Source organism: Daldinia loculata (assembly GCF_022478755.1).
Source record: "Daldinia loculata strain CBS 113971 unplaced genomic scaffold F4817scaffold_3, whole genome shotgun sequence".
NCBI classification, from domain to species: domain Eukaryota; kingdom Fungi; phylum Ascomycota; class Sordariomycetes; order Xylariales; family Hypoxylaceae; genus Daldinia; species Daldinia loculata.
The window spans coordinates 419,359-480,306 of NW_026054857.1; the positions used below are offsets into that span (position 1 = coordinate 419,359).

At 37.4% G+C, this 60,948-nt stretch overlaps 7 protein-coding genes across 7 annotated transcripts; 4 read left to right on the plus strand and 3 right to left on the minus strand.

Moving 5' to 3' along the window:
• Positions 1-351: 351 nt before the first annotated feature.
• On the minus strand, positions 352-2,016 carry F4817DRAFT_132198 (HAD-like protein). The gene is made up of 3 exons (XM_049297764.1): positions 1,618-2,016; positions 1,444-1,553; positions 352-1,229 (listed from the first exon to the last, which is right to left on the minus strand). Exons 1-3 carry the CDS (start codon positions 1,722-1,724, stop codon positions 709-711), a joined length of 738 nt encoding a protein of 245 aa, XP_049163200.1. The 5' UTR covers positions 1,725-2,016; the 3' UTR covers positions 352-708.
• A 144-nt stretch (positions 2,017-2,160) lies between these two features.
• F4817DRAFT_132333 (P-loop containing nucleoside triphosphate hydrolase protein) lies at positions 2,161-4,003 on the plus strand. Its single transcript, XM_049297765.1, has 2 exons — positions 2,161-2,240; positions 2,307-4,003. Exons 1-2 carry the CDS (start codon positions 2,213-2,215, stop codon positions 3,914-3,916), a joined length of 1,638 nt encoding a protein of 545 aa, XP_049163201.1. The 5' UTR covers positions 2,161-2,212; the 3' UTR covers positions 3,917-4,003.
• A 7,029-nt stretch (positions 4,004-11,032) lies between these two features.
• Positions 11,033-11,902, minus strand: F4817DRAFT_311726 (uncharacterized protein; the record flags this gene model as incomplete). Its single annotated transcript, XM_049300032.1, has 1 exon — positions 11,033-11,902. The coding sequence occupies one exon, from the start codon at positions 11,900-11,902 to the stop codon at positions 11,033-11,035; it is 870 nt and encodes a 289-aa protein (XP_049163202.1).
• Positions 11,903-21,934: 10,032 nt separating this feature from the next.
• Positions 21,935-24,453, minus strand: F4817DRAFT_355985 (uncharacterized protein; the record flags this gene model as incomplete). The annotated part of the gene is made up of 3 exons (XM_049305727.1): positions 21,935-23,715; positions 23,853-23,945; positions 24,375-24,453. 3 exons carry the CDS (start codon positions 24,451-24,453, stop codon positions 21,935-21,937), a joined length of 1,953 nt encoding a protein of 650 aa, XP_049163203.1.
• A 6,604-nt stretch (positions 24,454-31,057) lies between these two features.
• Positions 31,058-31,597, plus strand: F4817DRAFT_311729 (uncharacterized protein; the record flags this gene model as incomplete). The annotated part of the gene is made up of 2 exons (XM_049300033.1): positions 31,058-31,097; positions 31,248-31,597. The coding sequence occupies 2 exons, from the start codon at positions 31,058-31,060 to the stop codon at positions 31,595-31,597; spliced, it is 390 nt and encodes a 129-aa protein (XP_049163204.1).
• Positions 31,598-36,503: 4,906 nt separating this feature from the next.
• F4817DRAFT_324680 (RNB-domain-containing protein) lies at positions 36,504-39,860 on the plus strand. Its single transcript, XM_049301662.1, has 2 exons — positions 36,504-36,863; positions 36,927-39,860. Exons 1-2 carry the CDS (start codon positions 36,668-36,670, stop codon positions 39,689-39,691), a joined length of 2,961 nt encoding a protein of 986 aa, XP_049163205.1. The 5' UTR covers positions 36,504-36,667; the 3' UTR covers positions 39,692-39,860.
• Positions 39,861-49,657: 9,797 nt separating this feature from the next.
• F4817DRAFT_365829 (uncharacterized protein) lies at positions 49,658-51,318 on the plus strand (the record flags this gene model as incomplete). Its single annotated transcript, XM_049306919.1, has 2 exons — positions 49,658-49,793; positions 49,870-51,318. 2 exons carry the CDS (start codon positions 49,658-49,660, stop codon positions 51,144-51,146), a joined length of 1,413 nt encoding a protein of 470 aa, XP_049163206.1. The 3' UTR covers positions 51,147-51,318.
• Between the last annotated feature and the right edge of the window lie 9,630 nt (positions 51,319-60,948).

A 60,948-nucleotide genomic window follows, 5' to 3' on the forward strand; every position in this document is an offset into this window, starting at 1 on the left:
TCTCGACAAGCCCTAATAAAGTACAGACCAGGTACAGTGGACATTCTCGAGCGGGGAGTGGATAAAGAGACCTGCGAAGTTCCGATAGTTCTGGTGATCGTCATTAATGCATTTAAGGCGCCAAGACTGGGGGTAGATGCGTCTATTTAGGAGCGTTTTTCTTTTCATAGGTATCACTTGTTAGGTATCTCTCTATCTAGTAGCCTTGTAGTTACTAGCTCTTGCGGGGGGTTTTTTCTTTCTTTTTCTTTTCTTTTTCCCTTCTCTTTCGAGTGACGTAAACCCCCCAGCAAATTAGCCACAGAGACACGAAAATTGGTCGCCAACCAGTCAAGAGGTCGGATCAAGATTGTTTATATAATCAGACCCGTTAAATCTATTATAATTTCGGCCAAATAAGCTCTCTATAATTTATTACAGTCGACCCCTATATTGTCTTCCCGTGGAGGCTCACTCCGGAAGTTACCCGGCCCGCTTTACGAAGCCCGATATCCCAGTCTATATGCCGAACGAGGGAGGTATATGTGAATAGAAAATGCCAAGATTGTAACTACATTGTAAGGAAATGGTCCTCCATCAATGTAATTGAAATGTCTTGGCACGCTGTGACTTTGACGGCGTGTCCGGTCACCTAGGTTACTGCTACAACTGCTAAGACTCTGGAAATTGCGGCGTTGTAATGTCTTTGAATTATCGGTTCTTCATCCATCAAATCCCATTTGAAACAGATGCGGATGGAACAGCCAAGGCATCTGATATCTGTAGCGTCACGGAGCCGTCTTTCTCGCTTCGGACCATTTTGACGGACTGCAGATCTCGGACGATCCAATCGGGCTCGGCGGCAAGTACCTGTTCGGTCGTGTGGCTCGTAACCAAGCCCAGCACCTTACATCCTGCAGCCTTGCCGGATCTGATACCAGCAGGGCTATCTTCCAAGACGAGGATATCAGGGCTGTCATCAGAACTGAGCCCGAGCTTCTCTCGCCCCAGATCGTAGCATGCTGGGTCGGGCTTTCCGTTGGCGACGGACTCAGCAGTGACCAAGTTCGTTGGATGCGGCAGCTTCAACACGTCAAGCCAACCCGTTACCAACGGCTCGGTGCCCGAAGTCACGATGGCCCAGCGCGCAGACGCAGCGATCAAGGCGTCAAGGAGGGCTCTCGCGCCTGGAATCTCGACGGCGTCTGCGCCGTGCAGTTTCGGGAGTAAGCCCTCCATATGTCTCACATCTAACCATATGGATTAGTCGGTGAACTCAGGGGGGTAGACGTAGGTACTGTCGCGGAGTAAAACATATTTTAAAGGGGGTGAGAAGTAAGGCCGCAAGGGGCAACGTAAAAGGAGATCAGGGGAAAAGAGCAAAAGGGAGAAGCGTTTCAACCACCGCGGCTTCATTGAAACTTATATATATGAAACTTATATATATGTATAGCGTGGACTCACATTCCCAGTTGGCCTTGTCCGGACTGAGCATCTTGAGCATGTCTATGCTCCGACGGCCGTGAGACGTCTGCAGGATGACCTCCGGGTCTACACCGATTTCATTTCCGATCCTACCACTAACTTAGGGCCGATTCTCAGATACCCCTTTTTTTTTCCTGCGGGGGAGAAACTTACGTTTGCCAGTGCTTGACGACTGCGGCTGTCGAATCGATGATTGTGCCGTCCATGTCGAAGAGTAGTCCCTTAAAGGAGACCTCGAACGGAGGCGTTGTGTAGTCCATTATGAGTGTATGATATTTGCGCTCTATTGTGTACTGTATTAAGTGTATATTCTAAAAGCGAGAATGAGATAAATAAATCGGAGTTAAGGTGGCAGTATGCGTTTCTATGTAAAATATATGAAATTGGCTTTCCGCCGGCAAGCGACTTATATGTTAAAATCAGATCGGGATAGGCGGGACCGAATTAGGAAACTCCGCTCTTGCGGTTCCATTACATTAGGTAGTATCTTAGTCCGGTGAAATTGAAGCCATCGTGAGGCCTAAACACCGCTAAAAAGATCTAAGTTTTAAGGGACCTCCAACGGAGGTTCTCTTATCGGTAAGCGGGGTCGGCGAATCGGCTGGCCTGGTGGGGTTCCATCCCGGGCGGTGACTAGCGGCAGAAGCTTATCGCATTTTTTCTACACCAAATTTCTAAACTTTTTATGCTGATAAACCTCGAAGTACAATTTACATACAATTCAATTGCCAGGCACAGCAAGTTGAAAATGGCCAATCATATTACGAAACCGAAGAGTATGTTTAATAAAGTTCCAATTGACATTTATTTGTGAATAGCGCATCAACTAACTCGTTGTGCAGAGGCCAAGTCCAAGCGGACTCCCGTTCGTCTACGGCATAAGATCGAGAAGGCCTCAGCCGCAAAGCAACGCAAAGCCAGAAAAGAAGCCAAGAAGAACCCACAATGGACGTCCAAGCTGAAGAAGGACCCGGGTATCCCCAACCTGTTCCCCTACAAGGAGAAGATCCTACATGAGATTGAGGAGGGTCGACGAAGGAAACAAGAGGAACAGCAACGCCGGAGAGAGCTAGCTAAGGCTGCGAAGACCGGTTCTACGAACGAAGCTGAGAAGGACGATGATGCTATGGACGGCGCTGAGGATGGAGACTTCGATGGAATCTCTGAAGACAATGATGATGCGATGGACGAGGATAATGTAGATGATTCCTCAGATCCCATGGCAGCACTTATTGCGAGCGCCAGAGCTGCCGCCGAGAAGTATGATCGCGAACTCCAAAGTGGAGACGATATGGATGAAAACGAGTCATCAGACGACGATTTAGAAGATGGAAGCGCTGAACTGCGCGCTCAATCCTCGTCGCGGAAAGCCCACGACAAGGTCTTCAAGCAAGTCGTAGATCAGGCCGATGTCGTCCTCTACGTTCTAGATGCCAGAGACCCCGAAGGAACGAGGTCAAGAGAAGTCGAGCGCATGGTGATGGCCGCGGCAAGCGGCGGTAAGAGGTTAATACTCATCCTCAACAAGATCGACTTAGTCCCGTCGCATGTCCTCAAGGACTGGCTCACGTACCTACGGAGATATTTCCCTACACTTCCACTACGCGCTTCTGGCTCCGCGCCCAATGCGCAGACCTTCAATCACCGCGATCTCACCGTCCAAAGCACCTCATCCACACTCTTCAAGTCCCTAAAATCCTTCGCCGCTACTAAGCAACTCAAGCGCGCCGTATCAGTCGGTGTTATCGGCTACCCTAACGTCGGCAAGTCTTCCGTCATCAATGCGCTACTCTCGCGACTTGGCGGCGGCCGCAGCGCAGCCGCTTGCCCCGCGGGCGCCGAGGCGGGTGTAACAACAAGCATCCGCGCGGTTAAGATCGACAGCAAGCTCACGCTTCTCGACTCCCCCGGAATCGTATTCCCTTCTGCGTCTGCGCCGACAGGCGAGGCTCCATCGAAGAAGAGCGCCGTGGAGGCGCACGCCCACCTGGTTCTTCTCAACGCCATTCCGCCAAAGCAGATCGACGACCCGATACCGGCTGTCTCGCTACTACTTAGGAGACTAGCGGCGTCGCCGGAACTCCTCCAGAAACTTATGGATGTGTATGACATCCCGCCGCTAATGACGGCTGCGGATGGAGACGCTACGACGGATTTCCTGGTCCAGGTCGCGCGGAAGCGTGGACGGCTTGGGCGCGGCGGAGTGCCGAATCTCACGGCGGCTGCTATGACGGTTGTGACGGACTGGCGTGATGGACGTATACAGGGATGGGTCGATGCGCCGGTGTTGCCGGTCGCGACGGAGATCTCAGCTACTACGGCGGGGTCCGCGAGCGCGCCGTCAGCTATGCCCGATCAGAAGGAGATTGTTACGGAGTGGGCGAAGGAGTTTAAGCTTGAGGGTCTGTGGGGAGATGATGGGGGGAATGAGGGGGATAAGATGGAGCAGTGAGAGAGAGCCGCTCGTTTGCGCTGAAGTTAATGTCTTAAGAAGAAGGAAGAGACCGGAGAGAAATAGATGATGCCGAATCCGGAATAGGGTTAAGAAGAATTGAGGAGGGTGTGGGTGCGAATGCGCCGCAACTTAGGTACTTAGCCTGACTTGACTTATATTCAGGACTGGAGTTAGGGACTGGGAAAACAGGTTGCGTTTCGAGACGTTGCTTTGATGGTCTTGATCTGGTCTTTGTTGATTGGTAGATATGAGATAAGTATGATGAGGGGAAGTGAAGTGGAGTGAATATACCAAGTCTCGCGCATAACAGTGGTGTTTGGAGGTCTGGGGCAGTGAAGTAGGGGGGTTCTAGACTCCTCTAAAGCTCTAGATTGTAAAGAGGTGTTTATGTGATCGTGGTAACAATACTTAGTGTCAACCATTAACCCATCGACTATGAGCCCGGAATTGCAACAAAGACGAGCTTTGGATAACTGCCCGCCTGCATTGTATAGCCCATGGTCCCTTTCTAGTTCTCGGGACCCATCTTCCCCGTCAATCTAGATAGTCCAATCGTGAACCCACGACGGGAGATGTAGTCTTTTCGAAGAGCTCTGTAACCCTTGCAAAATGTTTAAGGAACCGCTATCCTCTATCAACTTCATAGTTGTGTTTACGTAAAGCCGTTCGGTATTGATGGAATAGTTAGGTAGGCTTCAACAGGGCAGCTCGGTTCCATACCGATAGCCCTAGGAGTGAGTAGACTTTGTCTAGTGAGTCGGTTGCTTGGCGTATACGGTATCTTCGAAGAGCACCTAGGTCTCGCGGGGAGTCGTGAGCAATGAGCTGTGGTATGTATAATCTCTACTGTCTTTGCGAGAAATCTTTCTAGCATATTGCGTTGATACTGTAGGAGCGTATCTATTTCGTTTCCGCAGCGGTTTACCATATGCAGACGTAGATAAAGCTGAGCCTTGGGTAATACATATATTAAACGGTATCATGACATGGTATATTGCGATCCGGAGGTCTTGGGCGAGACGGGCCTCTTGGACGGTCCATGCCCTGTCCCACCAGGCACTATTCATCCAGCGTACTACCTAAGACTTTGAATCCCATACGTACCTACATAGGACAGTGCCTCATATGTTGGCTTATCGTCCAAAGAGCATTGAGATAGATGACAAGAGATGAGACTCGAAAGTTGACCCGGGTGTAGATGTAGTAGTCGAATCTCACGGCGTGGGTGATCTAGGCGTGAATAATGACGGCTATTTCCTGACATGTTGAAAACCAGAGGCAAAGTCTAATAGCACACTATACCGGTTATGCTATCTTGTTATAACTATTGATCCTACGACCGTTGACAATTAACAGTTGAAAATATTCCAAGAAACCACGGCAATGTCCTGCTAGAACACATTATGTATGAATTAAAGCTATCAATTCCAAGGGCAAGTCCGGGTTTATCAAATGCCCCTAATGTTTAAATCGCTATAAACCAGTTAAGTAAGGGGTAAAGTTCTAAAGCACCGCCTCATCTCACTCGTAATACAGGAGGCAACCCCCCGGGGCTGCACAATAGCCCGAGTTTACGTAACAACCCTTACGTAATCACCTGGCTATACTATAGCCCGAAATTATCCCGGCCACACCTTCCTAGGCCCCGGGTTCGATTCCTCAACCTTGCACCTTTATTTATTTTTTAATTAACGCATGACTCAACAGGCAAAGTCAGCGGCGCTTCGCGCCGCTGCCTTTGCCCCCATCGAAAGCGAAAGCATAAACGAAAGTTTATCCCTTTTGTTTTTGGTGGCTTATCGCCAAATCATGTGGTTAGGTCACGTGCGGCTACAGATGTGGTCACGTGGCGTTATTTTTCTTATTAAAGTCGGGCCCACACTTTTAAGTGATGCACCCAATCAAAGCTATTTTAGCCTTTGGAGCTGGTTTCGACGAAAATGCTAAGCTATACCTTACATATACAAGTCGTGCACCCAATCAAATCGCTTAAAAAGTGGTGCACGTGCCAGATACTGCCCATTGAGTTACTTTCCTATTTAGGCCATGGAAAAAATTCGACACAATAACCCTTTATAAACTCGGGCATATTAAAACTATTATTATTATCGGTATAATTATAAGTTTTATTATTTAAAAAATTATAATGTAATTGTGTAACAATACAAACGAAAAACGAAAACACAGTTAAGTTAAAATTAAAAAATTACGAATTTATTTAATATAATTAAAAACTTTTTATTTTAAATATAATTAATTATATTTATTTACAAAGTTATATTTACGATTTTTTCTCGTAAAACTTTTAAATTTACGTTATTAAATTTACTTTTAAAAAAACGGTTTTAAATTTAAATTAAATAAATTATATAAAATTTTAAATTATTAATATTTTAACAATATTTCGTGATAATAATAAATTGTTTTTTAAATAATTAACGTTTAAACAACTTTTATTTAATAAATATAACAAAGGTTATAAAAAGTTTAAAATATAATTAAGATTATTAATAATTTTTTAAAGTTTTAAAGTTTTTAATTTTTTTTTTTTTTTAAAAAAAAAATTTTAACTTATTTATAAATAATTTAAAATATATATTTTTTGATTTAATTAAATTTTTATTAATATATTAATTCCGTTTACATATAATTACATAATTTTATAATATTTTTTATTTAATAAATTTTAAAATAATTATTTTTTATTTTTTATTAATTATCTTTTTTTAACCAATAATTTTTTAATATTATTATTTATATAACATTATTTTTTTTTTTTTTAAACTTATCTTTAAATTAAAGTTTTAAATAAAAAATATAACTTTTTTTAACAAAGTTTAAAAATCTACCAATTTTTTTAAATTTTATTAATAAAATATTAAAACTATTTATTTAACATTTTCGTTATTAAAATAATTAAAAAATTCTTACGTTTAATACTTTTTAATTAATTAACCTTTTTATTTAACTAAATATTTTACACTTTTTTAAACTTATATAAAATCTTTAACCTCGTTTATATAATATTTTTTAAACTTTATTAAAATTATTTTTTATAAAATTTAATTAAAATTAAATAATACTTAATTATTAACGTAATAAAATTTAATAAATAAAATATAAAATAAATTATAAATTTTTTACCTTTTAAATAAATAAAATTTAACAATAATAAAAAAAATTACTTTTTAAATTTTAAAAAACCTTAACATTTTTTTATTTAACTTTTTAACAAATTATTTAATTTTAATATTTTTACCATTTAATATAATTAATTAACTTTTTTTAAACTTTAATACTTTTTTTTTTTTTTTATTAATTTAATCTTTTATACATTAACAATTTTTTTTTAAATATTATTATATTTTAATATAAATTTACTTTATTTAATATATATATAATTAATTACTTAAATTTCGAAAAATACCGGTAAATAAATTATAAATTATAAAATAAAAACTATAATTTATATAAAATAATATCATATATAATAATATTAATTTTAAATTATTATATATAAATTTTACCGTTAATAATAAATCTTTTTAATTAATTATTTTATAATTAATAAACGTTTAAAAATAAATTTTAAAAATTTAATTAAATTATTTTATTTAACCGTTAATTTAAAAATAAAAAGTTATATTTATTTATAATTTAATACTTATAAATTTAAAAAAGTTTTATTATAAATAAACAATAAATTTAAAATTTTAATTAAAAATAATATTTAAAAAAATTTTATATAATTTTTAATAAAATTTAATAAAAATTTTAATTAAATTTACAATTTTTTTTTTTTTATTTTAAAAAATATAAAATATATTATTTTAATAAATAAATTAATTATAATTTAAATAAAATTACAATTATTAAATAAAAATAAATTAATAATAAAATTTATAACAATAATATATTATAATATATAATATAATTTTATAAATTAAAATAAATTATATAAAATATATTAATTTACTTTATTACATTAACATTTTAAACATTTTTTTATAAAATTTTATATAATAATTTTAATATTAAACCATTAAAAATTTTATATAATAAATTTTAAAATTTTATTTATTTTTATATATTTTATTATTAAAATATTATATTTTAATTTTATAACCTTTTTTTAAAATATTTAAAATATTTATAAATAACTTTTTTTATATAAAAAATTATTTTGTAATTTAAAATTATTATTTAAATTATTATTTTTTTATATATAATAAATTATTTTTTTTTACTTTTTTAATTTATTTTATAAATTTAAGTAATTATTTTAAAATTAAAAAGTTATTTAAATAATTTAATATAAAAATAATTATTATTAAATGTATTATATTAAAATTAAATAAATATAAAAAATATTTCTTTTATAATATTAATATAACCGGTTAATATTTAATTTTTTTTTTTTAAACTAATATTATAATAATTTAAATAAAATATTAGCTTTTTTATTTTACTTTTTAAAATAATAATTAATAATAAATTAATATAATAAAAATTATTATGTTTATTTTATTTATCTTTTATTTAAAATTTTAATAATTATAAAATAAAATAAATTTTAATAATTAAAAAATATTTTAATTTAATATTATATTTTTTTAAAATAATATTTTTATTAATTAAAAAAATTAATAATTATAAATAATTCTTTATTATATATTTTATAATTTATTTTTATTAAAATTAATTTTTAAAAATAAAAAGCCATAAATTAAAACTTTACCTTTATATTTTTTTTAAAAAAAATAACTTTAATAATAAAGTTTAAAATATTAATTTTAAAAAAGACTTATAATTTAAGATTAAAATAAATAAAAATTAAAACTAATATAAATTTAACTTTTAAATTTTTAAAAACTTTATTTATTTTTGGTATTTATTTCCAATCTTTTTTATTTCTTTTATTAATTTTTATAATAAATTTAACTATTATTAAAAATTTTTTAATAAATTATTTATAAAAATTTATAAAATTTATAAATTATTGTAACTTTTTAAAATTAATTAATAACTTTTATTTTATAATATATTTAATTTTATTTTTAAATATAAAAATACTTTAAAAATTAATAATATAACTTAAAAATTTTACTTTTTAAATTATTTATTTACACTTATATAAAGTAATTGTAAAATAATATGCAATAAGTTTTTTTAAAACTTTTTTAATTATTTTATTATATTTTTTTTAAATGGTAATATATATAAATAAATTATTAATATATATTAATAATTTATTATTTATTATATTTTTAAAAATATTATTTATTATAAATTAAAAAATAATAAACGTATTATTTAATTTAAAAAATATAATAAAATATTTATAAAATTTATATTTATATTTAAATATTATTTTCCATTTATTACTTTATTAAATATAAATTAAATTAAATTTAACCTTTAAATTTATTTTAATAAATTATTATAAAATTTAAAATTAATTTTACATTTTTAATATAAATAAAATAAAATAACATATAAATATTATTATTATATTTAATTTTCAATAATTTACCATTAAATAAAATAAATTTTTAAAATTAAGTTTTAATATAAAAAATATTAAAAATACATAAAAAAAAGTAAATTTATAAATATGTTTTATATTAAACATATTTTTTAACTATAATTTAAAAATATTAAATTTTTTTTTATTTATGATATAAAAGGGCTTTATAAAAACATTTTTTTTTTATTAAATTAATAATATAATTTTATAATTAATATTTGGGAAAATATTTTTTAACCTTTTTAATTATTATAAATATAAATTTTTTAAATTTTTTAAATATTTTTAAAAAAAAGTTATTATAATTATATTATATTAATATAATATATTTAATAATAATCTTTTTTATATAATAATATTAATAATATTTAAATAAAAAATATATTTTATTAAAATTTAAGAAAATATTTACAGATTAATAAATTTTTAATTATTATTATAAGAAAATAAAATTATATTTATTATTTATAATATTAAATTTAAAATTTAAATAAATATAATATTTTATTTAATATTTAAATACCAAAGAATTTATATAATAATAACCTTTTTTTTTTATATAAATAACATTAAAAAATATAATTATTTTTAATATGTTTTTTTTTATTTTAAAAAGATTTTATAATTTAGTTTTAAATATAAATATAATAAATATAATTACTTTTATATTAAATAATATTTTTATAAAAAACTTTTATTTATTAAATATTATTATTATTTTTATTAAAAATCTTTTTTTTAAATAAAATTTCTTTTATTTTTTTTTTTATAATTTATTAAATTTTTTAATTAATTATTTAATTGCAATAAATGTAGGTATGACTGGGTATCCGTACGGATTAGGTAATAGGAAGGAATAACGTGACGATAGGAAAGGAAAGGAATAGACAATACGAAATGAGGCTATCACGATGACTGTTGTTGTACTGATTGGATTGATGTTGTAATGATTACGAATTGTGTGTGTGGGTGCTACCTAGAAAGAATTGCCTTTTGTGTGGGGATTAGTCACGTGTTGCCACGTGACTATCCTTACGTAATGGCATGACTAATTGACATGCCTACACTGGCAACTTTTCTCTTTTCCCCTCTTTTCTCGTATGACGTAATTACATACAATTCAACTAATCCAACACTGACAATTTCTTCTCTTTTCTTGCCTTTAATCCGTCTCTTTTATACTATGACGTAATTGTCAATAGGTCTCGTAATAGCATGTAATAGGCTCGGGCTGGCTCGGGCAGGCTGGGCTAGGCTGAAACGGTCGAGGTAAAGGTGGTGGTCGGATCTCTCGTTGGATCTCTCATCTGATTAGATCTCGTCAGATCTCTTCGTTTGATTTGATCTCGCATTAGACCTTTTATCTGATTAGATCTCGTCAGATCTTTTCATCTAATATGGTCTCTCGTCGGGCTGGCTAGGGCTGGCTAAAAAGGTCGAAGTAAGGGTCTCGTCTGGCTGGGGACGAGGTTATTTTCGTATCGTGAATCGTCTGGCTGGGGACGAGGTTGTTTCTGGTCAAATTGTGAGGATTGTCGACTCGGGCTAATCAGAGACAATCGTGTATTGTGGTGGATTCGATGCAATCAACCGATTCCAGTCTTATAATGAAGATCCTTGACGATCTTAATCTCTTTATCCGGTATGCCATCCCTCAGGTCATACCTTTCATCCTCGTACTTGTATTCGTTATCATCATACACCTTAACATGGTTGGTGATGCCTCGTGGTCTCATCGGTCGGGTATACGTAACAGGCTTATCAGGCCTTGACGGGACTGCTTGTGGGATCGGTTGTACGTGTAGAATCGGCTCCGGCATCGTCGATTGCGGGATCGGCTGTGCCTGTAGAATCGGCTCCGGTACTGTTGATTGTTCCACATCTATCTCATCTGGCTGTATCGCTTGCATCCAAGGTGGTCTGGATGTTGTTTTTGGACGGGCAGGTACTCGGCTTGCTGGGATCCAGGGTATTTGTAATATCTCGGCCGTGATTTTGTTGAGTTTGTCGACGTAATACGGGTTAGTCATTGAGATGAAGCTATCGGGGTAACGTTCTGATAGAGATGTGCTTTTATCAGATGGGAATTTCGTGAATTTTTCAGCGTTGGCGATTGTTTCTAGTCTCTCAGAGGTGGTCTTCTTTTCAGAGTATACTCCGTGGTACAGGAGATAGTCTATCATTAGTCTCTGGAGCGAGGGGTGTGCCTTTTGAAAGTGTCTTGCTTGCCATCCCGTAAAAAAATCTTTAAAATCATCCCATATATCCTCGTCGCATTTGTCGTCGTGGTACTCGAAATAGTACGCAAAGCTTTCCGCACAATACGTATTGATTTCATCCGCCGTTGCATTGTCTAATTCGGAGTCGTCAAGGTCGATGGTTAGGTCGATGCCTGAGATATCATCGTCGATATATCTGTCCCATATTGAGGCCGTATCGGGCTGTAAAGAGGTCATGTTGGGTGTGAAAATTTTTGCGTGATTGTGAATACAGCGAGGTTGCTGTAAAATGCGTGATGGAACGCAGGTATTGTGGGCTTACAAGTTAAACCCCGAATACCTTTAAGGTAGCATAGTGGCCGCCAGTGCCACTATCTCTTCTCGTCAAGAAACGTCTTGCGCTTCTTGCCCTTGTTGATCTATGGTCTTGTCTTTCTACCAACCATTGATCAATGTAGGTATGACTGGGTATCCGTACGGATTAGGTAATAGGAAGGAATAACGTGACGATAGGAAAGGAAAGGAATAGACAATACGAAATGAGGCTATCACGATGACTGTTGTTGTACTGATTGGATTGATGTTGTAATGATTACGAATTGTGTGTGTGGGTGCTACCTAGAAAGAATTGCCTTTTGTGTGGGGATTAGTCACGTGTTGCCACGTGACTATCCTTACGTAATGGCATGACTAATTGACATGCCTACAATAAACCGGTATAAATAAGTATTTTATTTTTATTTTAACATTTTATAAAATATAATATAAAAAACTTTTAAAAATCCAAATTATTATTATTAATTTTAATAATAAAGTAAAATTAATTAATTTTTTTTATTATTACATTTATTTTAACTTTTTTTGTAAATAAAAAAGTTAATTATTTATGTAGGTAAAACAAGGTATTTGTACGGATTAGGTAATAGAAAGGAATAACGTAACGAAATAGGAGAGGGAAGGAAAGACAATACGAAATGAGGCTATCACGATGACTGTTGTTGTCTTGATTGATTGATGTTGTATTGATTACGAATTGTGTGTGTGGGTGCTACCTAGAAAGAATTGCCTTTTGTGTAGGGATTAGTCACGTGTTGCCACGTGACTATCCTTACGTAATGGCATGACTAATTGACATGCCTACACTGGCAACTTTTCTCTTTTCCCTCCTTTTCTCGTATGACGTAATTACATACAATTCAACTAATCCAACACTGACAATTTCTTCTCTTCTTTTGCCTTTAATCCGTCTCTTTTATACTATGACGTAATTGTCAATAGGTATCAATCTATCGTAATAGCATGTAATAGTCTCGGGCTAGCTCGGGCAGGCTGGGCTAGGCTGAATAGCGGTCGAAGTAAGGGTCGTCTGGCTGGGGACGAGGTTATTTTCGTATCGTGAATCGTCTGGCTGGGGACGAGGCTATTTTCGGTCGAATCGTCTGGCTGGGGACGAGGTCATTTTGTCGAATCGTGAGGATTGTCGGCTGGGGCTAATCAGAGACAATCGTATATTGTGGTGGATTCGATACAATCACCCGATTCCAGTCTTATAATGAAGATCTTTAACGGTCTTAATCTCTTTGTCCGGTATGCCATCCTTCAGGTCATACCTTTCATCCTCGTACTTGTATTCGTTGTCGTTATAATATACCTTAACATGGTCGGCAATGCCTTGTGGTAATCTCATCGGTCAGGTATACGTAACAAGCTTATCAGGCCTTAACGGAATTGTTTATGGGATCGGTTTCGGTATTGTTGTTGGCTATGGGATAGGCTTGGGTGGGAATTCCGGGAATTTTTTAGCGTTGGCGATTGTTTCTAGTCTCTTTAAGGTAGTCTCCTTTTCGTTAGAATACACTCCGTAATATAGGAAATAGTCCGCCATTAGTGACTGGAGCAAACGGTTTGCCTTTTAAAAGTGCCTTACTTGCCATTCCGCAAAAAATTGTTTAAAATTGTCCCATGCGTCCTCGTCGCATTTGTCGTCGTAGTACTCGAAATAGTACGCAAAGCTTTCCGCACAATACGTATTGATTTGCTCTGCTGTTGCTTTGTCTAGTTCGGAGTTGTCAAGGTCGATGGTTAGGTCGATGCCTGAGATATTATCGTCGATATATTTGTCCCATATTAAGGCCATGTTGGGTGGTTGTGAATATAGCGAGGGTGCTGTAAAATTTGCGTGATGGAACGCAGATCCTTTAACTTATTTAAAAGCTCCGAGATCCTAAGGTAGCATAGTGGCCATTTAGGCCACTATCTTTTCTCGTTAAAAGGAAAAAAAAGAACGTCTAGCGCTTCTTTTTATGATTCTTTTTAACCTTGTTGATCTATGGTCTTGTCTTTCAACCAACCATTGATCAATGTAGGTAAGACAAGGTATCCGTACGGATTAGGTAATAGAAAGGAATAACGTAACGAATAGGAAAGGAATAGAAAGGAGATGAAATACAAATACGAAACGAGGCTATCACGATGACTGTTGTTGTACTGATTGATTGATGTTGTAATGATTACGAATTGTGTGTGTGGGTGCTACCTAGAAAGAATTCCCTTTTGTGTGGGGAATAGTCACGTGTCACCACGTGACTATCCTTACGTAATGATATCCCATCACTGGCAACTTTTCTCTTTTCCCCTCTTTTCTCGTATGACGTAATTACATATAATTCAACTAAATTCAATTAATCCAACAATTTATTATTATTATATTTTTATTTAATTAAAAAAACTTTATAATTTAAAGATATTAATAATTTTTTATTATTAATATTTTTTTTAATAAAATAAATAAAAATATTATAAATATTACATTTATATTATTAATATATTTTTTTTATTTTTTTTATATTAATTAATATTTATTTAATTAATTTTTTAAAAAGTTTTTTTATTTAAAACTTATTAATTATTTTTAAAATTAAACTTTAATTTATTAATAAATTTAAACCAATTTTTACTTTTTAAAAATTAATTTTAATTTAAATTAAAATAAGTTTTTTTACCACAATTTTATTAATTTAACTTTAAATATTCCGTTATTAAAATAAACTTTTTTTTTATTATTAAAAATCTTAAATTAATTAATATATTTTTATAAATTTAATTGGCTTTTTAAATTATAATAAAAAATTTTTTATTATTATTTAAAATTTTACCTTATTTAAAATATATTAATTTAATAATTTTATTAAAAAAAGTTTTGGTAATATAATTTTAAAAGGTAATTTTAAACTATTAAATAATTTTATTAAAATTTAAAAATTTAATAATATATTAAATTACATTTTTTATATATTTAAATTTATATATTTTTTTTAAACTTTTATATTTTTTTAAAAGGTTTTTAAATTATTTTTATAAAATTAATATATAATTAATTTATTAATTTATAAAGTAAAACCGTTTAATTTAATTAAAATATTATTAATGTTATAATTAAACTTTATTTATAAATAATGATTTTATTTAATTAATATAAACGTAATTTTTATAAAAACTTTTTATATAAATTTCCAAATATAATTTAATTTTTATTTATTAAATTTAAAACTTAATAAAATCTTTATTATTATATATAAATAATTTATTTAAATATATTAAATTAATAATTATAAAAATAAATTTAATAAACTTTTTTAACGTTTATAATAATTATTTTTTAATATTATTTATATATTAAAATTCCGAATTTTATTTAAGTTTATTAAGTTTTAAAAACAAAAGTTTATAAAATAATTTTTAAAATAAACTTTATAATTTTTAATTATTATCGTTATTATTAAAGTTTTTTAAGTTTTTTTTTAAAACTTTTACCGATATATAAAATAACTTTAATTCTTGTTTATTTCTTTTTAATATAATAAAAAATCTAATATATACTTTTTTAAATTAAATATAAATATTTTTTAAAATTTATTTAACTTAAACGTTTTATAACGTTTATATTAATAAAATATCTTTAATTTTAACTTTTAAATTAAAATATTTAAACAAAAATATCTTTATTATTATTAATTAATAATTTTAAAAAAATTAATTAAAAAAAAACTTTAATATTATTTTTTTTTTAATATTTTATAAAATTAAATTTATAAAAATAAATTAATTAATTATTAATTTTAAAATAAATTTAACTAATATAACTTTTATATAAGTTTAAAATTTTTTTAATTATTTCCAAAAACGTTTATTTATATATATCGGGTTAATATATTTTTAAATTAAAAAATTATTAATTTAATTTTTTTTTTAAATAATTTAAATTATTACCTTTTTTAATAAATTTTTTTAAAACTTTTATTAAATTTAAAAGTTTAAAAAAACTTCGTATTATTTTTAAACAATATTTTTTAATTTAATAATTGTTATTTATCATATTTTATTATTATTAAAAAAATATATAATTATTTTTTAAACCTTTTAAAAAAATATTAAATTAAATTACTTAATTTATTATTTAAATTAAATAATTTATTTAGTTAAAGCTGTTATATTAACTTAATATATTTATATTATAATATTATATATTATTTATAAAGTTTAATATTATTAATTAAATTAATTTTAATTATTTTTATAATCTTTATTTATTAAACGTATAAAAGATTAAAAAAACTTATAAATTTTTTTTATTTATTTATATAATTAAATTAACCAATTAAATAAATTAATAATAACAAAATTAATAATACCAATTTTAAATATATTTTATATAATTATTTTATAATTTTATAATTTATATAAAATAAAAATATAATTATTATTAAAATATATTAAATCTATATTATCGGTTTAAATTAAAAATAGTTTTAAAATATTAAATTAAATTAAAAAACATTTTTAATATTTACTTCGAAAATATTTTTTAAAAAAATTTTAATTAAAAGTTAATTTAATTATACGTTTATAAAATATAAAATTTTTAAATTTTTTTATAAACTTTTTTTTTAATTAAATAAAAAAAAAAATAACTTTTAAAAATATAAAGTTTAATATAAAAAAATACCTTAATTTAATTTTTTTTCCAATAAATAATAATAATAAAAAAAAATAATTAAAATAAAAAAGAAATTATTAATAAAAAAAAATAATAAAAAGTTTTTTTTAAATTTTATTAAATTTTAATTTAAAATTTTAATATAAAATAAAATAAATAATAATTTAAAATATATATACCATTTTAAAATATTAAATCTTTTTAAAATAATAAAAAATTATTTATAATAAAAGTTATAAAAAACTTAAAATATAATTAAAATTATTAATAATTTTTTAAAGTTTTAAAATCTTTAATTTTTTTTTTTTTTTTAAAAAAAAATCTTAACTTATTTATAAATAATTTAAAATACATATTTTTTAATTTAATTAAATTTTTATTAATATATTAACTTCGTTTACATATAATTATATAATTTTATAATATTTTTTATTTAATAAATTTTAAAATAATTATTTTATATTTTTTATTAATTATTTTTTTTTAACTAATAATCTTTTAACATTATTGTTTATATAATAATAAGTAAAATGTTAAATATAATGTTAAAAAGTTTTAATATACATTTTATACTTGATTAAAACTTTATTTAAACTTTATATATATACACATTTTTTAAATTATTACCAATTATTAATTATTCTCATTTTAACAGTTTTGACTTTATGTAATTACCTTACTACATAAACTGTTTTATAACATAGCACGGTACTTTAAATTTCCGCTTAATGCTTAATGGTTGTTAAAAAAACTAGTTTTTAACTTCCGTTAACTATTAATAAGTCTATACAACTATTACTTGCATTGGCTTTAAGTTGGCATGTTGTTACACAGGTTCCTAAGGCAATAAATCTATCAACCGATTTATGCAAACGATTAATGACTACAGTGCCTTTAATGAAAACCAATAGTTTAACCTGCACTATGTTCGAGTTTATCAAATGTCTTTAGTATCTAGTGTAAGGGTGATAATAAGGCTCGACGGACCATCTAAGATACGAAACTTCACACTATTATTGTCATCGGCATAAATATTAATCACGGCAGTGCCCCCGCCAGACACGGTCTTGGACTTTGTTATGAGTATTTGTTGAGATTTGATAGCTATATGAAGATGCTGATATACAGTGCCTAAACTCTGTTCACGATGTAGTATACACTATGTCCTCTTTAAGAATTATATAATTAATCTGTCTTATTTCCGAGATGAATCGCTCAGATACCTTCAATGCTTTTCATGTGATTATTTTGACCGGGTCTATCTGTTCTCTGACATTACATCCACGGCTCTTATCTTGACACCCAGTCTGGCAGCCCTGGATGCGTTTGTGTCAGATATCATCTGCATCTGGGCTGGCTTATATGCGATGATTATAATGCAGCGATACCAGCCGTATTGCCGCTTTTAAGGGTATCATTTGTCGAAAGGGGGTGTTCGTATGGAGTACCGGCAGCAGGGAAAGGGAGGCTTACCAGGATTAACCGAGATATCAGGAGCCGGGGACACGGACAGCTATGTAGAGGATTTAACGATGAGGACATCATATCCTTTCTAACTCTTCTAATGTATTCGGCATCTTGAACCCGTGAATGGCTAACCCCTCACAGGCTAAGAGATACGAGATATGTACATGGAGCTCATACACAGCATTTCAACCGACCTATCTCGTACGGAAATAAGAAATATACGTACAAAAATATACAAAACCCGGAGGATTTAACTCTCGAGTCCGCCTAAATAGTCCGGGCTCCCACGTGTCGGGTCTAATTTGCTCGACCGGGCTTGGTCCAGCTCCATCGTAATAAGAAACCATACCCAGCGACCCAGCAAGCCATACACTAGGTACTCCCGTAATATCCGACGAACCAGCGGGAACAAAATCTCGGCCCAGAAGACCCTTGCCCTGCGCCTCGACGGCCCCCAAATCTCCCATCTACCTATCTCCCTGCTAGACCAGAGAAGAAAGAAAAGAGCTAAAAAGAACAAAAGAAAGAAATAAAAAGAGGCGGTGAAACCGTACGCTCGGGCTTCCGCCGTCGTATCTTGGTATCCAACCACAACGCGATCGACCCACGTGTGCTTGAACCGAAGAAACAAACTCCACCACGCGCGTAGTGTACCGAGGGTAGATCGAGCTAGGTTAAACGATCGCGAGCAGGGCATGGGGGTAGTATGTACCTACATACATACCTACATACATAGAGATACATAGTGGTGTCGGGGGCCAAATGATCGTCATAGTCGCTATCTGTCTGTCTGTTACCGCCGCAGTTGGCCCGTCTGCCGAACGAACAAACTTTGGAATTACCCTTTGGACAACTAGACTTCCATATACACTATATAAAGCATTTCCCTATTACGTATATGCATAATGTACCCGTATAGAGGTGACGTAGAAAAGCCGTCGGAAATTCAAGCGCGTAGCAGCGTCTGACCGTAAATTCTTACACGCAAGAAAGAAAAAAGAGAAAAAATAAAAATGAATAAAAATAAAACTTATCAACAGACGGCAGGGATACCGATCCGCCCATCGCGGACCCGGGGATAGAGAGCGCGTTCGCTCTCTGGGGATATATCGCATACATTAGGTACCTAACCTAGGTACGTATGTAATGTATGTAAGTCAGTACAGTTCATAACCCGTCAGATATGCATACGAAGTGCACATAAGCCCAGAATTCAACCCCAAATAGGACAACCTTTCTCTCCTTCTCTTTCATCCTTCCCCGCGTCGAATCGGAGGCGCGTTGTGGTTGTGTAAGTAAGCGGATATGGAAATAATAAAGTAGTTAAGTAAGTTTTATTTGTGTATGTATGTACCTCATATATATATGCCAGGTTGAATAAGAAGTAGGTATATAAGATACCGGCAGAAGCATGGGACTCGCACGGGGTACCCTCTCATTGGTAATGTAGGGCTGAGTCAGATCTCCGTACGGTTGGTTCAATGGCGTGTGGCGTGTGGTGTGTGGTGTGGTATGCTATGTAATGCGCATAATGTATGTGTTATGTACGCAATGGCTGGCTGGCTGGCTGGCTGCCCACCCCCCCTCATCTTACATACCAGCCTACCTACCTACCTAACCTAACCCTCCCTACCTACCTACATGCTCTTCTCGTGGGAATTGCCTGTCGTTCTGCTGTCTGACTCCTACATTTACCACGCGCCGCGTTATTGCTCTGCTCGTTCCCGTCCCGCTGGATCCGAACGTCTGGAACGTTGCGGTAGGGGTTGCCTGAGGTATGTACATATGGCATGGCATGGCGTGGTATGGGTAATGTAGGCATTATGTAAGTAAGTACATACATACCTAGGACCTACATATATGCGGCATGGCATGCGTCGACGTGGAGCATGATTTATTAGGGCAGCGTACCTACATACATATACATACATAACACGCACATATATGTATGCACAAGGTAACGTATATGTACGACTAAGGCATGTATATAAGAGCCCGGTCTGGAGCGATCCATCCATCCATCTATCCATCCATCGGCTGATTAATTGTGTGTGCCGCGGAAGGCATCGAGAAGCGTTATGCAGCTCCCTTTTTACGTAGGATTCTAGCCTGGAGCTGGCGATCATCATGAGATTCAACACGTAATTGTATACCTATCTATCATGGCCAAAGGGATTCTTTCCTCGTTCTGGAGCTCGATACGGCACTTGGCCGGTGATCGTCGCGCTTCTACGCAAGGGATATTGCGGTTAACATCCGTATGATAGATAGGATAAGGGCCTTCCGCCACTCGTCTATACGTGGTAATAAGTGCGGATCTGGTATACGAGGGACTGTTGCTACTGCTCAACTACGATCGCTTGTAGCACATTCTCGTAGATCCAGAAAAGACGGTCACAAGTATCTAAAGTCAAATGACGATTCCGGATTCCAACGAATATTTATTTGTATTACCCTGTTACGCTCTGATGCCTTGCCTTCCGCGCGCAACTCCGCCTAGACTAAAATCTGAGCACAATCGGCAGTAGGCTCTCTCCCTTCCGGATGACGACCTAAGCTCGATACAAGAAATCCCGGTATCCCTTATGATGCAAATTCGACCCTCCGAAAGCCCACAAGAAACATTCATGGGGAATAGACAGACAGCCACACCCGAACTCAATCAATGAGCAAGAGTCTAACCGCCCCTGATCGAATAATCCGTTCGATCCCGTATTGTGTAGATACCTAAGCCCGAACGATAGTGAAATTACTCAAGAACAGTGGTGAAATAGAGTAAACTCCTCCAATGCTAACTGATTGATACGTGCGCTGCTTCCAATTTCCTCCATGAAAGACAAGATAACATTATACCGAAGGGCCAAGTAATAAAGAATAAAGGAGAACGTAGAAATAAAATTAGCAAAAAACCTCCCTAGCCCATGACCGTAAAAAAGATGTACCCCTCCGCCATTTATGCAATGCCATGACCATCAGCGACTGGCACCGAGGACGGTACTGGCAGCCAAGCCGAGCCGCTCCCGGCGCCGCCAGTCCTAATTCATGACCAAGCTGCCATAAGGGAGATCGAAAGTATGCTCATAGTTAATTTCCCGAGGTTCGTAGCAGTCAACCAGCGGGGAGAGCCGGTATAAGAATGGTATCATGCCACAAAACCCGGCGAGAAATTAACATATGTTTACGCTCTGTACCGCAAAGTATGCGAGCGTATACCACCTCTCCGAATCTCACCTTGCGAGCAACATGATATTGCATGTAGTCCGCAGTTTGATAGCCAAAGCGGTTTGCGAGCATCTGTGGTGTAAAGGGTATCGCAGAAAACAAAACAAGTAAGCATCTGACCGAAACGAATGAAGGACAGCGTATGAGAGGATAGCGTAGAAACGACCAAAGCCTCGGTGGTATCAAGTGTATATGCAAAATGCTGTCTGAGAACCGAACTTGACAAAACGATTGGCTGGCTGAAGTCTCATCATGCAGCGTGAAGCGCAGGGGCAATACAGCCTACCAGTTCCAACCTTGCCCGAAGGAACGTAAATCCGGTGAAGCCCCCAAAAAATGCGACCAAATATTCTCCTACTCCTCTATTGCCGAGCTAGGCCAAATAGTGCAAGCAGGTTTATAGCCCCATCAAATCAAAGAACCATCCCAAAGGTGTGAAAGTTGAAAAAAAAATGGTGGTTATGTTTCAGGCCTCCTCGCATAAACGTACAGAGCGCGAAAGGCGGCCTAGATGTAAGTGACAGTGTTGCTAAAAACTGGGTTTAGAGTGGCTCTGATTTATGAACTGAAAAGTCTGAATGTCATCACTGAGGTTGGCTCGCCCACCACGTCTGGCCAGCTGAAGTTTGCGGGGTATTCCATGCCGACGTCACGGCTGGTCCAGGCCCAGGGTTTTGGGGCATAAACTGCCTGGGTGTCTGCTCAGGGGGATACATGCCTTGGCCCGGGTTGGGATAACTCTGCCCTATCCCTGGCATCCCGTGGTACTGCATAGTACTGGGCTGCATCTGGGGAGTGCCTCCTGAATGACGCAGCTGCGGAGCTGGCGACTGCTGAGGGTGAGGCGACTGTTGCGACTGAGTTGTATACCCCTGATAATGCTGAGGCGTCTGGGGTGTTTGGGGAGGCCCCCACATCTGGTTCGAAGAGCCGTAGTTGTATGCCGGGGCCCCTTGAGACATGTTGCCGGAAGCACCAGGCTGGATGTTGGAGGGTCTCGACTGCTTCTGGGAAGACGGCTGGGGGATTCCCCGCATCGGCGGTTGGCTAATCGACTGCTGAGAGTGGATGGGTTGCGAGTAAGGAGGCGCGGTCATCATCATCTGCGGGCTCTGGTTCGGTACGATGCCAGACGTCTGCATACTCGCCGGCGCGGCGTGAGGCGACTGGCCGGGACGCGTCGTGGGTAGGGAAGGCTCGGTCGTTACGGGTTGAGTAGTCGGTGGCTGCTCATGAGGTCTCCGCCATAAGTTGTTCATGTAGTCGGTCCGCATATCGCGCTGTTGGTTGACGCTTCGATTGAACTCGGCAGCATGGTGTGCCTGTTGGTTTATTTCCGATATGGGACTGGACTGCGTCCTATCCTGGTAGGCCGGGCCGGTAATCTCCTGTCGAGGGCCACCTTTGATGAAATTGCTGTAGTCTCGAGTCCTTGTATCGTTCAGATCTGGTCCTACTGTTATCATGGGCATTCTGGTCGAGCTTCCTGGCGGTCCCATCATACCTGGTTGAACAAGGGGTTGCGGAGCACCGCCGAATGGGGGAGTATTCGCATATACAATCTCACCGTGAGGGGCTCCTGGAAGGGACGCCATGCTGCTATTCGCCTCAGCTGCTGCTTCTCTGGCTTTAGACGCGCCTGGTCTCTTCTCTCCCGCAAGGTCAGCCTCCGTAAAACCCTGCTTCCTCGCCTTCTGCTCCCAGTAATCATCTCGTACTCTCCGTCCGTTAACTATAACTCTGCTCCCGAACTGGCGAAACATGGATCGCGCTGTGACTATAGCTATCTGCCTCGACCTGTACGAGAATGGAAGTATCTCCTGTGTGACGAGATCGTCCTTTTCGACTTGATTCGCAATGATCTTAAAGAGGGACCGGTTCTTATTGAAGAGCAAATAAGAATCTCTATACCCTAGAACTCTTGCGCATTCCGTAGCGAGCATAAATAATTTATCACCGCGATTAGGGACAAGGAAGGTTCGGCATCGATACTCTCGCCCTCCTAGCAGCTGGCCGTTGGGCATAACCTTCTTCTCGCCAGAATCATCAATTTCGCGCGGCAGGTATTCATCGCCACCAGGTCCGAGCTGGTCCGTGGTGTGATCGCGCACGGTCGGTAGCGCCTTCAAGGTGGTCTTGGTGGGCGTAGTCTTCGGCGGAGGTGATGCTTGAGCCGGAGTATAAGCCCCGGTCTGTCCGGGTAGCGGGGCATTCTGAGATTGAGGAGTGTGTGGTGGTATAGACTGCGACATTTGAGCGGGAGGCGGAGGAGGGAGGATTTGAGTCTGATTCGGTGGTTCCGGGAGGTCACCAGAAATTCGCGATTTCATCGGTCGGCCGCGTTTTCTAGGCTGCTTCGAATCACCTGCGATACGGCGAACAATGTTAGCAGGTAGCTCCTTGCGGCAGCCCGTTGCACGACAACATGATGTAACATAACGCACGATGCGCACAGCGGCAACCATGATCAATAGGGTACACAAGAGCGGGACGGCGGCTTACCATCATCTCCGGGAATCTCAGACAACGGCGCGTCGTGGTAAGAGTCCGGAGAACGACTTCTCTTGAGACCTCGGGACCCTGGATTCAATAATTCTGCGCAATCAGAAGCTTTGGATCAGTAATCGGCGATCAGATAACGACAAGACGACCGTTGAATTAAATAGAAAACGGTATCGGAACGACAGGCAGGTATATGCCATCGCGACGGTGATTGTTTTAAAAGTAAATCACAGTCGCGTCGTGCTCGCTAGAGCGGAATGTGAAGTGACGGATAAATGATGACGATGACGATCATTCGTGGCTAGGTGAGAAGGATATGATATGTACGAAGGCGGCTACGGGAACGAGCTCAAAGCTGAAAAGCTGAAAAGCTCAAAGCTCAAAGCTCAAGCAAGCTTCGAGTAAAACAGCGGCGCGCAAAAGATGGCGCGCGGCGATACAAAAAAGGAAAAGAATTAAAAAAGGCTGATAGGCAAAAAAAAAGGAGAGGCTTGGATTAAATGCGCGGATACTCATACTCACCAGAATTGAGAGCAGCAGGGTTGATAGTTGCGGGATTGATGGTCGCACCCTCAGCGCCGTTAGGCTGGGTGGAATACATTCGAGCGACGATGCGATGTTGCACGTCAGGCGGCGGACGAGACGTGGAGAAAGCTGTGCCTGCAGAGCGACGTGTCTTGATATAGTTGGACTAGAAAAAAAGGGCGGAGGAAGGGTGAATGACGCGCGCAACAAGGCGAGGGTAGTAGATCTTGGAAAGATGGCAAAGTGTGCTTGCTTCGAGGGGGACGATGCAGATTACTCGCGCATGTGGTTGGTAGATTTGGCGCAAACCCGACTTCTCAAGTCTTCGTATCGGGGTCGATACCATGGATGTAGTTTATGTATGTAGTGTACCCGTACGTATGTATGTAGCTCAGTATGTAGCTCAGTATGTAGCGCATGTATGATGTACTTATAACCGGGGAGTACAGGTACCTAGCTTCGGTACTACTGAGTGGAATGTGGCCGGCGAATAATATGAATGATATGAATGATATGAATAATATGAATAATATGTAAAAATGGCCTTGGTCGGCTCTGACAACTTCAAACGACTTCAAACGAACTGCGATTTGTGCGCTTCTAAAAGACAATGGATGTTAAATCGATATGCTCTTCGCTTATGTCTTTTACTTATTTTCCTCTTCTCTTCTCTTCTCTCTTCTTGCCGTGTAATCTTAGTTAACGGATAGTTCTGATTTCTAGTGCCGATCTGTTTAGATGTTGTGATTTGCCTCTCGCTCCGGGAAAGTTGCCCCGTTCATAAGTCCGTAAGGCTTTTTGTATGTGGTAGTAGTAGTGGGAGTAGTTAATCAAGGTGGGAGAGAGGGGAAAAGATTGACCTCTCGGGTACGAGGGTTATTTTAGTCCAAAGACTCCAAGGTCGGCCAAGTAGGTAAAGATATAAGAGTCGCGTTAGAATCCCAACGCGCAAAACCCTCGTCCTTAGTATCTGCAATAATAGCGATATTGATATTGCTATGTTTCTTTCTTTTTTTCCCTGGTTTCAGATGCTGTTGAACTGCTCTGAGACTATCGCAAACTGCAATGATAGGCACGGACAGGGCAGGCTGCGAGTTAGAAATCTGGGGTGTGTGGTGTGGCAGTGGGTGGCAGCAGTATGTACAGACAAAAGCTGATAACGACTGGATAGGCGGCACCTGTACGAAAGAGATGGATGGGTGGATCAACGGGAAGCCAAGCCCAGATGGTGTCGTGCCTCTGCCGGGCTACCTCTTTTCGGTCCAAGGATTAAATAGAAGCAGGCTTAGAGCCGACGACTATTTCGCGTTTGAAGCTGGGCACTCTTAGCTTCTCAGGATGGCTGGCGTTGAGTTTCGGTTTCGTTTGCTTCTTGGGAAACGCTAATAATAACAGGTACGTGCAATACAACGCGACGTGCGGCTGCGAACTAGAGTAGGCTTGCTTCAAAGTGTATTGCGCCCGTACGTTGCAACGGTTATGGGATATGGGATATGGGATATGGGATATGGGAGAGGGGAGAAAGGCGAGGTAGTATAGCATATAGCATAAGAGAGCATGTGTATAATGCGGATTAAAGCCAAACGCAAGAGCGGGTATGCAAGTGCTGGCTGGATAGTGTAGGGCCAGATACGGGTTTATCTCCAAAGGCGCCCCGCGACCCAGGATCAGTAGATGATAGAATATAGAGACGGGACAAGGTCCATAAAGTTAGCAGGTTAGTCGGAAAACGCGCAGCAAGCAGCGATAGAGTAACAGAATGCGACCATAAATCAATGGGGACTATGCGGATGGCGAATGGATGATGAACAGTAATCAGCAACGCCGAGAAGAGTGGCCGAACAGAGCCAAGGGTCCCTACGAAGGAACAGGGGGGGAGAGAGAGAGGATGACCGGGGGTTGTGCAAGCCCAGACGCAGACAAGGGACAGGGATGTTTATGAACGGGGCAACGGGGGGGATGCTTTGCAAGGGGGGGACCCTGTAGATGATATGTACATACATACTTACATACATAGCTGGGCATCTTGGCAACTACATACATGTATGTAAGTAGCTGGGGGGTGTAGGCGAATGAGAATGCAGAGTGCAGAGTGCAGAGTGCAGATGCTTGCCCAGTTGCAAAGCTACGATGTACCGTGGCCATGTAGTAGTTGTAGTAGTAGTGATAAGTTATAGGTTGCTAAAGAATAAGCGAGACCGTATAGTTCGTTGCTAAAAGTCTCGGGTGTGGCAATAATTGTTGCGAAAATAGCGATGATTAACTATATAAAATGATAACTTACATTATACCATGTAAACTTCAATCCGACGAGGCTCGACCAGTTCTCGTCTTGCATTACGAGCTGAGAGATGACCAAGTCGATCGCCAATATGCCGCCTTTTATGGCACCTTTTTTTTCGTATTGGAAACCAGGCTCAGCCTTACATATGATACACACGAGCTGCCGAAGAGAACGGTTCGAATGCGTAAATGGTACTGTGGGAATCCAGCCGCGGCCGTTGGATTTCATCGTGCAGCTTCAAACTTCAGGTTTATGATGTGATTCGGACTTTGGAATAAAACATTGAACCAGCAATCCGACTGGGCGCTACGGATGATTCATACCTAGCAAGTACACATGGTAACACGAAGCGTGTGTGTGGTGAGTAAAGTTACCCGAGTTGGATAAGCTCCGCATTAGCATACCATTAAATTCATCATCTTTTACATAGTAACACCTGATAATCTTGTACATGTATGTACATTATTCCCTCGCATATATGTGTGTACGGATTAGCTGTGTAGACATTTCAGAGAGGTTTGAGGTTAAGTCGCCGATGAAGGTTGACGTTCTTGCTAGTTCTTGCTAGTTTGACCGGCATCCCGTTTGAACTATCTTGACAGGAATAATTCTAAAAAAACACTAACAACCTGGCAGGCACATTTACACGCATTAAAAGCTAGTCGGACGGACCCCCAACGACCAAGTAGCCACGAGGTTACAATTTATCCAATTCGTCGGGTGCAATGTAAACTTTAAATAGGATATTAAGAGTAACTACATATTTTTGGTAGGACTAAAGGAATCGATATATTATGTAGTAAATTTGCAATTGTCACATATAGAGTCACATATAGATAAGTACCTAAGCTTTACAGGCCGTGCCACTCGCTGTTTTTATTTTATTAGATACGATCGCTATCTGGGCTAAATGGGAATATCATACGGTATCATACTCGGCATAATACAGATTGTGCCTTATTATAGGTATGAATATATTACGTATACTACGTACTATGTAGGTAAAACGTGCCTAACCTATCGGACATGGCTAGACACTTTTTCAAAGGGTCCTTTTTTTACATTTTACACATCTCAAGGTGCCCATTTAAAGTACCCGAATACAAAGATACAAACGGCTTCATCGGCGCATCGGTGGAGTTGCGGGAAGATTTGACCCGGCCGAATGTTTCAAGGCCGGGACTCTCCCAATTAATTGATCGTTATGGAAGGTGCAGCAGGTGAAAAGACCGTGAACTATAATTTACCTAGGTATGTACCCTTCAGAAAATAAACTTTAGATCTAGCATTAGTTGGACATATTCCGTGCACAAGGTTTTTTGCCCGAGCGAAAAACGTGAGCCGCAGTTTCCGATCATATTTCTCGGCGCTTCTGATCTACTACTACGGTATATTAGGCACCCTTTCTCAGCTCTGCCTCCTCCATACATATGATAAATTCAGAACTGGGGTAATTTAAGTAATTTTTTTCTTTCTTTCTTAAAAAAATAAAAAATAATTATTTACACACCCAGCAACATTACCTCTTACGGAACTTTTTAGCTTGACTGTGGGGCAAGAGTCCGGACAATCGCGGGTACCATCCTGATCGACCCTGGATAGGTTTCGAGTGTACACGAGGACAATGCAGAGTCTCACCAGTCTCAGACCTAATTACTAACAACTGCAGTTCGGTGGAGGTACATGGTAGAAAATTACCAATCTGCTATCTGAAAAAGAAAGGATGAATCGAAAAAGCGGGTGGCGGCCGCAGAATTTCAGAATCATGAAATACGGGATGAGAATAGATAAGTGGTTAAGTGGTTAGTTGGCACAAGGGTTATTTCTCTCACGAATGAAGTCGTGTATATCGGCTGTTTGTTACACGTTTGTATAGCTAATAAGTCGGCAGGTGGACTATCCGAAGGCAGCATTGCTAAAGAAGCATCTGTCCGTCATCTGTCCGTCCCGCCATTTCTAGCATACTCGACATGATCATAAGTAACAATACGATAATTAACATAACCAACATAATAAGAAATGAGCTTGCCGCTAAAACGCGAAAGATACCATCGCTATCACTATGTAAGCGACATACGCGTCGAGCTACTATATTTCGCTTGACGTCTTGTCGTTATTCCTTCTTACCTGCATAACCTCATGCAGGATGGGGTTTAAGCTACCAACATTGGTCCGTCTACATGTAAACTGTCCCAACTGTCCCAACCGTGTAAGCCTGGCTTACGGCATCTTCAAAATGCAAATGTCAGCATAGTATTCTTCTTGGAGACATCTGCTCAGTTTGAAAGGGCGCTAGTCAAACCCATATTCTCTGTCGCTGGCGCAAGTACAGCTAAATGGAACGCTGTTCTGATTGGGTCGCTATACAAGCTAAGTGGCCAATGGCCTCATATCAGCATACGCTGTTTGATTGAACGGCACGCCGTACGAACAAGGACTAATAATAGACAAATCTCTCAGTTGCCTAGCTGCAAGGCTGTCGCCGATAGATAGGGGAGATGTGTGGTTAGAAGGTGGAAACGAGGGGCTTGTCTAGAATCATTGCTACCTAAGGGAACATCAAGTTCATCCTCCCCGTTCCAAGGAGAGGGTAGTTCTCAGGCGTCAAAGACACACAGTAGCTCGCTATTATTGCTATTAGCTTCCTCCATATCCGCCAAACCACGTAATATTTCGTCAGCACTTGCTCATAACTTCCTTCTGCGCGGTAGAACCCTGCCACTTTAGCACATGCCAGACAAGACGTACGTATCTGTTCAACATCCCAGGGGGCGTTGACTCATATCCAAATCCCACCTCACCCGGGAATCGCGAATGCATCGTTGCCCCGCTTCACACGCCCTTACTTACCTCTCCGCATGACCGTACCCAGAGAATGAATTTTACTAACTAGACCTAACAAGAATACTAACGTAATTGACTAAGTTACCTAATATTAAGTATGTGGTTGATAGTATGTAGTCGATAGCTGAGCAGTAGAACAACACTGGCCATCGATGAGCGAAAGGGATTCAGTTTCAACATCAAACAACAGAACTAGCTAGCCCCATCTTGTTTTAGCTCTAGAAGCCCAATCACAGTCTCCAACTATTTCGGAGTCGACTCAGTGGCATCTTAATTGGCTTAAAGAACGCCACATCTCGGAGGCCGCCACGGATTCGACCAGTCCTCAGCAATATTAGGCGCGCCAAGACGGCGAGCAGCCAAACGCCATGGCGGTAGGAACCGACCTTGTGGGACTGGCTTTTTCGGCAACGTCTACTTTAATAATATCACCCGTAGTCCCGTAGAGAGGATTTGTCGAGATTACAAACATAGTCGTCGTATATGTTTTAGCTCTATGAGGGCGATGCCATGGAGCATTTACTAGGAAACCCCATATCACGGTCAATCAATATTGCTGCATCAACCTTACAGCTGGTACCGATATGATGCGAATCCACACCACTCCTCTCCGTGTATACACGCGGCTTCTTCTATTTCTCGGACTTTCATTCAGCATGCTAACTGCATATCTAGTCTAGACTTTGAACTCCTTGTCTCGTTTCTTCTATCAGCTAAGCTGACTTCCTAATCCTAATAGACTTACTCAAATAGGTAGCTGATATTTTGGTCTAGTGATCTGTTAAGCGCCATTGTCGTCGCCATGACGCAAATTTCACTTACAAGTAATTTTATATGCCTACATATAGAATAGATACATTGCCCCTTAAGTTTATATACGGTACCTAGAATTGTCCGTCACACAAACACCAGTAGTACACGCTTTTAATTCGCGGCGGTGGAATTAGATACATAGGACATACTTGAACACAGTTGTATACTTAAGATTTACAGGATCTCGTGTAAAGGGGTTCAGCATACATGATCCGGGTATCTCTCTGTACGTAAACACAGAGTTTGTGAGATGTTACCTATGCCCGAGTTTACGAGGGATATTGTCAGACGATCTTTTTGCCTGGCCATTTTTCGAAATAGGAAGTTCGTCCGTGCGCAGCGTTCGAGCGTTTTTATTGGGTGCATCCTCGAATTCTCACGTGCTCTTCCAGATCCCCACTTTCATCTTTTTCTCGAAATACGTATCTTTTTTTTTTTTGCCATAGCCTGGCTAGCCACGGTCACCAATCACGTAGCCACGCATTACATACCTAAAGTAAAGTAATCCAAGTTTTACAAGGGCCTGGGTTCGAATCCCACATGCTCCTTTTTTTTTATCTTTTATTTCTTAAAAGAATTTTAGCAAAGCTTAAGATTCGAGGTTGTCCGCCGCTGCTGCCGGGGAAAGGCGCTCGGCGCGCTTCGCGCGCCGAGCGCCTTTCCCCGGCAGCAGCGGCACGTGATCGACCTACGACCTTCGTAAACTCGGGCTATTGTGGCGCACCGCAGGGGTGCCCTCATGTCAGAGGACCATGTGTCATACGGACTAAAACGGTTAGGTAGGACGAGGCCTTACGCCGTCTACTTCTCTTCCTGCACGATGCTGCAGCCAAGGTCTAGCTACATGTAGCTTCACCTATTCGTCGACCTGCATGAGCTCCGCTTGGCACCGGATACCAACCTGCCAGCTTCTTCTCATCTGTCACGAGTCGCTCTATCAGATTCCCACTATCAGGAGGCCGATCATCTGTTTACGACAAGGACCAGAAAAAGAGCAGCGATCACGGATCTAGCCATGGATCCATGGATAAAGACAGATGCGTATACGATTGCCGATGCACCAAGGTCATCCCGGCGTGTGGGGAGCTGCGACGACCCGGTTGATTATGAGCTCACAGATATCACACAAGCTCACATGGCATCAAACGAGCGACCATCGACCATCGAGAGTCTTGCTGAAGAAACAAATCAACATGTCGACGTTTCACGATATGTCGGAAGACCCATCGAAAAGTATAAGATGGAACCGGAGAGCGTCATTGAGCATTGGGACCAATGATCAGACGAGCCGAACACAGACTCTGACCGGCTTCCATCACGGCCGACACATGTCGAAACAAGCCATGATTGGCCTGCCAAATATAATCCTTGCATATCATATATAGCTTATGCGAAAGTGCGCCACAGCTGAGAAGAACTAGGCCACAATAGAGGTAGCTGTGGACTATAGAAAGAGGCTTGGACTCAAAGGTCTCAGTAACCACCAGGAATAAATCGGAACCGGCGGGAAGGAAATCAATACACACAGACCGAAGAGAAATAGAAATCGTAAGATACGAATTTTACTTGTATGTATAGTATAATTACCTCTTTAACCTAGACGAATATCACGGGGAAGAAGCCGGTGGGTGATAAGAAAGCAGGAAACTAGACATACTCTCTGCCTTGGACGAACACCGGATGTATAATAATAATACAATGCCATGTACGCATGGCGTAACAGAGGTTTGACTTACCTATTGCCTTGTTATCCCCGGCACTTAGGGACGACCGGGAACGGATGTGTTCCGTCGAGCGTCAAGTTAAGATTACCCCTCATCTATCTCTCTTCGCGGTCTGGTTTGGTTCTGCTTGCGATTCAATTTCCACTAGCCGTCTTTGCTGTACGATCAGAAATGATATCTGTCTGTCAGCTAGACCTTCCAGATCTATATCAGACATTCGAGTATAGATAGGCGATGGTTGGGGTTATCAGCGTTCTAGTGTATAGGACTACATATGTACATGTGACCGGTGGGGAGCCTCTAATACATAGGTAACTATGGGGCGAGCGAAGAACGATTATAGCGGCCCCAGAAGGCGCTGGGAAGCGAGTTATACTAACTAGACAAGGCAGGATGGTGTGAAGCGATGGCTGCGAGGAAGAGAGTATACACTACACTACACTACACTACTATAGTAGAGGAGGGGAGCACAATGAGGAGCATTAGGCTAGGTTAGGGGGGTCGGTGTTGAGGATGAGGGACGGTCTCGCTGCCGCCATTGGTCGAAGCTATGAGATGAGGTCTTGCCGGCCAACCAGCTGACACAATGAATGTTCAAAAGCTTGGAGCCGTGAACCCACAGACCATCTGCAAATCATGCTTAATCTTGGCGCCCTGCTCATCCCCACTCTATCTTAAATGCTACCGCCCAAGCCGCCTACGGGTCCATGTCTTCGCCCCACGCTCACGATCCCATCCATGGATCCCCCCCTACTACCTACGCCATGTACGTATGTACATATCTGCCTAGGGGGGGGTCCCCTCCATGAATTTCCAAGCTTGCTTTAAAACAGGCTGACAGGATGACAGGGTTATACTCGGCATGCAGCAGTCGCGTCTTCTCTCGCGTCGCATCCCTCTTTTTTTTTTTTTTCTTTCTTTTTTTTGTGTGTGTGTTCTTCCCCCTCGATCTAAACTAAGGTGTCCTTATCTTTCCTCGTGTAAGTGTGGCTTGCTTAAAACCCCACACTCGCCGTCTGCAACCGTCCGAACCATGGAACCGAGTAGGTAATAAGAGGTGTTTGCTTAATGCTTCTCGCGGGAGCACAAGCGTAAGCCTTTCTTTGACAGTTTGGCACAGCCATGAATCCATCCCGCCCGGCGAAAAGAGGTACTGTTAGGGAGTATAATGTATGTATAGTGTATAGTGTATAGTGTATAGTGTAGTTTGTAGTAGGCGGCGGCATCGACACTAACAAACCCCCATGGCTTGCTTGCCCTCCTCCCTCGGCAGATTCTTTTCAAGGAGTGCACTCCACGATCTGTCTATCGAGCTGCCGACCCACTGAGGAACGCTCAGACGTGCCTACCAGCCTACCAGCCTACCAGCCTACCATGACCTGCTCGTCCGTTGCTTCTGCATGGCACGACAGAGCGGGAGATTTCCCAGATCCCTGTTTACCCGCTCTTGCAGGCGGCCGAGCATCCACAATTTGATCTTTTTTAGCTTAGATTCCTGCCGCGTCGATAGCCTCTCTTTGACTTTGGGTGGACAAACGTATCACAACATTTTACCTAGTTAGTTATTTTCTATTTTCCATATTTTTTTTTTCTGGAGAAAACCATATTGCTTTTTTCAACGGATGTAATGCAAAAGGATGTGGCTTTTTTTTATTTTTTAAGAAGAAGAAGAAGAAGAAGAACGCCGCCATCGCTCAATGACGCAATTTACACAGAATATTTATAGCTGCGCCGCTGCCGAAGCCTGAATTCGTAGCCGGGAGGCTTGGCGCTAGGTAGTCTCCAAAGTAAAGGTCTCTTACGAGGTCTCCCCTATAGGTCTCACCCCCCTCCCCCCTATCGACCATGTATCTACTCTAATGCACGTAGACGCATGTACGTACGAGATCATGTTAATGTCACGTAGTAGAACTTCAGAAGCAGCAGCAAGCAGCAAGCAGCAAGCAGCAGGCAGCAGGCAGGCAGACGGCTGATCTGGAGATCTCAAACCCAATCTCATCAACTCTCCGCCACCGAATCATGATAGAGTCCCAAAGTCTGTAGTTAATCGGTGAAACCAACACTATCCGATATGGCAACACCTCGAGTGTGCCACAGCATTCGGACAAACTTCCTAGAGGCTAGCCACAGCAGCATGTTTCTTCATATATTTTTATTTTATTTTCCTTCCTGAATGTTTTAGAACGGTGGCTGATGGTAATGTTTCATGTTTAAATCAACACTCCCACCACGTTTGCCGAGTGCTTCCCCAAGACTTGTTCTAGGTAACCATCGAGAGACATTCGGAAGTGACGTCTTCTCCACGTTGGCGTGCTTCACAGCGTCGACTTGGCTTGACGACGTACCAAACACCCGTAATACCTAATCATGAAGTTTTCCCTTATCAATTTCCGGTATCGCAGGTCTTCTTCTTTCAACTTTTCTTTTTGTGTGCATTTTGATAAAGAATAGCCGATGTTGCTTACTTGCGCGACGGGATACAGTCTGTGAGGGCTATGGGTTGAACAATAGCGCACTCCACGCGATGCTGATATATCGTCCGATGTAGTTTACCATCCCAAAGTGCCGCGGGATCGACTAGGCACCTAGAAGCAGCAGCACCACCACCCTCTATGCAGTACGCCTAGTCAGTCAGTCAGTCTGCCTGTTCCCTGGCGTCTTAATAGAATAGTGAGGCTATAGACGCTGCGCGCCCTCGCGGTCACTTGCACATCCTCACGACCGTGATAGCAACCGTAGAACGCGGGAGTAGCGTGTTTTCTCACCACACCAGTTCAAACGTGACTATTCACATGGCCTGCCGACCTTGGAAGTTGGTAAGAAATACGCCCGTATAACAGGTAGGCTATCGTACCACTTTGCTGCCGTCAAGAGACCTACTTCCCAAGCCATTGTCGATCTCGCCCTATTTAGTGAGAATGACTCCATATCTCCATCACCTAGACCTGTTTTTTCCCTTTTCTCCTATCTTCACCTTGCAAGAAGTCAGCACATATTCACAAACTCCTAGACAAAGACGCATTAATGGCAACACCAGATACAAGATGCTATAATTGCTATAATTGCTATAATTGCTATAATGCTATTTTTAAAATTGAAGGGTTGCGCATATCGTCGATCGACCGGGGGATACCAATGAGAACAAGGCAGTGCGCCGCGGGAAAATCTGCCGGGTAAATATGTGGATCATATGAGTCAGATTTAATATAAATCCGCAACCGCATCGCGTTCCTCTTGCGATGGGGTTTGCGCCCGGCAAGTTGCCCGTGTTTGAGGTGATGGAAGAGCCGGGCGGGCTGGGAAGTGGGGGAGAACCTTGTAGTAAGTGTTTACATATCTCCTATTGAGTTTCACGGCTTATGCGGATATCTTATTTTCCGTCGGTAGTCTCTTGTATAATCGATGCTTGGAAATTATAGCGAAGAGATGCTTGGATGTTGTTATTAGTAAAAGGGCATAAGGATCACACATTACATGGGTTAAATTGGCAGTTGGTATGTTGAATCTTGATTTATAGCAACTATTTACGTAAAAACTTACTCGCATAGTAAAGAAGGATTTTGGGTCTTTCATCCTGGAGTTCAAGGTTTGACAATATTGAAATGGTGGTGAGAGAGAGAGTCTAACATAAAGTGATTCTATATACCATAGCGGGGTAGGGTGGGTACAAGGAACCGTTCGATAATTGAAAAACGTTCCCTATAAAGTTTTCATACCATAATAGATGCCTCGTTCTCTATCGTAAGAATAATTCTCAAAAGGGGAACGGTTCTCTATTAAAGAACGTTCCCGGAAAAGTGGGTCCAAAAGGCTAAAAAAAGGTTAAAAAAGCTAAAAAAGTCAAAAAGCGTGATCCTCGAACCCAAAGCTCTTGCGTTTGTGTAACATTAAATCTATTAAAGTTTAATGTTTAAAGTTTAGTATTTAAACGTTTGAGCTAATGGAACAAGGTGGCCAATCTCATCGAATTATTTTTTAAAAATTTAATTGCTTTTACCCCTTATAACTTTTACTTTCAAAAAAGAAATTTTTACTTAAAAAAAAAAAAAATTTTTAAAAATTTTTAAAATTTTTTTTTTCTAAGTAAAATTAACAAAAATACTTCCCAAAAAAGGAACGGTTCTTTAAAAGGGAATGGTTTTACACGTATCAAACGGCGGCTAAAAAGTGGGTCCAAAAATTAAGGTCTAGGACCCACTATTCTCAGATTTGGACCAATCAGAGGCCTGGAAACAGGGAACCGTTCTTTAATAAAGAACCGTTCCCTATAAATAACCGTTCTCTGAAAACCCCCATTTCCGCTATGGTATTCAACAACTCAATTAATAAATTACATAATAACGGACCGGTGACAGCCATAGACAGCTGGCAGTAGAAAGTACCTTAGTAGCTAATTACCTTAGATAATCAATAGCTTAATATCAAACCCTTTATCGATAAGTCGCGCTTAGTGACGCTGTACAATTTCACTGCGATTTGCATTGCAATTTGATCATCCAGCCGCGCCATCGCCTTCGTTACTAAACATTGAGAATACAAAATTTCTTATCAAACTTCTAGCACTAGGGAATGCTAATGCTAGACGAACCAAACTGAAATAATAAAAACGGAAACTCATATTCAAGATGACGAGTCTCAAAAGACCTCAGGGCGCTGACTCGTATTCTCCGAATCTCTCGAGCAAGACCTATGTGAGATCTACCAAGAGCGGCAAGGTCCAAAAGATTGTGCGCGAGGTCTATCTTCGCCAAGATATTCCTTGTTCCTCCAAGCTATGTTCAAAATGTCTTGCCACAGCACCAAGAAACGCGAGCGGAGAATGTGAGTTTTCATATTCGGTTGGCAAGAAGCTCCTATAGTTATCGAGACTAACTTCAACTCAAGTAAGCCCGTTCGTCCTCTCGGACAAGCCAGCAGGCACCAAGGCTTTCCCGCAAGGACATTACCTTGTGCCAGACACAAATGCTCTGCTTAATGCTATGGATCTGTTCGAGCAGAGCTCTGCATTTTATGACGTTATTATTTTACAAACCGTCCTAGAGGAACTACGCAACAGGTCTTTGCCGCTATATAATCGGCTGATTGGCCTGACTAAAAGTGAAGACAAACGCTTTTACGTATTCTTCAACGAGTTCAGACTCGAGACCTACGTCCCTCGAGAACAGGATGAGACCATCAACGACAGGAATGACAGGGCCGTCCGGCAAGCTGTCAAGTGGTACAATGACCACCTAAACCAGAACAAGAGCAAACAGCTACCGGTAACGGTCATGCTTACAGACGATAGATTAAATATCGAAAAGGCCAAAAAGGAGAAGATTCCGGCTACTACATTACGTGACTACGTATCAGGACTCGAGGACGCAGACCGACTACTCGACATGATTCCTGAATCACAGGAGCGAGGCATATCCAGAGATAAGAATACCTCTGAGTTCCTCTATCCCGAGTATTATACCCTCTCAAAGATGATGACCGGAGTCAAGAGTGGCATTCTCCATCAGGGTATCTTTAATGTATCCCCGTACAATTACCTTGAAGCTTCGATCAAGGTCCACGCGTTTCCAAAAGCACTTATTGTTCTTGGACGTGAAAACATCAACCGTGCAGTAGACGGAGATGTTGTGGTCGTGGAAGTTCTCCCCCAAGACCAGTGGAAGGAGCCCTCTACCAAGATTATCGAGGAAGAAGCCATCACGAAGAATGAGAATGCCGACAATGAAGAAGGTGGTGATATGGTTACCGAACAGGAGAGGCGAGCTCTACAAGAGCAAGTCAAAAAGACACATGGTTTAAGCACAGAAGGTCGACCACAGCCTACTGCAAAGGTGGTCGGTATAATCAAGCGAAACTGGCGTCAATATGTCGGTCATGTCGACCCATCATCTGTTAGCCAATCTGGCACCCAAGGTAGAAAGCAAGAAAGTGTCTTCCTAATCCCGATGGATAAGAAAGTACCAAAGATCCGCTTACGTACAAGGCAAGCTGGCGAGCTTGTTGGAAAGCGAATACTCGTCGCAATCGATTCGTGGGATCGTGAATCTCGGCACCCCGTCGGTCACTTTATCAGGTCTCTGGGTGAATTAGAGAGCAAGGCCGCGGAGACTGAAGCGCTACTCCTCGAGTACGATGTCCAATACCGGCCTTTCCCGAAGACAGTGCTAGATTGCCTACCTAAGGAGGGACACGATTGGATAGTACCACCCAGCACCGACGATCCTGGTTGGAAAGATCGGGAGGACCTTCGGGGCCTTCTTATCTGCAGTATCGATCCTCCTGGATGTCAGGATATCGATGACGCGTTACACGCAAGACCACTACCAAATGGAAACTTCGAGGTCGGTGTTCATATTGCAGACGTTTCGCACTTCGTGAAGCCGAGTAATGCGATGGATACCGAGGCAAGCATCCGAGGAACGACTGTCTATTTAGTAGACAAGCGTATCGACATGTTGCCGATGTTGCTAGGTACTGACCTTTGCTCCTTAAAACCGTACGTAGAGCGTTACGCGTTCTCGGTGCTCTGGGAAGTCAATCAAGACGCCGATATCATCAACGTGAGATTTACCAAGTCTGTCATCAAGTCTCGCGAAGCATTCAGCTACGAACAGGCACAACTACGTATCGACGATGCATCTCAACAGGATGACCTAACCCAGGGTATGAGAACGCTATTAATGCTGTCGAAGAAACTAAAACAGAAGCGAATGGATGCTGGAGCTCTAAGCCTCTCATCGCCCGAAGTCAAGGTCGAGATGGAATCGGAAACCTCGGATCCGATTGACGTCAAGACTAAGGCACTGCTAGATACCAACTCCCTTGTAGAAGAGTTCATGTTACTCGCCAACATCAGCGTTGCGAGTAAAATCTATGAGGCCTTCCCACAAACAGCCATCCTACGTCGCCACGCCGCGCCACCTAAGACCAACTTTGACGAGCTAGCCAACCAGCTCAAGGTGAAGCGCGGATTCGAGTTACACTTCGACTCGTCAAAAGCGTTGGCCGACTCTCTAGACCAATGCGTAGATGCGCGAGAGCCGTTCTTCAACACACTGGTGCGTATCATGGCGACGCGGTGCATGATGAGCGCCGAGTACTTCTGCGCAGGTACCCAAGCATTCCCCGAGTTCCGACATTACGGTCTCGCGTCTGAGATCTACACGCATTTCACGAGTCCAATCCGACGATACGCTGACCTCGTCGCCCACCGCCAACTCGCAGCCGCCATCGAGTACGAGCCAATGCACCCATCGGTGCGCTCACGCGGACGCCTCGAGGCCGTGTGCAAGAACATCAACGTGCGGCACCGCAACGCGCAGCTCGCGGGCCGCGCCAGCGTTGCGTACTACGTCGGACAATCACTACGAGGCCGGGTCGCGGAGGAAGAAGGCTTCGTGATGAAGATATTCAGCAACGGGTTTGTGGTCCTGGTGCCGAGGTTCGGTATCGAGGGCTTGATTCGACTACGGGATCTGGCGGAGCCGGAGCCGGAGAGCGTGTTCGATGCGGACACGTATACGCTGAAGACTAGTGGGAGCAGGGAGGTTACTGTCGAGTTGTTTATGAAGGTGGTGGTGCGTATCCAGGACGTTAAGGATGAGGCGACGGGTAAGAGGGGTGCGAAGATGGAGCTTGTTAGGGCTGGTTAGATATTTTGACGAAGTGAGGGAAATGGATTTGGGGGTCTGGGTGTTGTCGTTTGATAAAGGGATAACACGACATAGCTACAAGAGTCGAGTGCTTGATCATGAGATTCTGTTGTTTAGGCGTAGTTAATAGATATGCCTTCGTCGACAATAGAGAACTGTCACTCGTGAACTCTAATCTCATACTCGTTCTACGTCCTGACCTAGGCCTTAAGATCTCACATCTCACTACTTGATGACTTACTAACTAAAATACTTCTCCCCGAGAAACAGGTCTTACGTAGACTTCGCTACTACGGACGGTAGTAACACGAATGAAACAGGTGGTAAATGTGTATATAGTCAAGCGCTACGACATGTATGTTTATCGACAGAGCCAGGATCTCTTCAGCCATCCGTACTATCTGCAAAATTCTTTCCATGGTGTCTGTCTTACATAACATTAGCTAGTTACTAGGTCTCATGACAGGTACTCAGAGTATCAAGGTAGGAAATAGACAAATGCTTAAACACATCGCACTTGACCCCAATATAATGCAGAACTATATATTACATCTTGGCCGCGAAAGAGAAGGAATGATGATACGAGTAGTATATGGGCTCTAACCTAGACTTTAGAGACTGAGACTGACTAAGATGTAGGTATAATGACTTCAAGTTGTATATTCTAACCTATGTAGTATGATGTGGTTGGTATCCGCCTGTAAACTTCCTAAGAGAGCGGCTGGCAAGCTTCTACGAGCGCTTCGAAGGGCAGGGGATGGACTAAGTAGGTAGGTAGGTACATGATCTGTTCGGTATTTGCTACATGAGCAGCTCCTTGACCTATCCTGTCTACCTACTTTACTACAGCACTAACGCTGGAAAAGTAGCATCGTATTGACTTGCCTACTAATGCCTCTTCACCAGATCATCTCCGTAGGTAGGTATCCCGAACTCTTCATATGATACGACCCAACCTACCCCCATTACAGGTAGGTAAGTAAGTAAGTTCGGTATCCTTACCGACGACAAACCCCCTAAAGCCAAAGCTCTCCTATCTATCCAGACACACCACCGTCTCCAAAGTAAACCCATTTATTTCGTATCGTATCGTATCGTACCGACATGACATACATACCACAGGCTGCAGTTCGCAGCATCGGGTTCTTCCGGACAAGCGAGCGCTGCAAGCGAGTAATGACAGCTTGGACGCGGCGCCTCATAGGCCACCGCCTGCGTATTCACACATACATACATATGCATCTAAGAACCGCCGCCCCTGGCCCTGGCCCTGGCATTCGACATCTGGCCTTCTTCTGCTCGGCCTCCTGGTACCCTGCATATACACTACAAATCCTATTAACGTAGCTGCACAGCAAGGCGTCCGCGAATAGGAACCGCCCGTCCGGAACTTACCGCGCAAGTACCGGCGCAGCGTTCGATATTGAGATGGGCGTGCATAGGTACCTACATATGCACGTACTCGCGCGGTCCAGCCATAGCTTCCGTCGTGTTCTTCTGCGCGTGCCCGGTCCCCTATGTATTTACTAGGGAGGCGTGAAAGGTTTGGGGGGCATACATATATACATGGACTGCGGATGCACGGGTTAACTCGCCGTTACTGAACGGGGGATGTTACGTGCGAATCTATATACGTGGGACGATGGGAATTTGGTTGGGAATGTGTATTGTACAATCGACGTTGTGAATATTGTACACTACATACGTAGTGTAGGTAGAATGAAGATGCTAGAATACTTTGTATTCACGTACGTAAGTATCTAACCTAATCTTCATCCCAACTTCCCCTGCCGCCGGGCTATAACAGACGTCATTATAGGATATATCTGATTAATAAGGTAAAAGGTTAAAAGGGAAGAAAAGGGGTGCAAAGATACGTCAGGCCCAAAACGGCAATGAGCTCCTGATTCGAGCCAAGTGGCGATCGAGGCCGTCCGATTCGGGAAAGCTTGCGGGTCTAAAATGGCATGTAGCGCCGGTGCCACAGCCCGGAATGGGTGACGTCCGGTGGGATATCCTTGTCGGCGGTACAATGCATGGAATACAAGTTACTAGGATGTTGAATGTTATTTGGTGGAGATGTTACTTGAAGTAGTTAATAAGTATCGTATTGGTTTATTTGTATGGTAAGATACAAAACTGTTCGAAGATTCTAGCTTAATCTTTGCCTGAACAGGTAATTTTGGATGATAAAAGTCTTCCCGAAAACACAAGATGCGTATCTTGCCATAATATTTCGTATGTCTTAATACCTCACTCTTTTAAGTAACATCTCCACCAAATAACATTCAACATCCTAGTAACTTGTAGTGGCGGGTTTATTCGATCTGCTTTTGTTCATGGCGGCGTCGATGGGGCATGGCGGTTGGGGGGTGCAGAAAGCCAAGTGACAAGTGACAAAGGTAACGGTTGGCTGAACCAGCTTTCTGGGAGTTTAGGACAGTAGTGCGTATTCACATCCCAGGCGATGATGAGCAGGGCGAACAACTCGAGAAGTTCGGAGCGCCACAGTCTTAGTTTTTCGCCATTACGGGCCGTTCTGAACGAAGACTAGTATGTCCGTTCGCCTTGGAACTTAGTTAAACAAGTTAAATTCTGATGCCCACTTCGCAAGTTTGTTATAGATATTGTGTAGTTCCAACTGGGAATAGTAACTAGGTTTGCTTCGCGCGGTTACGGCATTATCCCACTGTCAGCCAGTGATATCGGCACCAGTCTACACTATGTAATTAGCTTCTTGCTAGCCGAGACTCGCGCAATGAACGCACGACCGGTAATTCCAAAGTGGATCTTACCATAAGAGATCTATTACTGTAAATGGTCAAAGAGACGTCATGCCTGTGAACCGATCAAGTGGGGGATGGGATGCAACGTAAAATTAAAATCTCCGCAAAGAAGGTTGGTCTAGAAGAACCTTGGCTTAACCTGGGTCGAGCGTCTGCGCGGTGTCTCCGTGAAATGACCTTATTGCTTCGAACCAGTAGAATAGCGCCGCACATGGGCAAACCCCTTGTTCGAGCTTCGCGATTCGTTACCGTCGGTTGCGTGGGTGGCTGGTTTATTAAAACATCAAGGCGTGCAAAACCTACGACTGTTGTTACTCGACAGCAATACGCAATAGTAGTCGATTAGAATGTCATTGCGCTGAGGCGAGTTAAACAACGAATTCCCCTAACTTCGACGCAAGGGTAGCGTCTCGCTGCCCAATGCTATGCTTTCGAACTACACTCCTATCAAGTTGCGCTTTTATGATGGCGCCTTTCAAATAGGCTACTTCGTGAGGGACGAGATTGTATGGTGGTTTTCAAGACTCGGATAATATATTTCTTCCCACTGATGTGGATACGGTCGACGTCTATGATAGGCACGAGGTATATGGCAATAAGTCGGTGTCATAAGAGTGCCATTGAAGAATGCAACTTTATAGCCGGCTAGCTATAGTGACCACCCCGCAATACACTGCCTTTTCTCATCAATGTTTCGGTTAGCATCGCTACGTGACGGGAGCTAGTCCTCTCCGCGATCCGTATCTCAACATATTTCGGTAGTCGTGATTATAGTCGCCTGGTTGAGAGTAGCGTAGCTCTATGGCACGCGGTCAGTCAAAATTTCATTAATAAACAACCAGACCCAATGACTAGTAGCTCTCATTTAAGGCGCCTAGAGTCACCGATACGCTGACGGAACGAATACTACCGTCAATATTGTGCTTACAATAGTCCGTATATCGAAATTTTTGGTACCTAACGGCCCTTCACGATGAGCGGTGTGTTATAGTCTTGGGTGATGAGACATAACGTCGGCGCAACTGACTAATAGAGTTTCTTGCCACATATACTATGGCCTTTATACATAGTCTAAACTTGAAGGCATATCGTAATTACGCTCATAAGGTAGGATTACGGTGATATTGGTTCGACGACGCGTGATTGATTATTTGCGCCACTCGCGAGTACACCTTTTGAGTCGTTAATATGTATGTGATAGAAAAAAGGGGTATCTCAGTAATTTGTTCCTTCTATCGGTTCTCATTTCGAATGCCGGTGATCGATTTCTGGTACAAAAGCGAAGTAAGCGTGACTGAGCCCATCTCGACGCGGGGAAACTCTGTTGGGCATCAAGACGAGCGCTTCGTGTTACGCATCCGTGGCGGCGCATTTACTCTCGGCCTTGTCGAACGATTACGTCCTAAACTGGAATGCTTGCCTAAGCCGCGAACCCGGTTTGGAGGGTTGGCCGCCGCCATACCTTGTCAAAGGGTAGGGTTGCAACATAGGCATCGCCTAGAGAGTTGGTGGTGAATAGGGAATGTCTTGGTGTAGGATCACCCTGACGTCTCATCGGTACCTTTGTAATAGCGAGCTAGATGGTATTTTCCGAGAGAGACCCTAGGTACAACGAAGCTCCTACGAATATAGGTAGAATTTTTGTGGCTGTTATCACATATGAATTTTGATATTGGCATGGCCAGTATAATGCAGCTGAGAGATCAAGCTGAACTTGAAACGTATCTTTCGACCTGGGGCAAGCTGCTCGATTGCGGACCTGCTGCAGACCTGCGAGTCATTATGCACCTTCGCAACGACGGCGGATACCAGCTCCACTCAGAGGATACTAAGCAGGTCATATGGTAGTATGCCGTGACCGCAACGCGGGAAATACATCTTGCTTCTGGCCCTGATGTGATCATGTATGACCGGAACAAGGCGTTATGATTTATGGCTCATTAGCTATGTGATTTAGCCCTTTGACTTCTTTAGGAATATACCTAATGTAGGGTATCCAATCAACAGCATGTCCTCAGCCGTACCTTAAAGGCTTACTACTTGCATGAGGGGACAGACAGATTATTGCGCAGGAACGAATATTGGCCACGGGATCTTTCCTGCAGAGTGCCCTTTTCAGCAACTCTTCGTGATGGTGTGCTTCATCATCAAAGGCATACCAGAACGTCGGGACGTTTGTAGGATTTAGAAAGGTAAGACTGGCGGTGAAATATTGGAGTAGGCTTGCCAATATTGAAGTTGAGAAGTTGAAGGATGAGAAGAAAATGGACGAATGAGGAGAGAGAGATGTACATGGAGAGTGGGTCGTATGTGGCTTATCGGTAAGTTTAGCGCGTAGGGCTGCCTAGTAATCCGTAAGTCCTTATAAGTTAGGTACATACGTGCCACACCTTACGGAGCACTTAGAATTATGTACATCTATACATAGGTGCATACCCTTCATAAGGTATTCCCCCAAATACTCTCTCGTATTAGCGAGCCTTATTATTATCCGCAAAGGGATGAATATCGGGTTAAGCTCCAAAACCAATAACCTTTACGTATAATATATGCAAGCACTTCAGATGTTTACATCAAATGCCCGTTAAGCGACCGGCAGGACAACCTAAATTAGATTCGATATATCGTCATCAATTCGACGTGCAGCCAGCATGCCGAGCAACCCCACGACCTGTCAGGTACGCTGCATCGCGCTGCTGCAAGGGCGTTTGCACGTAATCTCGACTGCATACCTTATACCTACTCCAACGTACCATTTATACCTATGTTAGATATTAGGCGAATTTACGAAATCTACATATTCGTGTCTTGAACAAGCTTGTCTCATGTCCTCCCGAGACAAGGCTGAGTAGCGTGCTACACAACGCGATAATTCATCGGCTGGCTTACATTAGGCATGTAAGTAAGTCACGTACATGTTTAATGCCCATACGTTAGGTACTTAGCTAGCCAACCGCCTAGGAGGCATATAGTCTACATAGCGTTCCCTTGCTTGCTACGCCCCGAGGATGCATTCACTATCGAGTCATGTGGCCGTCTTTATTCGATCAGCTAAAGTGCATAGTAGATTGCTTATCAAGAGGATTGTGATGTGCATTGTCGATATCGTATAACCAACACGCGCCATGTACATACACTAGAGTGCACCAATATAAGACGTGTAAGCCCTAAATACAGAGTGAACCAACCCTAAACCAACATTCCGATGGTTCGGAGAATTAATGACTTTGTCCGCCCCAACCTTCGAGAGACGGCATGAGTTGGTAGCGAGTAGCGAGAGGGAGAATGGATATTCCCAATTTCGAGTTTGCCATCTCCACAACTTTTGCTATCTTTAGTGTACACACAATACAGGCAATGCAAACCAAAGCTTCTTGCTTTGCCTCATTCCCGTATGTACATACGAAGATCAACAGGAGAGTTTTCGGTCTTCGGCTTAGCAGACAGACGATGACTGACTAGCTAGTCGTAGCTGTAAGCCGTAGGCATTAGTGTAGAAAGCTATGTATGTATATATGTAGTATGTATGTAGACATGTAGTATGTATATAGACATGTAGTATGTATATAGAGCGTTAATCTGGGGATAATGAGCAATGACATCGGCTCGTACGATAACTACGATTGATACGAGTGGCTGAGCTGTCCGAGTACCTCAAGACAGATGCTTCTGGTTTATCTGGAGAAAGACGATTATCATTTTATCTCTGGTGTATGTATGAAATATCAGAGCTTGGACCATAGTGGCATAGTCGACCAGCCGATCCCCGTAAAGAACGTACCTACTACGTAGCTAAAGTGCTAACGGAGTTAACGGGATCGGTTACGGTTAATTATGGGGGCCAACGTGCAAATCTTGGGATTTTCTCGAGCTTCTAAGCTCCAAGAAGATTGGCGCGCGAAGTCTTCCGTTACATCGCCATCGACGCTTATTTCTATCGTGAAATTACATTGTGGCATTCGCCCAATTTTACACTCTGAGCCTCAGGAGATTTTCTTAAGCTTGACCGCTTCTTCTGGCCTGGCTGGCCTGGTCATTTGATCGATTTTTCTCAACACCATAACTAAAAAAGTTCGGAATATTTTTTCGTGAAGCTCGTAATATGTAATAAACGGCCGGTTCAATATTTCGGAGCCGACGACGCTTCTGTCCATGCTCCCGAGTGTAGGTACATCTTACATGTATCTACTGTAGTCTGTAGTTGGGCGAGGCTCATGTAGGTAGACTAGGGCACATTAGCAGCTCAACATACCAGGCCAATGGCAGCCGTACACGACGGCTGACTCTTGTTTCATCACCTGCGGGTTGAAAGCGTCAAATACTCTTCACCTAAGCTCAATCTACTGCTATTCGCCAGGCCGATTAGATAGGTGAGGAGATCTCGGTAGCTTTCCTTGCCCGACAGGGTGTCGTAGTTGCAATAGGAATCAGGAATCGAAGCAGGATTAAATGTTCCGGACTATGGGGTCCGAAAAGAAGGGGATCGCCCAATGGAAGTCCACACCACCACCGAACCGCCAACGGAGGTTACAACACCTTCAAGGTCGGGTAACAATTAGACCGAAACCGGTTGTCGATTCTTTGAACACAACATGAATTGAAGCACGGCATTGTGGCTTGTTTCGTCTTTCTTATTATTGATGACGTACATCGGTATATGGATCCTCTATTCGAGACAACGCCGGCGATTATAGATGCTTGCTTTTGTTTCAGGATCGGTCCGTATAAGTCAATGTCTCGTCATATCTAGTCGGTGGCCTAGCCCGGTCTCTGCTCCTGCGATAACATAGAAGTCATGATTGACAGCCGGAGAAGATGATATGATATTGGCTAGAGACAATTGCGAAGGAGGCTGTTACATCTCGTCCGCTTAGGGCAGAACTCTTACCTGGCCGAAGAGGTTGCACGATGCTAGACTCACATTTACGGACAAAAGCTCAGCCTGGTTAGCTCGCTCTTCCGATTTCTTATGCAGTGGCAAGCAGCATGCACCGTAGAATCAGGACATGCAAAGACCGAACGGCGGCGGGTTTCATTCATCCTACCTTCCTACCAGCCTACCTTAGGTACACCAAGCCCAAGCGGGCAAAAGTCGAGTAAGCAAACGCCTCCGAGACAAGACGCACACGCGATCGACGAATCCCACGCTCACGATAGCACGCACGTTTCTAGCACGTTGACGCTCCGGAAAGGGAGGGGGACGTCAGATTGGCTTGACGGGCCCTGCCTAATATACTCAATGCGTGGGAGCGTGTAACCCGGTTGCCACAAGTTGTGACAGAGATGCCGATGCGAGGTCCCGTTTTCGGTAGACAATAAAAAGGTGCTCAACCCGGCCCTGAGAGCGCTGCTATTCGCTAGATCCAGAGAACCCCTCCTCTCCTCCTTTTCTGGCCCTGCCCTGCATACCTCGACTCTTAAACTCGACTGAGGCTAGTGTACTTTATTCACACCACCCCGCCTAATCCACGAGACCCTACTTTTGGAAGAGGTTGCCTTCTTAGATCTCTCATTCGCCAGCCTCTATTCATTTATGCCTCGCGTACCTGAATCTTAGTAGAAGCCCTACGAGGAAAGAGTACTAACGCACCCCTCAAAGTAGGTAGGTGAAGAAAGGCTGCAGCCCAGGTCTTGTCTCAGAGACTGAAAAGAAGGGCCGCGAACACCTGGGGTCTCGTGGGCCGTGTTTCTCATTATCTCGACATCGACTGGCCCTACCGAGCTTAACCGCACTTTGAACAGTATGCACCATGTATGTAAGTAATCCGTAAATCGTAAATCGTGGGATGTGATGGGGCCAAGTTGGGGGAGAAAGCCTTCAAATTCCGTACTAGGAAATTCCTGATCCTGACGGGTCTGGGCAAAAAGTGTACCTTTGATACCGTACGGATTTCTTCGTGGACCAAGCTTTTTGCGGTCGTGGGTCTGGCCATGAAATGCAACCCTTGCTAGGTTCTCTATTATCCGAGGGCGTCAACTCTAAGACTACCTAACATAGGTAGGTACCTACCTAAGCTAACCCCCCCTGTCTTATCTAGGATTAATGTTAGTGTATGTAAGTAGAGACGTATTATGAGGTGCAGCTACACTACAGTAGCTCTTCTGCGCGGCGGCGGCGATCGTCTGCAAGCCAAAACCCAAGGTCCCAACCGACTTTAACAAGGTCGAAGTGCTGCAGTATGTAGATCGATTACGAAGGAATCTTCTAAATAAGTCCTTCGGGAACCCGCTATATCCAGCAGCAATGAGTCTTTTTCTTTTGCCCGTTTTCCAGCCTCATCTACTTATCATCTTCTAGCTCTTGTCGATCGCTGTGATGGGGTGTCTAATATGTATTAGTTCCTGAAATACATACCCACACACATGTTCTCGAAACAACCCGCGCGAAAACATACCTGGACTTACATAGAGCTTCCCCCTTCCCCTTGTTAAAAGCAGGCTCGCACTCACATACATGGTGTACACTATACCACACCTACGTCGTATGTACGCCGCACCAAGATCCACTCCCCTCTTAATTACAACCGCACACCCTCTTCGGCGTGCGCTGTCCACATTTCTCTACGGCATGGTGTATTATTAACCCTTGTAAATCCGGTCTGTGTAGGTGAATGTCTCCTCCTCTCCTCCACACGCAAGTGGGAATATCAAGATCTCTTGCCCCCTCCCTCTCTCCAGTCATTTCTCCCTAGCGTAGATTTCCTCTGCGCACGGCTCCGTTTCGACCAGCAGCAAAAAGATCACCCTGGGTATAGAGCTTGCGCTCTTATACATATGGGGTGGAATACTGTAATTTCGTATTTCGCCAGTCCTTTGTTTCAAGCTTTGGTCTCCAGCGGGGATTCCCTTCTCCTCCTTGCATGAAGAGACCAACTTACTGTAAACTGAATATCAAGCTTATTCTTCCCTGTTCCGCCGCCCCTCAAACTCCAACAGGTTATTGAGTGAGAGACGCTTATTAAGTGTTAGTTGATTTCTTCTTACCCGTTTTCCCTAACAATCCAGCTGCCGTTTTCTTTGTCTTAATTTCGCTCGATTCATGCTACGAATACTTCATAACAGCCAGGCGGGTCAATGGCTGAATGTGACTTCTCATCGATTATTTACGTGGTGAACGGGTGATGAGCTTTGATGGATATTCGTCCAGCTGCGCTGAGACTGATGACCGGAGACGCTCGCTATGATATTTTTTACCGTCTTTCTTTTACTGGGCTTACCTGGTGTAGCTCGAACTTCACGATTAGATGCTCGTCAGAATGGCCCAAGTGGGAACTCTTCGGTAGTCCTGCCATTGCCAAGTCTGAGCAGCCAGAAGGGTTCGTTCAAGGCAGACGGTGTTGATTTCCGTGATACTCAGTATTTATAAGCCGGTTTGCTAACTCCTTCGTACAGAACCTCTGGCACCTTCACTGGTAGCTACTTTGTTACGGGTTACCACTCCGTCGAGCATCACGAAGCAGGAGCGTGGCCTACAAGGTCTTGACGGTATCGGTCCTCCGGACCCGCCACCCCCGCCCGCTCCTGGAAGTCCAACTCCTCCAGTGGAATTATCGCCACCGGCAGAAAATACTGCTAATCCAGTAGCGGCACCGACTATTGTTGATGTTGAAATTGTGGTTGGCGCAACAATACTCACTCTCGCTTCACCAACTACTCCAACTACTGTAGCTTTGCCCGAAACTCCATCAGCCCAGCTCACGACTATCATTACGACAAATTCTCGGTCGGCGGGATTACCCTCACCGACCACTTTCCTTACCTCTAAAATCACATCTAGTGTTACCAGCTTGACACCGAGTGAAAACTCTAAAGCCACAGCTATTGTGCCAAATTCTAACACTATTTCCTCACCTACCGGAATAGTTACGATGACTAGTTCTACTCCGACTCCTAGCAGTGTCAGCCCGAATGATAACGGAAGTGGAAGTTCAACATCAACTATCGTCCTTAGTACGGTTCTGAGCATCGCAGGTGTAGTTTTGATTGCAGTGGCGGCTTATTTATGCACGGGAGATCGGCGGAGAAGATTACCAATGTTTAACAGAGGCATCACCCCGATCGGTGACGACGAGATAGCAACGTGGAAGTCGAATCGATCAGCAGAGAAGGTTAATAGGTTTACAACTCGGCCGACTCACTCGCAGAACGGATCGACATCAACATCTACCAGAAGAGCCCCAAGCTTAATCCAATATCAAAACGGTGCTAGGCCGTCTCTCGAAGTAATATCGCCTAGATCGTTTATCGGCGACAAGAACAGTTTTGACTTGCCGCAAATTCCTGGGGCAGTGTTAGCACGGGCACCGAATGCACGATCTGGTCTGACGGACGAGGCGGTTCCTGGAGACGACCCATTCCTACCAGCCCCGAGACGACACCCGTCAAGATTGCATAAACTACCGCCGAATTCGCCTGTCATGAACAATCGGAAAGAATTGCGTAGCAATAGTCTAAGAAGTTTCTCTGAACCTTCATGGCGGGATAGTGCAGTAGAAACATCGCCTCCTAGGGGCTCGAGTGAAGGCTTTGCGCGAAGCCATCGTATCTACTCGAATTCACCGCTTCCGCCGCCGCCGAGACTATCTTATGGCGAAAACGACCAATTTACGGGCTTATCGCCGCCTCCGTCGCGGCGGAATGAAAGCACAATCGGATTGGCTGTCGGCTGAGAATTATGATCTGCTGTCTATTTTTGACATCCAAATCCCATCCCTCTACGTCCAAACCTTGGAGATTTACCGGGGGGTGTATCTAGACGTGCTTCGTCTGTTTCAGCCCTCGAACGTGCCTTGGGGAATTAAGAAGGACCGGCTCGACTATCCTTGCGCACCGCCGAAGAAACAACACCATCATACACGTGGATCTTCGACGGAACGAAACTGAACAAAGAGGACCGTGCGCTCTCATCGTTCAGGTTGCTTAAGGGTCAGCCTCGCTTTGGAAACTGCATACATATTAGCTAGCCAATAGCAAGCCCTTTTACCTCACCTGTCAGCTTCACGCCCCTTTTCGATGCATCAACATGATGTCATTTTTTTATTCATCCCGATTTCTTGCCTTCGTGGCGCAACGCCGACAGCAACAATATATATTTTTAATTGCATTAATTTGTTTTCTTCATTAGGAGTTTTTGGGAACGTCAAGACGCGAGAAACGCGAGACACGGAGGATATACCCCGGATTTTTTTTTGTTTTACCCTGGAAGCTTATTGATGAAGCGTTGTGGCATCCTCCTAAGAGGGATTTGACAAGATAGCATTTCTGCATTGGGCATGGGAACAATATCTTGATGATTTATCATCATGTTATTAAAGATATGAGGACGTTGCATTATGAGAAGCTCAAGTAAAACAGGGCGACAAGGCAGAAAGAGCTCTTATTGTTGCCCGGACTCATTTAACCCACTAACCTAGGGAAATGGGCCTTTAGGGGCTTGAGCGGAGGAGAGTATAGGGGGAGTATACCTAGTGAGGTATACCTACTAAATCCTCAATTCTCTAGCGACTTATAAGATTCAGTCTGTAGATAAAACTACCTACACTTGTAGTTGGCTTGAAGCCTCCTGCTTGCTATTCAAGTACAAAATTTAATTGAAACAAAGTAAAACATCATGCTTACCTTCATGTCCAGTTCTAACTGTGTGACACTAAAGATATGACGTTTTAAATATCTTAGCTTCCATTGGTGGTGGCCTTTGGTCTTTGGTCTTTGCTAGCTAGCCTTAAGTTTTCGTGGTTGTGAAATTACAGTTAATGCTAGGCTCGTGCTCGGTTCAAATTTCCGTCAGTCCGGAATCTGCATCTGCGAAATGAAACGCATGCCGAATCACAACATTGCAGAAAGGGAGGATGGGGCCGTTACGGAGCGGCCACAACTGGGGGTATCCCGGGGATCTCGTGGATCAGTGATCGCGATCATCGATTCTCGTGTCTGCCACGTTTTATTACCATGTTCATCAATATTCGTGATTCATGCGTGTGATATTCCTTGTTGTGCGTAATCCTGTCTGTGACTACCGTTAACCTTGCAGCCGATCAAACATTCTTCCCCAGGGCAGGTTGCTTAAGTGGACATGTTTTATGCGGCGTATTCCGCTGCCGTTCCGCGTTCCTTTGCAAGAGCATGGCTTTGATTTGCCTTCCCGCGTGCCGGTGATTGATAGTAACGAATATGTCTTATTACACGATACCATCTTGCTCATTTCTTATACGGCACGTAGAGTTGCCGAATGTTGTTTTGGGTGTGTAGTTAAAACCCCGAAATAGGTATAACTAAGTCTCATCATAAGCTGGCTCATTTGATAAGAAGACTGAACCTCATTGGGTTGGTCGGAAAATTCAAGTGTTTTAAGGGGGCTGGATTAAACTTGTCTAATTGATAACTTGTTGAGCCTGGAATCTTGGAGCGATCCGGTAGTCTAAGGTGTAGGTGGTGTAGCTAAAGTGATCCAAATGCTACGGTTTAAGACCTAGCTTGCCTCAACTAATCAACCTGGTAGAGGATATTGCTTTAATGCTACTCATGGTATGGACTGAACATACCGTAAAGGCGGGGTACGCTGGTACACAATAATTATAAAGTTAAATAATGATTATCTTATATTACAATTATTAATTTATTATATAATAATTATTAATTAAACAATTATTATATTTTAAATAATTATTATACCGTTAAATTAATATAGAAAATAACACGTAATATAAATATTTAAAGTTATAAATCCCATTTATTATTTTAATTACATTAATATTATTTATATATTACCAATTATATTAAAATTATATATATATTATAATAATAAAATTAATTAAGTATTAAAAATAATAAAAAAATATAAATTATATATTCCTTTTTAATTGTTATTAATTATTACTAGTATAAACCATTAATTTAAAAACAATAAAAAGTAAAAGTTTATTATTTTAATTAAAATATTTTTATAAAAGATTTAACCTATTAATAATATTAATATTTAAACCATAAATATTAAAATTTAAACCAATTTACTATAAATAAAAAAAATCCATAATTTTTTTAAATAAAATTGCAATTTCGGAAAAATTTAAAAACCATTATAACAATTTAATATTTTAATCGTTTAAAATATATTTAATATTAAAAATATAAATAATATATAGTTTAATAAGATTTATTACTATTATGTTAATTATAATAAGTATATTTTTTTATTTTTTTATAATTTTTAAATCAAAAATGTTGTTTTGTTTACCTATTTTTTTTAAAAATATAATTATTAAAAAGATATAATATTTTTTATATATATTAAAAAAGAAAATATAATTAATAATATCGATTTAATTATTATAATATATAATTAAATCTTTTTTATTAAAAATAAAACGTTTAAAATCTTTATTATTATATATTAATTAATTAAGTTTAAATATTATATTAATTTTTTATTTATATAAAATAAAAATTATATGTAAATTATTAATTTAATACCTGTTAAAATTTGTAATATTTCTTTTTTTATAATAAAAAATAATTTTATTTTTTATTATTAAAAATTAAATATAAAAGATTATTAATTAAAAAATTATTTTTAATAATAATTAAATTATTTATTTGGATTAAAAATTAATTATTTTGGCAAATGTTATTAAAAAATTTATTTTTTAATTTTAAAAGATTAAATTTTTTAATTGGTAATTTTATAAATTTTATTTTAATAAAATAAAAATATTAAAATTAATTATTAAAAATTTATTTAATATTATTAGTGAAATAAACCATGGTTTGTGTTAATTTATTTAAAGGGAGGTATAAATTTACTTAAAAGATATAAGTAATTAATTAAATTTTACCTTACAAGTATATTATACCATTTTTTTTTTTTTGTAATAAAATGGTTAATAAAACGCCTTATTATAATCCCGATAATAAATTGATTAAAGTTGTTAAAGAAAATGTTTTAATAATTATTTTATTTTAATAAGTATAAGGTTATTATTTTAAATAAAATGGGTTAAGTTAATTATTTTTTTAAAAAAGATTTTATTAATAATAAAAAAGTTTTAATAATTTTTATTAATTAACGAAAAAATGTTAAATTTAAATTTATTTTAATTAAATATAATGTTAATTTTTTATTTTAATTTATTACGATTTAAACAAGTTAAAATATGTTTAAATAAAGTAAAATATTATTTATAAAACGTTTAAATGTTATTGGTAAGTTTAAAATTATTTTGTTTAAAAGTGTTTTATAATATTAGTTTTAAAATTAATTAAATATTAAGTTTTATTAAAAGTATTTTTTTAATATTTAAATAATTAGTTTTATATATTTAACGTTTAAATTATTTAAATAATTAATGATTAATTAATATTAAATAAAATTAAAATTAAATTTAAATTGATATAAATAATTAATTTAGTAATAAATAAATTTGGTTTAATAAATTTTTTATAACCATTTACTATTAAGTATTAAATATAAAGTATTTTTGTTTAATTGGATTTAAACGTTTTATAAGTTAATTTAAATTTAGAAAAAAAAAAAGGGTAATTTATTAATAAAAGTCTTTTTTAATTAACGTATTATAATTAATTATTATTTTATATTTTGTTATAAAGTTATGGTAATAAATTATTATATAAATATTTAATTATATTATATTTTTTATATATAAAAAATTTTTTTTTTTATTTTTTGGTTTAATAGTTATTTAGATTTTTAAGTTGGTTTATAATGTATTAAAAATATAAATTGTTGTTTAAAACTTAATTTAAAAAGTAAAAGAATTAACATGTAAAAATATTATTATTAATGTAATATAATATAGTTAATTAAATATATTTTGGTTATTAGTAATAATTTATTTTAAATTTTTATAGTTTTTATTAACTGTTATATTTTTTATTAAAATTGTTATATTTTTTGCTATAATAGTAAATGTAATAATAATAAACTTAATTAATTTATTATGTTTATTAGTTTATATTTAAAATTTTGGTTTTAAATGTTTAAACCGAAGTTAATTTTGAAAGAAAATTGGTATGATTTTACCTTAAAAATTATGCGTTAATATTTTGTAATTAAAAAGGTGATATTTTGGTAATTATAAACGTTGAGTTTTAAGTGGTAATAAAAAGGTATAAAGATGTAAAGTGTATTTTTATATAACGTTTATAGTTAAAATATTATTTTGGAAAAGAAAATGTGTTAAATTTAAAAAATTTACGAATTTAGAATGGTATAGGTTATATGGTTAAGTAAAAATAATGTTTAATGTTAGTGTTATTATTTTAAATTAATTTAATATGTTTTTTACATATTATATTTTAAATAAAATATGTAATATTTATTAATTATTTTTAAAGTTAAGTAAAGATTGTTTATTTCCCATTATTGGCTATATTTATTACGTTTTACTTTTTAATAACGTTTTATTTTTTTTTATATAAATTTAATTTGGTAATAATATTAACCATAAATTTAATAGTTAAATTTTTTTTAATTTATGTTAATATAATAATTGCAGTAATAAATTTAATTTTAAAGGTTTTTAACGTTATTATTCTTAATTTATTATAGGAATTAATTATTGTTATAAATGGGTAATGGTAATAAAAAATTAATTTATTAAAGTATATTATTAATAAATATTATAATTTATATATAAACCAATTTTTCTTTTTTTAAAATATTTATTTTAACGTTTATATTTAAATCTTTTAATATTTTTAATCTTTTAATAATTTTAATAAAGTTTAAATTATAAGGCTTAAAAATAAAAAAGATAATATAACCGGGACGTAAACGGTTTTTTACCGGAAAATTATATGGTGTAATATAATAATTTATTAAATTCCGATATAAATTTGTAAATATTTTAAATTTATTAATAAAAGTTATAATAAGTAAAGAAAAAATAAGTAATAAATTAAAAAACATTTGGTTTTAAAACGTTTTAAATATTTTTTATTTAAAATATTTTACTTTAAATTTACTTTTAATGGGGTAAAAGTAATAAAATAAAACAATATTAAATACAAAACCATTAAACTTAAGATCCCACTTTTTTATAATTATATAATAAATAAAATCTTTTTGTTTAAAAATCCTGGAAATAATTTCAAGCTTTTAATATTTAAAATATTTTTTTTACCGTTTTTTATTATAAGTTTTAAACAAATTAAAATTTTTATAAATTTTTTCGGTATAATAATTTTTAAAAATAAATATGTAATAATATACGTTTTTCTCGGAAATATATTTACTTTTTATATTAATAAAAAAATAAAATTTATTATTTTTTATTATTAAAATAATTTCTAATATTTTAAGTTTAAATAAATCTTTATTAATATATTGTTAAATTTATAAGGTAAAAATTTCCTAACTTTAATTTATAACAAATTTTACTTTTATATTTTAATTATATTTAATAATACGGCCAATATAAAGGTTAATAACTTTTTTATTATAATTTTTAATGTTATGGCAATAATAGTTATATTTATTATATTAATAATAAATATTATTACCAATAAAAATAAAAACTTATATATTAATAAACATATAAAAATAAATCTTTTAAAAAAATTAGTTAAAACTAATTTACACCCGAAACTTATATATTTTTTTAAGTAAATTAATAAATTGTTTAAGATTAATTTATATATTATTTATAATATTTAATAATATATAAGCTTTAATTATTAACAAAAGATCGAAATAAATAAGTTTAATTAAAGTAAACGGTTTATTAAAGTTGTTATTAAGTTTATTATTAGGTTTATTATTTTAATTTGGTAATGTTTTTTTTTTTTTGTTACGTTTTTTAAACTTTTACTTATAAGTTATAGCTTTTAATTGTTTAAGGATTTTTTTACATTATTTTTTCGTTTCCATTAATAATTTTTTTACTTTTAAAAGGATTTTTACCTTTTGTATATTGATAAATGGTAAACGTTTACATTAACGATTAATTAAAATTAAAAGTTATTTAAAAAAATTAATAAAATTTAAAATTTGGTTTTTATTTTTATTATAAATAAATTAAAGATTTTTATAAAACATAATCCATTTATTATAATTAAATCTTTAAAAGTTAATAAAATAGGTAAAAAATTTTTTAATAAAAATACTTTTTATAAATTTATTTTATTTTATTTTAATAAAATGTAAAATATTAAGATTTTACTTATTTTTTTCATTTATAAATTTATAAACTAATATTTTAATAAGTAAAATAGTTTTAATTTGTAATTGGTTAAGTTTTATAAATTTATTAAAAGGTATTTTTTTAATTTATATTTTTTTAATTATTAAATTAAAAATATTAAGCTTTTTAGTTTTTATTTTTTCATCTTTAAATTAATTAAAAGGTTTAAGTTAAAGCATTTTATTTAATTTTTTATTATAATTAACAACTTTTAATATGTTAAAAAAATTAAAGCATATAATATAATTATCATATAAATTTACTTTATTATTATTATTAATTTATTTTAAATTAATTTTTTTTATTACCTAGTTATTAATATTAAAAAAAAAAGTTTTAAATATATATAAAAAAAGGAATTATTTAAATTAAATATTTAAATTATAATTAATTTTTGTTATTATTAATTTTTTAAAAATCTCCGGTTAAATTATTTATATTTTTATTATAACCGTTATTTCTTTTATTTTTAATAATTAATATTATTACGTTATTATTTTATAAATCTTATAATTTAATATTAAATTAAATTAATTTTTTAACAATAAAAGAATTAATATTTATTTCTTTTTCCTTTTTATTTTTATTTGTTTTTATAAATTTTTTATATTTTTTGGGTAAAAGTTTAATATTGGAAAAATTTATATAAAAATGTAATATTTTAATTAATTTAAAACTATTAATTAAAAAAAATATAAAGGTATATTTAATAAATAAAAATGAATAAAAAGTATAAATATATTTATTTTAAAGAAAAAAAAAGAAGTTAATGTAAAAGTTGTTAATGTTTATATTATTAAATATAAACTGCCATTTAAGGTAATATAATTATTAACATTATAACAATTATAATAAAAATTAATATAAAAAATACTATTAAAAAATTATAACTTAATTAAGTTATTATTAATTAATAAATATTTTAAGAATATATAATAAAAAACCATTTAATAGTAAATATTATAAAAAAGGTTTTTACTTTTTTTTTTTCTTATACATAACCGCTTTTTTTTTTTTTACATATAACCCATTTTTTTTTTACTTACGTATTAATAATTTTATTCTTTTATATAATATTAATTATTAGCTTTTCTTAATTAATAATAATTATTATCATTTTTTAATATATAAGTAATAATAACTTAATAAAAACTTTTTAATATTATTAAAAAAAAGTAAATTTATATTTTATTTTATTTTATAACATTTAATATATATATAATTAAAAAAAATATTAATAATTTATTGTTATCTTTTTATTTATAATTTCCTTGTTTTTTTTTTTAAAGTTTATTTTTTAAAACTTTATATTTAACTTTTTTCCACTTTATTTTTTACTTTAACATTTTATTATTTTATTTACAATTAATAAATTATTTTATTAATAATTTCTGTTAATTATTAATTTATTTTATTTTAATTTTAATAAAATAGTTAATAACTTTATTAAAACGTTTATTAATAACGTTATTAACGTTAATTTTAACATTTATTATAATTTATAATAAATTTTTAACTTTAATATAAACCAACTTTTTAACATTTTCCATATTAATTAAATTAATATATTTTAAAACTTTTAATTAATTTACTTTAATATTAATATATTTTTAAAACGTAAATTAAATTTACAATATTTATAATTATTATTAAAATAAAAACTTAAACTTTATTAAAAACTTTAATAATTTTAATAATTTAAACTTTTTTTAAACACTAGGTTTTTTTTAGATTTTTAATCATTTTTAAACTATAATTACATTTAAAACTTTAACTAAAACTTTTATTAATATTTTAAATATTTTTATTATAAAATTAATTTTAAAATTAAAAAAAAAAATAATTTTCGAAAAATTTTATTTTAATATTACATTAAAATTAACTTATATTTACGTAAAATATATTATTAATAAAGAATTATTAACTTATATTAACTTTACTTTTAAAAAATTTAATAAACTTTTTAATAAAAAATACATTATTATAAAAAATATTATAAAATTTAAATTTTAAAAACATTTTATTGGCATAAGAATAAATAAATACATTTTTTATTATATTAAAAAAACACTGTTTAACGTAAATTTATTTTCCACCGTTTTTTATAAATTACGTAAATATTTTTTTAATTAATATATAAATTAAAAGTTTAATTTAATTTTTAATTATATTTACATAAGTTTTATTTTATATATCTTTTTATAATATCAATTGATTTATTATAAAAACTTATATTTTTAATTAATTTACTTAATTTAAATTTTAGTTTAATTATGATTTTAACATTAAAGTTAGTAAAAATGTTTTTGTTAAATTTTTTAAACTTTACATTAATATTAACTTATTTAAAAGTTTATATAATAAAACTAATTATAAGATTTTAAATATTAACTTAATCTTTGCCAAAGAAAATAAAAAAAAATTAACATTTTAATATTTAAAATAAGTTTTTATAAATTTATTTTTACATATTATACTTTTTGTTAAAAAAGAATTAAGATTTAATAAAGTTATAAATTTAATTTTATTTTTAATATGTTATTAAAATGTTTTTAATTTATTATTAAAGCAGTAAAAACGGTATTTTAATTCCGTAAACAATTTAACTCTTTTAAAACTCCATTTTTATTGTAACCGATACATTTCGCAAACACGTTTAAGATTTTTTCGACCGCATTTCCACAAATATAATATTTTCCACCGTTAAAATAAAATATTTTCCATAAAAAAAGTACATAAATAAAACCAAAAAAAGGATTGTTATTTTTATTAAAGGTATTACATGTAAATTGCTTGCATTAAAATTAACAAATTAAAAAATGCGCATTTATACCTCGTTTTTTTCCGCCAAAACTTTTTTTAACTTTTTTTTTAATAACAAAATTAACTAACAACTTAGATTAAAATAAAGACGCCGTTAAATCATTTTACTTATCCTTTTAACTTTTAAAAAATCCCGTTTAAATAATTATCCAAGTTTTTTAAATAAAAACATTTCGTAACTTTACTTTTTTATAAATTCTTTTATATTAACGTTTTTAAAAACCATATCGCAATTAAATTTAATAATTAAATTAAAATTAATAAAAAACAAAAAAAAAATAATTGCAAATTAAATAACACAAACAAATTATATATTAACTTTAACATAAACGTTAAATTTAATATTAACATAATTAAACATTTTATAAACCTTTTAATTTAAATTATAAAACGTATTAATAAATATATAATAACATATTATTAATAAATCGTTATTTATATAAAACTTTAT

What these genes read in the sequence shown, in the direction of transcription:
- F4817DRAFT_132198 (XM_049297764.1), bottom strand. Translation starts at nt 1,724, where the DNA reads ATGGACTACACAACGCCTCCGTTCGAGGTCTCCTTTAAGGGACTACTC. An exon ending in GTCGTCAAGCACTGGCAAAC is followed by an intron (nt 1,554 to 1,617) that starts GTAAGTTTCTCC and finishes AGTTAGTGGTAG; the next exon opens with GATCGGAAATGAAATCGGTG. An exon ending in GGACAAGGCCAACTGGGAAT is followed by an intron (nt 1,230 to 1,443) that starts GTGAGTCCACGC and finishes CCATATGGTTAG; the next exon opens with ATGTGAGACATATGGAGGGC.
- F4817DRAFT_132333 (XM_049297765.1), top strand. Translation starts at nt 2,213, where the DNA reads ATGGCCAATCATATTACGAAACCGAAGA. An exon ending in TCATATTACGAAACCGAAGA is followed by an intron (nt 2,241 to 2,306) that starts GTATGTTTAATA and finishes CTCGTTGTGCAG; the next exon opens with AGGCCAAGTCCAAGCGGACT.
- F4817DRAFT_324680 (XM_049301662.1), top strand. Translation starts at nt 36,668, where the DNA reads ATGACGAGTCTCAAAAGACCTCAGGGCGCTGACTCGTATTCTCCGAAT. An exon ending in AAGAAACGCGAGCGGAGAAT is followed by an intron (nt 36,864 to 36,926) that starts GTGAGTTTTCAT and finishes CTTCAACTCAAG; the next exon opens with TAAGCCCGTTCGTCCTCTCG.